The sequence below is a fragment of the Perognathus longimembris genome, chromosome 4, assembly GCF_023159225.1.
Source record: "Perognathus longimembris pacificus isolate PPM17 chromosome 4, ASM2315922v1, whole genome shotgun sequence".
Taxonomy (NCBI): domain Eukaryota; kingdom Metazoa; phylum Chordata; class Mammalia; order Rodentia; family Heteromyidae; genus Perognathus; species Perognathus longimembris.
The window spans coordinates 3,888,038-3,957,589 of record NC_063164.1 but is presented as its reverse complement, the minus strand read 5'-3'; the positions used below and the strand labels follow the sequence as shown (position 1 = coordinate 3,957,589).

The window sequence follows — 69,552 nt, the reverse complement described above, 5'->3', positions numbered from 1 at the left end:
CGTTATCTGAGCATTTGCACAGCAGGGCTCACACCTACAGGCTCTGTGCCAAGTGCAAGCTCATCATCAGCTGTGAAGTTCATGGTCTTGGGCTGTCCCATCAGCTCCGTTGCCTTAACGCAGCATGGATGCCCACTTGAAAAAAAAAAAGGTATTTCTAATTTTGAGTTTATAAGAGCCAGAGTCCAGGAGTTGGTGGCTCACGCCTGTCATCCCAGCTACTTAGGAGGCTTCTATCTAAGGATCACGGTTTGACGTCAGCCCAGGCAGGAAAGTCCATGAGACGCTTATCTCCAATTAACCACCAAAAAGCTGAAAGTATAGCTGTGGCTCAAGTGGTACAGCGTTAGCTTTGAGAAAAAAAAAAAGCTCAGGGACAGGACCCAGGCCCTGAGTTCAAGCTCCAGGACTGGCATGCGCACACATGCATACATGAGTGTGTGCGTGCGTGCAAACACACACACAGCACATCAGAGGCCAGAACAGAGGTTTCCCTGTGGCGTGGGTTCTGTCCCTGAACTTTTCCTTCTGCTCATGCTTGCTCCTTTCAGCCCCGGATCCATGCTCTGCCTATCTGGATCTCTTTCTGGAAAGTCAACAGATTTCACACGAGCAGCAGAAGAGCAAAGTCCTCAAGTCAAGTGAGGCCCCAAGACACTGGCGGCAAGGACCCAAGGGGAAGCAATACCATCTTGGGAGACTTGAAACCCCAGGTTTGAAGGCAGACTCACACACAATGCCATCCAGATATCTACGTTACAAGTGCCTTAATGTCTCAAGTCACCTATAAAATGAAGACTATAATATCTGTCGTGCCCAGTGAGGCTAATGGTGAGGACTCACGGTGGTGTGGGTCTACATCACAGGCCATTAGGGCTCCAAATTGTGAAAGGGGAGGCATGTCTCCGCTCTGCTTCTTGGTCCTGAGGCCAAGTCCTGGCCCTCTTTTCTCCCAGGGGCAGATCGCCAGGGCTTCCCTGTGATCTGTGCGAGGTAAGACGGACAGGAGCAGTCAGGTGCAGGGCTGCGCTCACTCCCTGAGCACTGGGCCGCGGCTTCTGTCCCTAGCACCCAGCAGATCCCGGGTCCTGGGGACAGCAGGGAGGTTCTGACCCAGCAGATCCCGGGTCCCGGGGAGGGCAGGGCGGCTCTGACCCAGCAGATCCCGGGTCCCGGGGAGGGCAGGGCGGCTCTGACCCAGCAGATCCCGAGTCCCGGGGAGGGCAGGGCGGCTCTGACCCAGCAGATCCCGGGGAGAGCAGGGCGGCTCTGACCCAGCAGATCCCGGGTCCCGGGGAGGGCAGGGCGGCTCTGACCCAGCAGATCCCGGGGAGGGCAGGGCGGCTCTGACCCAGCAGATCCCGGGGAGGGCAGGGCGGCTCTGACCCAGCAGATCCCGGGTCCCGGGGAGGGCAGGGCGGCTCTGACCCAGCAGATCCCGGGGAGGGCAGGGCGGCTCTGACCCAGCAGATCCCGGGGAGGGCAGGGCGGCTCTGACCCAGCAGATCCCGGGGAGGGCAGGGCGGCTCTGACCCAGCAGATCCCGGGGAGGGCAGGGCGGCTCTGACCCAGCAGATCCCGGGGAGGGCAGGGCGGCTCTGACCCAGCAGATCCCGGGGAGGGCAGGGCGGCTCTGACCCAGCAGATCCCGGGGAGGGCAGGGCGGCTCTGACCCAGCAGATCCCGGGGAGGGCAGGGCGGCTCTGACCCAGCAGATCCCGAGTCCCGGGGAGGGCAGGGCGGCTCTGACCCAGCAGATTCCGGGTCCCGGGGAGGGCAGGGCGGCTCTGACCCAGCAGATTCCGGGTCCCGGGGAGGGCAGGGCGGCTCTGACCCAGCAGATCCCGGGTCCCGGGGAGGGCAGGGCGGCTCTGACCCAGCAGATCCCGGGGAGGGCAGGGCGGCCCGGACCACGTGCACCGCTTTGCCCTCCGCCGCCGCGCGGGAAGTTCCCCTCCCCTTCTCACCGCCCCATTTCTCCACCTGACTCCCCGACTTTTCCCAGCGCCCCCACCCAGCCTCACTTCCCCAACCCCGCCCCATCCCCCTCCGGGGTGGGATCTTCACCTCGGCGTCCTCCCGGGGCTCCCCAGAGGAGCGGCCGCGCCCAGACCCGCCCCGTACCAGGCGCCGGAGGCCCGCCGCGGCCAGGACTCGGTTTCCCGGGCTAACGCCTGAGAGGGAGAAAGGGGAGGAGACGAGGAGGGAACCGCGCCGTGGCTGGAGGCGCCCCGCCCCGCCCCCGCGGGAGGCCCCGCCCCCTCGGGCTAGGCCCCGCCTCCGGCCCCGCCCCCAGCACGAGCCTCCCCCTGTCTACGCAGGCCACGCCCTCCCGCCGGAGGCCCCGCCCCTCCCGGGCCGCCCCGCCCGTCGCTCCGCCTCCCGGGCGGCAGCCGCCCCGCCCCGCCCCGGGCCCCGCCCGTCGCCGGCGGCCCCGCCCCGGCCGAGACCACCTCTCCGCCCGCGGGGCGGGGGCCGAGCGCTCGGGAGAGTCGCGGCGCTCGCAGCCCCACGCCGCCTCCGCCTCCGCCGCCGCCGCCGCGATTCCCGGAGCCGCGCGCGCCCCCGGCCGGGCGAGCACCGGACGGCGAGGGAGCCGCGGAGCCCGCGGGCGCCATGCGAGCCAGGTAGGCGCGCGGCGGCGGGAACCTGCGGGGCGCGGGCGGCGGCGCGCGGCGGTCGGGTGCTAGCGGGCGGGCCTCGTTCGGCGGTGCCCGGCGGCTCCGCGGGCTGGAGCCCCGCGCCGGGCGCCGATCGCTCCCCGGTCCCCCGATCCCGGGGCTCCGGGCGGCGTGGGGGGGGCGGGGGGGGGTCCGGCGCGGAGCAACTCTGAGCCGCGGTGCGCCCGGCCGCCCCTTCCCGGGAGCCGGAGACCGCGGAGCGCCGCCCGGGCGGAGGCGCCCCGCGCGGGCTTGGGGCGGGGTGGGGGGGGGGTCCGTCCCCGGCGCGGCCCCGGAGGAGCGGGGAGCGCGCGGCCCCCGGTGAAACTTGGTGACAGTGCACATTTGAACTTCGGGGCGAGCCCGGATCCGTGGGTCCTGCCCGGGCGATCGGGTGACCGGCCGCCGCCGCCGCCGGGGGCCGCGCGGGGCGCCCGCGGGCGGCGGGCACAGAGGAGCGTTGTTCCCCGGTGTGTTTACCGGGAAGCCGCTCGGCGCCGCGGATGCGCGCGGGTCAGGGTCACGGCCCCGAGTGTCCACGGGATCCCGGCCCCGGGGCAGGCCGCGCGGGGCCGGGGGTGGGGCGGGGGGCCCGGCCGTGTGGACTGGGGGGGGGGGCGGCTGCTCGTGCGCCGGGGGGTCGGCCGGCGCGTCCGGGGCCGGGGAGCCGCCGCCGGGGCGACCGGGCGGTGGGGAAGCGGGTGCCGGCCGGCGCCGGCCCGGTGTGGGGCGGAGGAGCCTCCCGGCCCGGTGAGGTTTGGTGTTATTCGCCTTATTCTTTGCATGTTTGCCTCGGTACGGTTTATCAGTCAGCACGAAGTTGGCACAACTTCTGTCCTGATTGCAAAGCGCTGCGTGCCGCCCCGGGAGCCGGCGTCCTTCCCTCCTCCGCCTCGAGTTCCCACGGGTGAGGTCGCAGCCTGGGCGCTTGGACTCGATTCTCCCTCCCGCCGGAGAAGCCCTTTGGTGCAACCCTCTCCTTCCACCTTGGAAACTTCATTGTTTCCCAGACCCGAAGTTTGTGTCTGCCTTTTCATCTAGCTCCCCGAGCAGGCGGGCGGTCTCTGCTGGCCGGCATCTTCTATGGAGGGAGAGAGACCCCGGGCCTCTCTGCTCGCCCTGTGGTTCGGGTTCTTTGCCTTGTAAAAAAAAACGATGGTCATGACTCTCAATCTGCTTCTCAGGACACTGTAAAAAACTAATGGGTGGTTTGCAGGGCGCGTGGATCGCCCTGGGTGGACAGCAGCTGCCCCACTTCCCGGTGCCGGGGAGCCAGCATTTTGCTGCCTCCAACCCAGCCATGCTGCCGGAGGTAGCCCACTCCAGCCCTGTCCACACGCCTGGGGAGGGTGTGCTAGCACAGGCCGGATCCCCATTGTGGGAACCTGGGGGGGGTGCCAAGGTTTTCAAGCCCCCCCCCCCCACCATGCACTGCTCTCTGCCTGTGGGTGCATTTCCTAAAGTAGCCTTGATGCCGGGTGGCAGTGCCGGTGTGGAAAGCCCACCCAGACCCCTGTCCAAGAGGGAGCTTTGGTGCTGGCTCACCAGCCTGAACCACCTGGCTTCCCCCTGTTTGTTTTACTGCTCTCTTGTTTACTCAAAGAACAATGACGGGCTAGGAGGCTGCTGCCCAGAAACCCCCGAGGCCTCTGTGGGCTCTGGGTCTTTTCCTGTTGTCCTGAGGTTTCAGGCACCCTGCTGCTGGTCCTCAAGAACAATTCATAGGGACTTCATGGGTTTTGCCAGTTCAGCCTCTGCCTCTCAGACCCGGGGTGGAAGATCTTGTCTCCGTAACCAGTCACTCTTCCACTGTTTCCATTTTTATCGCCCCTTGGATGTGGCTGGTGGTCAGGCCTGAGGTTTGAAAGGACCCCGAAAGTGGGCCGGATCATTGGTGATCAAGGTGTCTTGGCTTGGGCCATTGTTCATATGTGTCCTGCTCTTCATTTTCAGGGTAGAGGGAGAGAGGGAGTCTTGCAGGAATTTCTCCTTTGCTGTTTACTAATCCCAGCAGCATGGAGTTACTTCCCTGTGGACTGTTTGAATAGAATTCTTACTCTCATGCTGGTTTCTAGTCTGATAATAAGATATGCAAATGAATGAGGAATGGGTTTACTAGGTCTTGGGCTGCCTCCTGGGTCTAAATCCTCTGACCCTGGCCTGGTAACTCCCCTACCTGAAACTTCCTGAACCGGCCTGTGGGTGCTCTCCTTGGGTGCAAGCCAGCACCTTCCCCTGCTGGGCCCTTCCTTGACTGGAATCAGGTAAGGCCGTACTCAGGCAGCCCTTGCTGACCTGCTGGGAGGGGGGCGGGAGGGGGGTGGCCCTGAGCACACCAGTGTTTGAGAAACCAAACGCCAGCAGCCAGCCCTGTGGCTTTCCCTTGGCTTTGTTATTTTCAGATTCAACACCTGCATTCAACACCTGCTCGGGGCTTTGTTGTAATTTTTTCTTTTTTTTTTTTCTTCTGAGAATTAGCAGCAGACCCCAGGGACATTCCCCCGAGGCCCTGAGGATGGACACCAGGACTTGTTTGTCCCCAGCTTACGAGGCCCCCAGTTGGGTCCTGGCTCCTTGAAGAAGGCCAACCTCCAGCTCCCGCCCTTGGCAGGGATGACTGAAAAGTAACTCACCAAGCCCTGAGGCTCCCCGGAACAAGGCCACCACACAGCCAGGCACTGGAGTCTCCTCCTGGAAGCCTTGGCCAGCTACCCTTGGGCCCCAGGGCATCCGTGTGTTACGTAACTCTGCACTGGAGGCCCGGGCACCAGCTCCCGGGAGAGAGGCCAGGGAGCCGCAGAATGGGAAGGGTTGTGGATGGGTTCTAAGAAGGGGCACTGTGAAATCCCTCATTCAAGAGCAGCCATGGTCTCCCGCCCACCTGCCCGTCGGACCGCACCTCCCACCCACTAAACCCATACAGCTTTCAGGGAAAATAGCCCCTGCTGAGACTCCGCATCTGGGTGCCTTTAAGGGGTAGAAGTGAGCGTCGCCGGGTGCAGGCTCTCACCACCCTAGCCACTCAAGAAAGTTTCATTTTCCCAGGGAAGAATTGAGGTGCGTTCTCCTTCCGCCCCAGTAGTTTAGTGCATCCTGGAGCTGGAGTTTGAACCTGGATCTTTCAGGTCCAGAGCCCTTGGACACACCTCCTCCCGGGATGCTGAAATTAAAGAAACAAACGCTCTTAAGTCACTGAAGCATTCTGGCAGCTTTAGCACCAGGACGTGGAAATAGCAGCGTGCTGTCTGTCTCTTGCACAATTAGAAACTGAGCTGGGGCTCCGCAGGTGACACAGCATCAGATGCCTGCGAGCTCTTCTCAGCCTAACGAATGGCCGTGGGGTTGGTGTGTGCCTTTTCTGTCTCCGCCGAGGGAAGCCTGGGGTATGTGGAGGGCAGAGCCTGAAGTTGGGATAAGTCGGTGTTGGGTTGGAAGTCTGCCGTGGTGGTACAGTGGAGGGAGGGGGTGCTGGGCTGGTGAGGTCACTAGAAGAAGATTCTAGGAAGGCTGTGAAGCAAATGTAAGATAAGGCTTCCACCTTCCCCTGACGCTCCAATAAGAAATGACACACGAATGTGATTGCTCTTATCAGCTCCATAAAAGCCTGCCTCCTGGGAGCTCCGAGGTCTGCTAGCCCGACTCGGAACAGATCGGAAAGGAATCCTTCCTGTGAAAGGACTTTATGATCGGAAAGTCTTGCCCCGTCTTCTCTCCCCGTGGCTCTCCTGCAGCATTGGGGGGGGCCTCCTGAAGCCTGGCGGGCATACCAGCCCTGGGTGGGGGGCCCCCGAGCCAGGTGTGGGCTTGGGGCTCGCTCTGGAGGAGAGAAACAAAGAGCCCGATGGTGCCACCTGCTAACGTCTGTGGTGTCAACACTCCCATCCAGGCAGGTTTTAAACTACCCTCCAGCTGGCCGCCTTCCGACGTGTTTAACCGCGCATGGAAGCTGCCAGGAGCGGTGTCCATTTCACTTCCCACTGTGCTGAGACCCCAGCGAGCCCCCCCCCCCCCACGTTGTGTTCGCGAAATAGCCACCTAGCTCCACTTGGGCTGGGTCTGCTGGGAGCAGCATTGTTGGGCCGGGGTTCGGTGTCACCGAGTAACCTGATTTGGGCGGCAAAAGTGCTGCAAAACTCTAGCTATGCGTTCAGGAGATTAAATGCATCCCTTCTGATAGGAACGAAGCAGAATGTCTGGCTGTGTCACTTTTCAAAGGTCCTGAGCGATGTGCGGGTGAGCCTGGGGCTGAGTACACCACTGCTGTGTGTGTGTGTGTGTGCACACACGTGTGTGTGTGTGTGTGACGCAGGCGGGCTTCCTGGGAGGGGCCAGCGCTCCCGTTGCACCATTCCTGATCTCCAGCCAGGGTGGCTGACTTTGCCTTGTTTAGTTGGCTTTGGCTGCTCCTGCTGGCGTGGGAGGAGATGGTGAGATGGAGATACGCGGACCTTGGATGGAGAAGCAGAGAGAGAGAGAGAGGCAGGGGGACGTCCAGGGGGGCTCCCTGGCACCACCTGGGTGGCAGAGTGGAGAAACTCCAGGACTGAGAACATGGCAGAGTCCTTGTCCACAGGTCAGCAGCGTACATTTCCCTTCGTCACGGTTAGCAGCGTAAGCATCCAGTGATCCGAGAACAAGGGGGAGGAAGGTGCCCATCAGCCGGTCTTGGTTAGCAGGTCTGGGTCAGGAAAGGGCACATGGAGCCCCTGGGTGCAGGGCTTCGGGGAGGGGGGCCAGGTCTCAGAGGTCAAGGAAGGACCTCTGGAGAGAGGGCTGGCCAAGGCTCGCCTCCGATTTGGAGCCAGTGAGGAGGAGCTCAGTGCAAAAGACTTAGTGCCAGCAGCGGGAGCTAGCCAGGCCTCTGCTTCTGCCTTCCTCTCAGTGAGGGGCAGGGACTAAGGGCTGCCAGACAGGAGCCTCTGTGGTTGAGGGAGGGAGCAGAGACCGTGTGCTCGACGCCAGTGAGGAGCTAGATGGCTGAAGGTGGGAGCTATTAGGGGGTGCATGGAACCAAGACACAGTCCCGGGGAATGGAGGACCGGAGAGCCTCTGGCTTGGGCTCGTAAGAGCCGTGTCACTCGTGTAGCGGGGAAGCTTCTAGAAGAAAGCAGAACACAGTGGAGGCCACTTGGGAGAGGCTAGTGGTAAGAGAAATACACCGCCATTTGAGAATGTCCAGACAGACGGTCCAGACCACATCTGGGGAAGAGGGTCTGGGGCTCGGGGCCAGGGTGCTGTTGGGCTGGGGTGGTAGGAGGTGGGATGGAGGAAGGGAGCAAGGAAGGCGTGGATGGCCGCAGGTTTGGGAGGAGAGGGTCGGCAGGAGCTCTGGCGGAAGCCCACCCCGAGCTGTCTATCTGTCTGTCGCCTTGGAGGAGGGCTGCTTTGTTCCTGGGGCAGTGTTCTCCTCGAGATGCCCAGCTGAGCCCTCGGGGTCCCATCCCAAGGTCAGGGGCCGCCCTGCACCTAGTGTCTGCGTCTGTCCAACCACCCCTCCTTCCCCCCCCCCCCTCCGCATCTGCACTTCTCCTGGACCAGCGCTTCATGAGATGGTTGCATCTCTCCGTGCACACAGTAGGCCTTCAGACAAAAGCCGGGCGGTGACCTCACGTAACACCCAGTGACAACGCTCATATCCTCTTCTTACGCATCTTGACAGCTTAAAACTTGCAATATACGACTGGAGTAATTTCTAGCATTACGAATTCCGGCTTATGAATAATAACCAGCTTACTTAGAAGATGCTGTCGAGTGGCCGTCCCAAACATTGTAGGCATTTTAATTTTTAATGCAGGCAGACTTTCTTGCCTTTGTTTACCTATTTTATGTACGCTGTTGCCCTTGGTAAAAGGGTTTGAATGTTTAATAGCTTTCGGATACGAAGAGGTAAGTGAAATATCCTGAAACTGCGCATTTGAAAATCACCTAAGAATTGTGGCCTTGATCAACCGTGGTGTCAAATAAGTGTGTGTGTGTGTGTGTATCCCACACACAAGTGGGAGATAAAGTATTGTGTTCAGACTTAACTGAAGATAATTAGTTGGAGCATATCAGCAGTTCACGCAGGGGCTGGGAATACGGCCTAGTGGCAAGAGTGCTCGCCTCGTATACATGAAGCCCTGGGTTCGATTCCCCAGCACCACATATATAGAAAATGGCCAGAAGTGGCGCTGTGGCTCAAGTGGCAGAGTGCTAGCCTTGAGCAAAAAGAAGCCAGGGACAGTGCTCAGGCCCTGAGTCCCAGCCCCAGGACTGGCAACAAAAACAGAACAAATAAACAGTTCTCGCAGAGGGCTGGGGAGCTGGTGTTGGGTCAGGGGTCACTGGAGTGCAAGCCTGATGATCTTGGTGCTACGGTCTGCTTTTCCTCTCTTGTGCTGCCTCCCACGCACCCTCTCGTAAACGTTATTTTCTGTTCTCCCCTGGTGGTGTCAGAAATCTGGATTCAAGGTGTTAGAACGAGGAATGCTCTAATGCCCGGCTCCTGGCTGACCGGGGAGGAGCCGTTGGCCTGCTCACTGGCGTGGCGTGGGGTCCGGGAACCAAGCTTCTCATGTGGCTACGCTCCCGTTTCATGGTGGGGTGCGGCTGTGGGTGACAGCAGGAGATCTAGCACCCAAGTGTGACCTAGCAGGTCTCTGCTGTTCCATGGGAACGCGCGCGCGCACACACACACACACACACACACACACACACACACGGCACACCGTGGAAGAAGTTGCTTTCGTGTGTGCATTCTCCTGCGGTTTCAGAGCCTCCTCCAGCGCGGGGGGGTTTTCCCCAGCGACGGGCCTTGCGACACATCTGTCAGTCGCCCTTTCTCAGCGGTCATTCATTCAGATAGGAAACTGGCCAGCTCGGCTTGCACAACCGAAAGTTGTCTTGTTCAGGAAACTTCTTCCTGGGGGTGAGGTGGTGGACGGACGGAGCTCGTCGGGTCTTCGGCCCTATCGTGTGGACCATTGTCGGGAACAATAGCTGAACCGAGAGGCAGGCAGGCAGGCGGGGGCGGAGATTGGCCGCTCCAATGGCCCTTTCGTGGGGGCCTGTTGCGTTTTTCATTTGGGGGGATGTCACAGCTCCACGCCTGATGTGTACCTTCTGTTTGGGTTCTGGGCTCAGCTTTGGAGTCTGTAACGGCGTCGGGGGAGATCCCATAAGTGCCCCCCCCTCCCAGGGTCCCCTGCGTTGGTTTTGGGCCCCTGTTTGTCAGAGTGGGGTTCGTTCTTCAGGACTTGTGGCCTCTCTGGAGTGTTGTGTATACTCTAGTTTATTCTTGAATGTTGGGTAAATAAATAGAGTGCTCTTGTGGTCAGGGGAATGACCTCGGGTGGCCGGCTGGTCCAGGAGGTGATGCTGGCTAGGGAAGGAATGTTGGAGTCTGGTATTTCTAGACATTTGTCTGACCTCGTCCGCTATTCCACGCTTGGGAGAGGAGGGGGGAGAGGTACCAGTGGTGGATGGTGTTGGGAAAGGTGTCCTGGGCTAGCGTCCTCACCTCCCCAGCCACCCGGCTGTCCCCTGCCCACTGAGAGCACTTCCTAGATGAATGAATTGTGGAGGGAATGGTTGGTTCCCTGTGGGCTTTTTTTCTTCTTACAAGAAACACTTTTCACTTAAGGGTTGTTGGGGTTGTTTTTTTTTTTGTTATTCAAATAATTACACATGCATTTTATTTTTTTTTCTAGCCAATGCCAAGCTGTTATTTCCATAACTTCCCAACGAAAAGAAAACAATAATCATTTCAGGGACATTTGAAAATGTTCCGGGAGGGCCGTGGGTTGGCTTAAGTCTGTATCACTTGCTAGATCCTGAGTTCAAACCCCAGCACTTACCAAAAGGAAACGAGAAAATGTGAAAGGGAAGGTAGGTCCACAGCAGGGAATTTCCACCCAGGAGAGCTGAGCTATGAGTGTTTCTGTGTGAGTTTTATTTCCTGATGCTTTCACATGTAAACTTGCCAAGCAGAAGCGGCAACATAAGGAAGGGACATCGGTGCGTGTGTGTGTGTGTGTGTGTGTGTGCGTGCGTGCGTGTGCACACGTGCAAGTGGACTAGACCTGGGCACTGTCCCTGAGCTTTTGGCTCAAGGCTAGCATTCTACCACTTGAGCCACAGCTCCCCTTCCAGCTTTCTCGTGGTTAATTGAAGATACAAGTCTTCAGGGCTTTCCTGCTTGGGCTGGCTTCGACCCGTGATCCTGACATCCCAGCCTCCTGAGTAACTAGGTTTACGGATGTGAGCCACCTGTGCCCGGCCAGTCTTTTTGGCAGGAATTGTATTTGCTCAGTGAATGCTTCAAAAAACGGCTTTAATCTACAGTGAGTGACGTTATCAGATTGATAGGTACAGATTTTCATCCTCACTTTTAGTATCTGGCTTGCACAGGTATCTTCTCTGTTTGTGTAGCAAGTTCCATAACTAGACGGCTCCGTGGTTAGTTTGGAACTATAAAGGACACTGCCGTGAGCCTCTTAGGTGCGTTTCCATGGCCTCTTTCGATACGTGGTTCGCCTCGGAGTGAGTCTTACTTTCATTGTGTCCCAAATCTCTATGGAAAGAGTTGTATACTTGCTTTGAGGTGCTTTGTGGGGTGTTTCTGCTCCATTCCACCAACCTAGCCAGCTGGAGACTGGCCTTGTCATGGCCCCCTTTGGGTTCACTCTGTGTGACTCGATGTCTAACGCACTCCGCGTGGTGAGAATGGACTTACATTGGGGGGGGGGCATTCCAGGCCAGCCCCCCCCACTTCTCCAGGGTCACCTTGGGGGGGGCCAGGAGGCACTGGTGGGTGCTGTCACTTCGTCGGCTGGGTCCAGACGGACTGCAGAACTGACTGGGGACCGGGAACCGTGCCGACGAGGCGTCCGGGGCCTCTGGCTTCGTGAAGAGCAAGGTCGTCAGGCCTTGGCTGAGGGCAGGGCTGGGCTTGGAGTCCGGACTGGCTTGCAGTCACGGCCCTTGGTCCTCCTGGCAGGGGAGGAATACTAATTTGTGGGTAGACCATTTTCTGGGATGGTTTGGCACTCGGTTCCGGTGAGTCATCCTCAGCGCTTTGGGGGCCTTGTAAAACCCCAGTGAGGACACGGGACTGGCCCTTGCCCAGAACCCCTCGTGGGTGCTGTCTGTCAGCTCCAGGCACGCCCCTGCACCAGGTCGGGGAGCAGAGGCTCTGAGGGGTCTGGCTTCTTTCGTAGCTGGCTCCCCAGAGACGTTCTCCCCACAGAAGGGGCGGGCAGGTCCGGATGCACAGGTTGTGCTTGGTACAAGGTGGGGAGGTGAGGTTCCGGACAGGCGGCTTGGGGAGCTAAGGAGCCCCGTCTCCTGGGCAGGGTGACCGCAGACAGCTCGGAGCAGCTGGGAAGGGCACGCAGGGCAGGCGGCTGGGCCGGACCGGCCCTTCCGGGCTTCGGTCAGCCGTGAGCTTTCATCCGAGGATACGGGGACTCTTTGAGGGGTGCGCGTGCCACTGGAGAGCCAGGGCCGAGTTCCCCAAGGGGGTGAGCGCCCCACGGGCCTCCCAGCGGGGGGGGGAGACCTGGCCAACCTTGCCAGGTGACCTGCTCCAAGGGTGACCCCGCACTGCCCACCAGAGCCCACTTCCCCTGGGCTCCGGGCTGGCTACGCCCGTGCACACTAGGGTGGACACGTGGCTTCCTGGCCACCGGAGAGACGTCCGCGCCTCAGCACAGCCGGAGTAAAGCCATTACATTTTCAGGGGGGAAGAGCCGGAACATGATGTCACGAGCACTGATTTGTTTTGGTTGTTTTTTCTTTCTTTCTTTTCCTTTTTTTTTTTTTTTTTTGGCCATTAGTGAAATCGTTTAGAAATTGGCTGCTTGTTAAGCGGCACTCTGATTGGTACCCTGGGAGGAAGATAGGTTATTTGGCAGGAAAAATGGGGAAAAGCGGCAGCGACACCCCCGGTGGCCACCAACCACGGTCCCTGGGAGGCACACACTCCCAACAAAACAGCCATTCACCCAGCCATTCACCGCTCCCCAGAACACGGGGACGGAGGCGTTCTGGGAAAGGCGTGTGCGCCCGTGGCTTTGAATCTGTCACTCGGCGGTGGCGGTGGCGGTGGCGGTGGCGGTGGCGGTGGCGGTACTTTTCCCTGGCCCTGTGCTGCTGGGCACTGCAAGCAGGTGACACTGCTGAACTCGTCGCCGTCCTCGTGGAGGAACGGAATGCCCCCCGCGTAACCGTTTTACGTGGGTGAGCCTTGCTGGGGAGCCGTGGCTCACGCCCTCCGTCCGCTGTCTTTGTCTTTGAGGAAATGAAGCAAACTGTGCATTTTAAATGCTGGCAGGAAAGCGTGTAAGGGAGGCCAAGGCAGTGTTTGGAGAGACCCCGCAGGCCGTTCCTCCGGCCGGATCTGTGACTGTGACGTGTGTCACCCTCAGAACACCCACGGGGTGAATGCTATTGTTGACAGTTTACCCCGGGGACACGGTGTCTGGAAACACTGGGCAGGGGCGGTGTAACCCAGGTTAAAGCACAGGGCGCTTGGGGTCCTGTGTTTCGCGTCTCGTGACTTGTTCACATCCTGTTTCTGAGAATCCCTGGGCGTTGAACACGGTTTCCATTTCCTTCTCTCCCCGCGACTTCTAAAGAGTCCTCAGAAACTGGAGAGACGAAGTCATTTTTCACTCGTTGCGGGGAGTCCTGCGCGGACAGGGACTAGAAATGCCGCTTGATGAAAGCAGCATCCTGTGGTGGCAGTGGAAGGGTTAACGCACGTGTAGCGCGGGAAGTGTTCCCTCCTCGATCCTGATGCCTGCTGGGTGTTCACACGCGCACGCAGCCCTTGCGCTCACCAGGACGGCAGTCATCACGTCCTCGGGAGCATTTGCTGTCCAGCGTCCTTAGCAGTTTGTCACGGACCCTCGGGGAATCCACCTGAGCTGCTACGAGCGGGGGCCTGACTTGGAGCCCTTCACCGGTGTCCAGTCTGCCCCACCCCGGGCCCCGGTCCTTCACACTCCACAGCGACCCAGCTGTGCTGTGGGAGGCGGGAACCCGGGGTGTCAGGTGAGACACGATGGCAGGTGGGTAGAGTCTGGGAGGGACTGTCCAGTCCCATACAGACGGTCGATGGCAGCAGCCGTGGGTGGGGAGGGCCTAGTCCTGACCCTTACTGCCCTCCTGCCTGGTAGCTATTTCAGAGACTGACCCGTATCCTCAGCAGACACCTCCAGGGCATCCTTTTCCGATTCAGAGGCTCAGGTTGGCCCAGTCATCATGGCCGGTGGAATGTTCTAGATCTTTCTCCTTTGGAAGTTCCAGTCCCCGTCAGAGGGGATATCGGGAAGGTTCCAGGTCAGTAGAACCAGGTCACGGAGGCTTGATTCTGCCGAGTTCCTGGAATCAGGTGGTGGTGTTTGTTCCACTCGAGAAGGCTCTATTCGTTTATTCTAGTGCCCCTTCAAATCAAGAGACGTGTGCGTTTCCATTTTTGCCCTCGCTTGTTTTCTAGTTAATTCCTAGTACTATGTTGGGGCCGGGGGGGGGGGGGTCCTGTATGGTTTTTTTTTTCCACAGGGAATTCGTTGATTTTATTTTTTTTTCAGCTGAGGATTCTCTGGTGTCTGCGGTTGATTTTTGGTACTCGAGAAGCACTTGTGTTTTTCCCCCTGTTTGGGTTAGTGCTGCACGCCGCTACACTTGATCACACCGCTTCTACTTAGGGTTTTTTTTCTTTGAGCCAGTGTCTCCCTGTGTGACTCGGAATGATGGTCCTGCTTCAGCCTCTCCAGAGCTGAGATTACAGGTGCATCTCACCGGTGTATACCTGGCTAATCCCGGAACCTTCTTGCCGAACGTCTTTTCTTCCTTTGTGGTTTAGAAGGTGCACCAGCCGGCATGCTTCTGTTGCCTTTAAACCAGAAGAATCTGCACATTTACCTAAGCCCAGGGTCGCCTCCCTCTCTCCTCCCCCTGGAGGCCCTGGGGACGGTTGACATTGTCATCTGCTGTTGTCCCAGCTGCCGGTGTTGCTAGGCCTTTTTCCCTGTTGCTGATGGAGCTGTCTAATTTGCTGGGCTTTTGTGGTGTTGTTTTGTGTGTGTGTTCCTTTTTGTGTGTGTGTGTGTGCTTGCAGCTTTATTTTGGGTAGGTTTGGGGTATGACCGGAGGCTAGAACTGCTCTTGAAGTGTGGGGGTGGGGGTGGGGTTGCTTGTGGGCCTCCTGGCACTGGGCGGGCCTGGGGGAACCGCCCACCCCCTGCCAAACAGCCCCTTGGTCCTTCTCCAAGAACCGCCCAGGGCAGAGCCGGTGGGGCCTCCTCCTGACTTGCACCCGGCTTCTCAGAATGAAGCCAGCCTCTTCCGATGGTGTTCCGGGTCTGCAGGCTGGCCTTCCGCCATGACTTCTCCACCTTCAGCCACTGGGCAGAGCCCGTGCGTGGCCCCAACCGAGGCCCACGTGCTGCCTGGGCCTTGCTCCTTCCTCGGGGCTCCAAACCCGTGTCACTCCCCCCCCCACCCGCAAGCCCCGGCAGGTGCAGACGCCGAACACCGCCAGGTAGCCTCCTGAATTTGCTCCCGAACACGAAGGAAGCCTGGTCTATCACAAGGAAGCAGTGAGAACCAGCCAGGGCCTCTTGAGTTTTCAGAGCCCCTTCGGTCCCCACCAGACGTTGAGAACGACAGCTGGGGTCCCTCCCCACCCCCCACCCCCGGGCCATGAGTGTCTTGAATGGTATCGTTTCTGAGACGCCGGTTTTCCCGGATCGTTTTTATTACAGGAATAATGGATGTGTCTGTAACCGTGCGGAACTGTAGCAGCGGAGAGCCGGCCAGTCACGCGCCCCCTCCCCAGCGTTCCCTGCAAGCCGGCCCGGCCCTCCTGGGCACATCTTTACCAGCCCCGTGTGGCCCCCGCCTCAGTGTCCTGGCCCCCCCCCCCCACATACGGCACCCCACAGTGGGGCTGGGTGGCGTTTTTCCCTTTCTGTTTATCAGCTGTGGGATCAGGCCCCTGCTGTCCGTTTCGTGGGGTGTCTTCAAGTCCGCGGGGCTCCCAGAACTCAGCACGTCCCCAGCTCTGGTCCCTCTGAGGACCCTTGGAGACTCCTGAAGGTCGTGAACTCAGGCCCTTCTGCTGTCCCTGGAAGTGTGACAGCGAGCGACACAGAAGGGGTGGGTTATCCTGTGGACACACTGCCCTGGGGCAGATAGAAATACCCCGTAGGAGTCTGTGGAACGTGGACTCCTTGCTCAGTCCTTATGCTCTTGGCTCAGGGGTGGATGGCCCTGGCGGGGGGGCGGGGGGGGACATCCCTCACTGTGTTATATAGTGACACGTGTCTACAAGCCACCCTCTCCAGCTCTCCTGACTGGACTGGGGCAGGAAGGGATCCAGACCGGTCTCAGTGTTCACGTGGGGGAAAGTGCAGTTCAGGTTTCACTCCGGCGGGTCCTGCTTGTGTGTGACGTGGGCGATTTATGACGGGGACTGTAGCAAAACACCAGTGGGAGCCCCTGGCATCTGCCCTGTCCTGTCCTCCCGAGCTGGCTGACCTCAGGCCTCTGAGGGGTGCCTGTTGGGGGGGGGGGCGGGGAGGTTCCAGGAACTGGAAAAGAAGGGGCATGGAATGAGTCTCTCTGACTCGGTCTGCCTCCGGAACCGAATATTCCTAGGGGAGCCCCGTGAAAGACAGGTGTTCTTGTGGCCTGAATGGTTCCCCCGAAACGGATCCGTTTTCTGCCCCTGCGACCCCAGTGGCTGCAGCGGGTAGCTTGAAGGACCGAGGGCTCTGCCCAAGGCTCCTGCGCTGGACACGCCGGGCCCAGGGCCCTCTCAGGCCCTCACCGAGGTGCCGCCACAGGACTGGAGCCTGGGAATCCGGCTGGATCCGAGTGTGGTATCGCTGACCTGTGTCCGGAGCCCAAACAGCTTTATTTACTGTGCCTGGAACTCCCTAATTCTACGGTACCGCCTTCGAAACAGGCGGACGCTATTCATGTTGTACCCTGTAGGGAAACTGAGGCACCGAGCAGTCTGAGGGCAGAAAATGGCACAGAGGTAGTTCGTCTCGGAGCCATTCATCCTTATTCCCCTGCCCGCTGGCTGCTTTGGGATCCTTTGGGACTTGTGTCCCTCCTGCCACCTGGTCCTTGGCGCGGGCGGCTTCATCCCACAGTAACCAACCTCTGAGCCTCCACTCCCGGAGCCCAGGGGTCTGCAGCTGAGCTCAGTACCCGGATGCTATGTGGATGGCTGTATCTTCTAGGAGCAGGGGCCCCAGTTTTTACCCAGTGACCCCCTGCCAAGGGTAGCCTCAGACTTGTGAGGGACCCCCCTGTCGGGTAAACTGTCCATCCATGATAAGGGTCTGCTGCCAAGGACCGTCCAGCCAATGCCACCCGCTTGGCCAGGTGGCATGGAACACTTGAACAAGGCCGAGGGTACTCGGGGCTTCTCTAGAAACGGCTTTCTAGTAACTACAGGCCAGATTGTTGCCTTTATCCCTTTATTGAACCACTCCAGAGTTTACGTTCCATTGAGCTTAGAGTCCACCCATAGTTTAGAGTAGCTGAGTTCAGTGTTTGTGGTGTGTGTGTGTGTTTGGGGGAGGGGGGGGGTCAGTGCCGGTGGGGCTGGCAGTGGACACAGAGGAGACGAGAGGGCTGAAGAAGGGACTTGGAGAGGTGGGTAGGGAGCAGGGTCACCACCCACAGTGAGGTCCTTGTTGGTCAGGGTAAGGTGACAGCACTGTTGTCCCCTCCCCTCTGGGGTGGCCTTCCCAGCCATACACAGCCGCAGTGGGACAGTAAGATTCATCAGACATCTCTCCCAGCTGATGGGGGGGGCGGCTTGGGAAATACCCGGCTAACCCGCCGGACACCACCAAGGTCTCCCCGGCTAGTTAGTGGTCCCGGACATGGTCAAGGCCATTTTAGCACAGGCACAGCTGGAGAAATGCCTGGAGGAACCTAGTCAGACGCGACCACGACGCGTCATGGGATGTTCTGGGTGATTTCTGGATGGAAAGAGGACACGGGGCAGGGGAAGCTCGCCGTTGCTGGCGGAGCCCGGATTGGCCGGCCCGGTCCTCTCTCTGTGGACCTCAGCGTGTCTTCCCATCAGTGAATCTTTGTTCTCTCCTGGCGCAGACAGACACTGAGCAGGGAGCACGCTCCCATCCCTCAGGAGCTCCGGAGCATGCGCCAGATTATCTTTTTGCAGAGAGAACTTGAGAAAGGCCGGGACAATGAGCGCCTGAGCGAGCTGCGCTGAAATGCAGACCCGGGGCACCGGGCCTTGCAGTGAGTTAGTTGGCAGGTGTGCTGGGACCCTGGCTGAGGCCCCCTTTAATCCTGTCAGCGACTTAAGGGTGGGTGGATGAGAAAAAGGATGAGATTGTCTGCCCTTCGAAGGTGAAAGACGTTGAGAGCGACACTGCGGTTCTGCTCCATGAGGGGTGGAGTTGGGCCACAGAGTGAGCCCAGCCCCAGGACAGGAAGCAAGCACGTATGCATGCACAAGCTCGACCCCGTAGCCCCGGGACCGTGAGCAGGCGTGTGCACATGCGTGAGCCAGCCCCGGGACAGTCAGCTAGCACATGCGCACGTGACCTTGCACTGGTGTGTCTAATCCTCTTAGACAAAGGCTGTCGTCTTAGAGGAGCCTGCTCCCGCAGACCTGGCGCTCGGATGCTGAGCTCTTCCAGCCCGGCTCCTCTCCCGTTGCGCTGACACGCAGCGCAGGCACCGCCCGGAGACGGTGCACGTTGTGACCCGCGAGGCCGGGGGTGGCGCGTGTCTGGCCTGCTCTCCGGTGACTAGGGTGTATGTACCTACCTGGCGTCAGCTGTGGATAGCGTAGGACCGCGTGCCCCTCGGGGCTCCCTGCCCACCGTGGTCGCTGTCGCGTTTGCCCTTTGTAGAGCTGAAAAGGAGCTGGTGGGCAATCCCGTAGCTTGTCCAAGGCCCTGTCGGGGTAGGAACCAGCAGGGCGCCAGAGCCCTAGGCAGTCCAGACGATTCGCCAGCCCGGTGAGGACCAACGGCCCACTTAGACTAGGATGGCCGGCCCCCTGGCTGGGCTGGGAGGGGACGCCGGGCAGCAGACCCACTGGCAGGCGGCTTGGAAGACAGCTTTCCTCTGACCACCGGTGCCCATTCCCTTCCCTGGTGACATCAGACCTGGGGGTGGGGAGGGGCTGTGGAGGGAAAGCCACACGAAGCAGACCCCTGGTCATCCCTGACCAGGAGTGGCTCCCACAATCACATCTTTGGAGCGCTCGGCGATCGTTCTAATGCCCAAAAGGAGTGCGTCAACCCCTGCTCGCCAAACTCCCAGGGGTGACCTACTGATCTGGCCACGCGGAGAGCCACGCGCCAGCCCCAAGGCTACCACCCGGCTGTCCCGAGTCCCGTCATCAAAAGACCCGTCTCAAAAGACGAAGTTGAGCATCGTGACACATGCATGCCTTTTGCACAGAATGCGCCGATTTCAGTCCAGGCCCACAGGAGAGGGGCCTCAGAAACAAGCATTGTTCAAGTCCCAGTACAGGAGGGGAGGGAAAAGGTTCACATTGTCTACTCTGGCCTGGAGCTCCTGAGGGACAAGATTGTGGGTTTGTGGTCTGCTTGTCTAGAGACCCAGGGCCCCTTACTCTTCACGTCCCAGCTTCCAGGAACCAAGGGCCCCGTCCAGCAGTAATTTTGTCTTCTTGCTACCCACAGCTGTTGCATCTCCCTCGGCATCAAAGGCTTTCAGTCAGTCCTTCACGAGTACCGGGCCAGGCAAACGGCAGGGCCCAGCCGCCGCCCTTGCTGCCGAGACCAGACCCTGCCCTCCAGCCCACACTTAGCGCCCAGCCGGTCACTTGCTGCGCACTCCGTGCTCACTGACCGGGAGTGAGCTCCAGGGCCCAGATCTGCCCCGCGGAGGCTGAGGTCTCTGCTCTTAAGTCTGCTCTCCGCGGGCTTTTGTGGGGGCAATTGGCACTGGGTTGACTGACTCCGTGTGCAGCCAAACAGGATGCAGTTCTGGGCAACTCCCAGATTCTGGCAGTCAGATGTTTTCAATTGCCTTGCGGGTACAGATTGTCCCAACTACGGAGTGACCTAGGGTCTCACGGGGATCCCTGGCTAAAGGAAGGGAGGCTGGGCCCTGCAACCCACCACCGTCAGGTTCTATGTGAGCTTGGGGGGGAACGGCCCTCCCTGGAGACCTTTGCATCAGTGTAGCATTCGGCCTGGCGAGGGGGGAGAAGAGGATGTGCAGGTGAACCGTTCTTCGGGACACAAACTGTCCACCCTCCTCCACTTTGGGGGGGGGGCGGTAAGGGAACAGGACTTTCAATGATTGACCAGAGCTGGCTGAGTTTTCCAGCATCCAGCTGTGGGCAAAGCAGCTGTCCTCCCTTCCACGGAGGGTGAGGGGCCGAAGCGCGTGGCCCCCCCTAAACTTAGAGCAGGTGCGGATTAATTATATCGGAAAACATGGGGGATGGCGAACGAATCACAACCGCAAAACCTGTACGGACCTGTGTGGTCACTGCGTGGCCAAGAACTTGAACCCTAACACCCCTGCCCCCCCCGTATTCCTCCCCACGGGGGGCCCCCAGGGAGCAGGGTCTCTCCACCAGGCGAGCCTCACCCCCAAGTTGCTGAGCTACAGAAACTGAGAAATGATCAATTCCCGCCGCCGGTGGCCATTCGCTGGTAACTAATCCCGGGTGCGCCATGTTGCTTCTCGTGAAGTTCATCCATCTTCACGAGGTTGCTTTCCCTGCCCCCCCCCCGCCCCCCGTTCCTGATCAACAACAGGAGGATGCCCAGCCGTACCACCAGCCTGGCTTGTGGGAGGCGCTTGGTGTAAACTCAGTGAGGACCGCTGTCCTGGGCGGCCTGCCTTCGCCCACCTCCGCACCCGCAGCCCACTCCACAACTGCCCTTTGTAACGCAGTAGCGGGGACTGAACTCGGGGTGTGCTTGGTAGGTAGGTGCCGAATCACTGAAGCCGCACTCCCGTTAAGTTCTGTGAGGGTTCTGTGTTTTCGCTCCTCCCGCTCCTCCCGACGGTACCTCCCGTGTGGCTGGAATTACAGATGTGTGCCACCTGCCATCTGCCCTTCTACACTGGGGGCTGCTGTGGTGGTCATGACGTGGGTCTGATCGGTTGTTGATCGGCTCTTCTGACTCCTTGCGGTACGACGGTGCTTTTCGTGGGCTCGGCCTGTTTTCCTTGGCATTCTTGCAATGAGACTTTCTCAGCCTTGGGCTTTGCAGATATTACCTCCCCACTGGTCTTGCCGGACCCTTAAAGTCAGGTGAGCCTCGTGAGGCGTCTTCCCGTCCCCGGAGGGTACTGGGCAGAGCTCTGTGGCCCTGGCGACGCAGAGCCTGACTTCTGTCACCGCTCCGTGGGGCTGAACCTTACCAAGGGGAGCCTGGTTCCCCCCCCCCCCCCCCCCCAGTGCACCTGGCCGGGCCGCTTCGCTGGCACAGACGCGCACTCAGCGCTGGCCACTTGGTCCACGGGTCAGGAAGGGTCCTGCCACCCAGGACCCTCGCAGCTACATTGTGCTCTGGGTTGTGGGGAGGGAGGGGCGTGTGGCTTGGCTGCAAAGGAATGTGGGCTGGGCGGGGCTTGGGGAGCAGTTATTTCCCCCGTGTGGTCAGAACACAGGCATTCCTGGAGGAAGTTAAAATTAGAAATCGCCGCCACACTTCCTGCCATTCAGTGCAGTCCTGGTGTTTGTTTGCACAGGGGTTCTGCGGTGACAATCTGGAGTGCATTCTGGAGGGGTGGGACGTGAAGTCATGGTTTTCGGGAGGGGAGGGGAGGGGAGCGGTTCCCAGAGCGCCCTTTGTGGTGGGCAGCGCTGCTTTGTTTCCGAGCCCTGGCCCGGTGACGCTGGAGTGAAAGCCAGGTGGAAACGACTCCTTTCCCTAAGCAGAGGTTTTTTTCGTTTATTCTTTTCCAGAGAGCAGCTCTTTGGTGGGAGGTAAATACGGTGGAGCCCATCTTGTTAGAAATGGCCCTTTGCAAACTTGCCTCACGCAGCCGGACTTCCCAGGTAGCCCCGCTGGACTCCGAACCTTCCACCACACCGGGGACTAAGCCCCCAGCACCCGAGCCTCCGGAAGGCACCCTGAGATCTCACTTTCACCTTATCCTCCCTACACTTCCCGCAGTCGCCGGCCTACACCCTGCCACAGCTAGCTTGGGGTTTCTGGGTTTGTTTTTTCTCCCTCCTGTTGAGATGGGGGGGGTCTTAACTTTTTTGCCCCGGCTGGCCTGGAGTCACCACTGTTGTGTGGATCTCAGACTCCTGAGTTGTTGGGAATCCAGGTGTGAGCCACTGGCAACCCAGCCTGCCTTGGCTTTGCTCTAATTTGCATTTCAATTTCCCCCTGAATGCTGCAGTTTAAATAGCGGATTGTTCAAATGCAAGGTATTCCCTGCCATGGGACTGTCTTTGTCTTTTGTTTCCGGGTGACTATGGCCGTCTTACTGAGATTGAGAAACTGAGGATCCTTTTTGGGAGAAACTATTTTAAATTTTTTTTTTTTAAATTAGCTTATAACTTTAGTTAAGGCTTGGGGCTTCAGATGTTTTCCTAGTGTTTTCCTCTTCGGACTCAGTTTCTATCATCTGCTTTGAGTGTGTGGTCTGTTCAAAAGGAGGGGCCTGCGATAATCTTCGCATTAATGAAGTACCGATCCTCTGACGCGCTTAGAAAGTCGCACGCTTACATACACCTGTTCCACTGCTCTTGTGGGCCTTTCACGCTGACGGTTAGCGGAAGCCCAGCCCCGTGCGTAGCTGGAGAGAGAAGGGAGCTCCCCCGTTCCCCATCAGTCAGGCATGGGAGGAATTTGGGTCCCGTTCAGAGGCTGCCCTGCCAGGCCCTGGGCTGCCATTTCTCCCCCTGTTGCCTCTTTCACTGTTGCTAAGGTGAAAGTTACTAGGCAAAGAAGATTTGACCTCCACAAGGTCAGAAGGCCCCTGGGAGGGGCAAGCAAGAAGGGGCGAGGATGCTGGAGGGAACCAGCCAGCCCTTGAGCAATAGTGGGGGGGGGCTTTGTGTGCCATTATCTTATTACCCCCCGCCCCAAGCCTTGAGGAAGGAGGAGAGAGCTCCCTGTGGTCGCCGCCGTATTCAGTGGCAGAGGCGAAGCCGAGACCGTACTCCCAGAACCCCTGTCTCACCACACTCTCTGAATCTTCCAACGTTGGTTGGAGGCGGAAACCTCAAAAGACCCAGTGGTCATCTCCCTTCACCTGCTGACACGGAGATTGAACTCGGCCCAGCCTGACTGGAGGTCTTGTAACCTGCCGGGTTAGGGGGCGGACGACGGAAGGACCCACGGCCCTGGGGTTCTAGGCTTAGCACCTTGTGCCCCGCGTGGGGGGCCTGTGTGGCCTGGGATTGCCTTCCGTGGACTGGGCCGCCTCTGCCTAGCCAGCTCGTGGTGGCTGGCTTTGTGGCCCATTGGTCTCGATCGTTGGTGACTGGTGGAGGTGCTGGTCCGCCTCGGTGCTGATCGTCTGTGGCCAAGCGGCCCACCGGGGCCCCGAGGACGTACGTGCACGTTCTCAGGCCGTGCTCTGAAGGCGGTGCCCCGCGGGCCGCGGCAGCCGCTCCCCCGCATTTCTGATGATAGGTGCTAATGTGAAGTGACAGCTTTTCCGCCTTGGTTTCATCAGCAGTTTGGAAATTTTCTCCCCGGGCCGGTTGGTACCAAGTTAGCGTTTCGTTTCCAAGACGAGAAAGGCGGGCCCGTTCCCTCAGTGTGGTCTGTGGGCTGACTGGAAAAGCCAGAAGGAAACCCCACATCGCTGAACATTCACAGAACACCGTCCACGCGTTCTCTGGTGGTCTCCGGGCTTTCCTTTACCGGCTGACCCCCATGGATGGGCAGCTCCATCCATGGTTTGGTTCCAGATGTCGCTCTTTGGTTCCCAGCGAAGGCCACAAGGTCAGAGTCAGCCCAGGCTGACGGACGGGGCTGAAAAGTCCATGAGACTCTTATCTCCAATTAGCCAGCCGAGAGCCCGGAATGGACCTGTGTGTGGCTCAAGTGGTAGAACGCCAGCTTTGAGCAAAACGGCTAAATAAGCAAGAGCGAACCCCGAGTTCAAGCCCCAGAAACAAGCACAAGGAGACGCGTTTCTTGACGTTGAAATTGTAGGTGACTGTCTAGTACTCCCGACTTGGTCACAGGTGCGCAGATCTGTCCCACGGGTGGGCTTGCCGAGTAAACCCGACGTCCACACGGCGTCTTTGACCTTCCAGTGGCACGTGGAGCGGGGATCCCGGAGACCCCACTTTTCTATTTCCCCTTTCATAGGGCACATAGAGGTTTAGTGTGGGGAGTGGGAGACCTGCTTGCGCTCCTTGTCACCTCCTCTTAGGACTTGCGGTCTCAGGGCCCGGGTAAGCAGCACGCGGCTGTCTTCTGCATAAGCAAACCACCTGTATGGGGCGAGATTCCCCTCGCTGGCTCTTGGCCACAGCTCCCCAGGTCTGAGGTCAGAACCAGCCCACGACTGAACTGGGCCCCTTTTCCCTCCCCACCCCCACCCCACCACCCCCTTCCTGGCCGTGCCCTCCGCTTGCTTGCTTGCTTCCCTCTCGAGAGCCTTCACGGTGCTCTCGGCCGCCTTGGCTGGCCCCCAGCGTCCATGCCCTGTGCTGCCCGCCTCTGGCGTTGAGCCTGCTGGGAAGTAGACCTGGCGTCTGATAGCAGCCTGCGGATTTCTCTGGAAAAGGCCACAGAGCCCACGTCTCCAGCCTGGTGGGCCTTGGGTCTCTGAAACCGCCTAGTGGGAGCCCGGCTCGTTCCGTCAAACGTTGGTTGTGGACGCGGCCCTTTGAACTTGGTACGCTTCTCACATCGTGAAATATTCTTTTGGTTCCCGCCCAACCCCTAAGTCTCTGAAAACACTTGTACATGTTCTGTGTTTGTGGGCCAAACAGAGAGCTAGGTGGCGGGCTGGATCTGGCCCACGGGCCGTAGTTTGCTTCTGGAGTAGAACGAGAATTTCCTTAGCCCAACCGCGTGCTGTTTCTCCGGTGCCGTGTGCGGGAGGGGAGGGACCAGGGAGGGGGGCCAGGTTTCTGCCACGGGAAAATCTTCAGACTGGATAGGGGCAGCAGAGGGTGTAGCGGCTTTGTGATGGATTCACAGGTGTCCAGTACAGTAGCTTCCTATCCTGCGGAGCAGGCTCGTGGGTTCCAGCCTCCCCAGCACTACCAGAAAATAGCTTCCTGTCAACCGTTCGGGATCTCTGGGCTGGGTAACTGGTGGATCTGGGCATGGGGTTCCTTCGAAGGGTGTTGGGACAAGGGATAAGTTAGGTGTTAGCCGAGATCCACAGACTACGCGGGCCCCATGCTGAAGACGTGCCCTGCAGACAGGATCTGCCCTTGGTACTGTGGACACCGGGGGGGGGGGGGGCGGGGAGGGGCTCCCAACTCTGTCCTTACTCTGTCCACAGCCTCTGGGATGGGCCAGGCGCAGAGAATTCCCTTCTCATGTGATCGTGGTGTGGTCAGGCTCCTTCTGAGGCTGGGCGGGAGGGAGGGAGAGAGGGAAGGAGGAAGGGAGGGAGGGAGGGAGGGAGGAAGGGAGAGAGGGAGGGTTCCCCCAGTCCCCTCTCCACCCGCAGGTGGCTGCTGGCCCTGAAATGCCAGGCGGCTGGCACCTGGAGGTCATTTTTCTGGGCGTTCCTATGTTGTCATTCTGGAGAACTCCATGACCTGGTTCACCAGCCCCATGAGCCATGACCCCTTGCCCTCTGCAAAGCGCAGAGAACTAGGGCTGCTTTGGGGGGAGCACAGCCTCCTTGGAGGGGGGCACTTGTCATCTGCTGCGATTGGTGGGCCCCGTAGGGTCCTGGGAGCACCTGGGTGAGGCGGGGGAGAGGACCCCTGCCAGCCGCTGTCGGCGGCTTCTTGATATCCGTCTCGGATGCTGCCCGGGCCACTTGGGAGGGAGAACCGTCCTTCGGGGTGGTCCTTCCTCTCCACGCGTCCGCCGTCCCTGTCGCCCTGGCTGGCTCGGTGGTGGGGTCCCGGTGGGGCTGGCAGAGGAATCGGGCCTTGCGGCACCAGTTAGCATGCGGCACGGGGACCCTGCTATCCAGCCTGGCCCGGGGCAGAGCGGGTAGAGAGGAGGACTGGGTCTGTTGAGCTTAGATGTGCTGGTCTGCTTGGTGTTTGAAGATAGCTTGTTTTTCAACGCATGCTTACTGGTGGAAGGAGTCGTACCAGTTGGGAAGATCTAAGATGTCAGAGAGCACACCACAAGCCAGCCTTTAGCGGTCACCTCTGTCAGTAGTGTCACTTCCCCACACCTTGTTGGGTGGCTTTTTTTCCTCTTTGAGCGTGCGTTTCTCGGCGTTCTCTCTGGACAGAACTCTTTGGGGAGCACTCGCACTCTGGCACGGACGCGGGTTCCGAGAGCTCCCTGGCCCTGTGAGCTGTGTGCCCGCCATCGACACGGGTGGGCGTCTCTCCTCCTGGTGTGTGTGTGAATACGCTCCCGCCTTGGCCGAGCCCTCGTATGTGGTGCTCGTTGATTTGCGTGGCCCTTGGCCCTCCTGTGCCTTGTGAGGTGAAACATTGCCTGTGTGTGGAGCAGCCCCGTGTTCATCTAGAGATGTCTGTTTCCTGGGTGACAAATTCCTGTGTTCTGATGGGTCACTTCCCTGCCTTTCTGTACACCTGGGATTCACATCACTGTTGGACCACGGCAGTCCTAAGGGGTCACATGCCCTGAATGCCCCCCCCCCCACCCAGGGACTCTCACTTTCTTGGGGTCATAGATGCTTTTTGAATCAGCTATAGATACAGTGTGTTGGTTCTGGGGTCTTCGCAGGAAGGGTGACTTTGGGATTGGGAGGTGTCCAGCATGAAACCTCCCTGTCTGTTCCTCGATTCGGAGAGACCTGAACTCCAGCAGCAAAGGCACCGAGCGGCTCATTCCCCTGTCTGGAAAGTCAGCCTAGGGAAGATGTCACCGGGCATACGTGGCCTCCTGTAGTCTACCATACGTCGGTCACCATGGGTGACCGAGTCGGCCCGCACCGAAGTCAGTCGGCTCAGTAGCTGTGCTGGCGGGTGGGTCCCGAGCCCCCTCTCCGGCCTCTGGGGAGGCCACACTACTCCATCCTGCCCGGAGTCGGCTCTCCATTGCAGTGACGTGGCCCCTTGCAGGAGGCCCCTCCCATGAAATCAGCTCTAGACGTCCCATTGGGAAGGCCACGGCACCCACCAACATGCCCAGACGCTTGGGTCTCAGAGATCTGGGTGCCACATTCTGCATTTGCCGCCAGCCTCACCGTGCCCTTCAGGCTCAGAGTCCACCCTGAGTCTCTCATGCTTTCTAGCTCTCCGGGATAAAAGGCGGGGTCTTGGGGCTCCTCCTCTGACCTCGGGAAGCAGCGTGCGTTCCCCCCGCCAGGTAGGCTGTGGTACTTGAACGAACTGCTGTAACTGCCTGCTTCCTGGAAAACGGCTACACCAGGGAGACATAGCTTCTAGAAGCTTCTGGTGGCAGTCGGGCTCACGCTGCCACCTGTGCTCTCCCAGGAGGGTCCTCATTTCAGTTCACTCCCCGCAGAGAAACCAGCCGGGCGGCTTGCTCTCCCCTGAAGGCCCAGGTTGGCTGTCCTTTGTGTCCACACACAAAGCTGCTCTTATTCTCATAACCCGAGAGGTGAGGAGCTTCCCTAACAATGGCACTTAGTGACCAGTTCCCTTGACCCCGCCACACAGGTCACCCCCGCTCCTCCGGTAAGAAGAGGGGGTCTGGGGGAGGACCCTGGTGCTTGAAATACGATAAGGGGACCCTTTGAACAGGACGCGTTTGAGGGCGAGCTTGGGGAAGAAGCCCGGGACCGCGGGGTGTCCTGCTGCCGTGGTGTGGGTTTCTCCCCGGCTGCTTTGGGCCTCCACTCTCGGTTGGCAGTGAGGACCATTGCCCTTGTAGAATAGCCACCGCCTGCCATCGTTCGTGTTGAGTGTCCGAGGCGAGGGGTTGGCTGCCGCTGAACCGAACGCATCGCTCAGAAACTCGGGCTTCAAGCGCATGCAGGGGACACCTGCGGGGGAGTTTTTGCTTCTTTCCCGGGGCACGTTGAGAATTTCAGACTGCTTCCATCTTTTTCTGTCCGATCCTTGTCTTCAGCGTCCGTGGACACGCTAGGGTAGAATGTCTGGGGTGTCAGCAGGTGCTGTGGACGTGAGTGGGTAACGCAGGAGCTGTCTGGTCCCAAGGTCATCAGTCCTTCGCTCCCTGAGGTCTTGGGTCTGCACGGCTTCTGCCCAGGAAGTGGCCAGCGGCAGCTTTTGCCTTATAAGTGCAGCCCTCCCTGGCTTGGGTCTGCGGGGTTGCTGGAAGTCTACTGAGAGGCATTGCATTCCTCCCATTCCTATGCCCTGGCACTACCAGAGAGCAAGGGCTCCTAAGACCCCCCCCCCCCCCCGGGAGCCTTGGCGGCTGGGTTCCGCCTGGGTCCACTCTGGAGGCCCCAGCGGCTTCTTCCCCCGTCTGGGCTGTGGACTGGGGCGTCACGTGGACAAGCTCTGTCCCGGGCCTTGCAGGAGGAAGCTGGCAGTGGGGACTTCTCCGACTCCAGCGGTTCCCAGGTGGCATTTGTGAGGTTTGCTTTTGCTGGCATGATTCCAGGGTTGTTGGGCCCGAGGAGAGGCAGAGAGGAGGAAGCGGAGGGAGGGCGAGGGGGTGGGGAATGTCCCAGTCCGGGAGCTTGGTGAGGGAAGCCCCCCCTTTGGAGTAGATTCTGGAAGGATAAATGCTCGTTGCTTTTTCGAGTTCCTGGCCTTGCCTGAAGGTCACGGTCTAGGGTCAGCTTCCAGGCGCGGGGCTTTGCCGGTGCCTGGGTTTGAGATTGGCATGTCGTTTCTGCGGTGCCCATTCGGGCCCTTTGCCTGCTTTGTCTTACGGTTCCTGACCTTGTGGTTACAAAGCCGGGGAAGGGAGCCTGGTGGCGGTGCGGCTGCTGACCTGGAGGCCGTCCATCGAACCCACGCTGCCGTGGGTCAAGGTCAGCGGCTGGAGGTGGGAGCAGGAGAAAGAGGCTCCAGCTGCGTGAGCTCCGTCCCGGCCACGGCGCTGGACTCAGCCGTCCGTGTGCCCCGCTCGGCCTCGGCCTCAGAGGGCTGTCTTCTCGCCCTGCCTCAAGCAGGCTGGGCAGGAGGACCGGTGGGACATTTTCCACATAGTTGAGGCTTTGGGGATAAAAGGTACAAGCCGAAGGATTCCAGCGTTGTTTATTTCTAGAGTGATTGACTGGCGTGCAGAAACCCGCTTGGTCTTTGAAGACCGTTCCGGTCTAATCTGAAAGAGCTCTTATTTCCTTATCTCTGTGCCCGGAGGGGGGCCCCCCCACCTCCATTCCCCTTGTCAGCCCCTTACTTAAAGTTGACTGGGCAGACCAACATTTGGGAAGAGCGCAGGCAGCAGGAGAGACGGGAGCTGTCTCTCCTAGTCATATAGGCTTGGATCCCCCCCCCCCCCACACACACCCAGATACCAAATCCCAGCCGGCTCCAGTCCCTTCTATGAATTTGCATAAAACCTGTGCACCCACGCCGCCTAAGCCAGACACCTCATTGAATGTAAATGCCCCGTAAATTCGTTTCCGCGCTGACTGCGTTGTTTAGGAGGTGATGGCAGGAAAAGTCTCTGCGTATGCTCACTGCAGGCGGTGCTTTGTTCTCTTTTTTGATCTGAGTCTGGCCGACGGGGCATGCGGGACCCTCAGAGAGAGGGAGGACCAACTGCATTTTCTCCTTGAGACAAGGGCGGGGAAATGGATGCCAAGAGCTTATTCCTGGCTCTCTCGTAGGTACGCGTCCTGTGTGAATCGGGTTCCTTGGGCTCCAGTTTCCCCAGCGGTGGACACGGGGCTAGGGTTTCCAACAATTCTCCGGACTAACAGAATCCCATGCGTGCTCAGAGTTGCTCCAGAAGGAGCTGCCCGTGGGCCCAGCTAGCCGCGGCACCCGGTCCTTCTGGGAGGGGCGGGGCCGCCGGAGAACAGACTGCAGGTGCGTTCAGTCCGGGCAGTGACCACAGCGACACCCTCTGGAAAGTGGCTTGTGTCCCCTTCCCCTGCCATCCTTCCTTCCTTCCTGTGTCTGCCCCCGCCAGGGAGCCTCACTCCTGCTTCTGGAGGGCCAGTGTCCGCCGACCGTGTTCTCCGTGGCGTGCGTCGCTGAGGGCCCGGCCCTGTCCCCAGCTTGGCAGCCCTCGCTGGTTTCTCTCCCCGACCCCCGAGGGTCACGATGGGGATCTGTCGTCTCTGAGCCCCTGACGGGTGGCCCCCAGCCGCAGCGCCCACGTGTGGGGGGGCCCCATGTGGATTGTTCTGAAGGGGCTCGGGAGCCACGCTCTACCTTTGACAGAGGGCGTGGCCAAGATCCCCCTGTGCCTTTAGCCCAGAGTCAGGCTCATTGCAGGCAGACATCCTGTAGGCGTTCTGCCTGTGTGAGTTGAGTGTCTTCAATGTGCACCCCGTCTTCCCGGAGTGCAGGGGACGCCAGCCCGGGCTTTGGTCTGTTGGACTTGCTTCATGAACCCCCCCCCCCAACGCCGTCCTTTCGGAGGGTCCCGAATTCACCTGCACACAGGGCCTTGATCGCGTTCGTGAAGGACGTGAGTTTTAAGGCAGTTCACGGCCAGTCCTGGCACTCCGGAGGCAGGGGTGGGCGTAGCTCAGGAACTTGAAGCCAGTCTGGGCTGCCCAGTAAGACTGTCTCAAAGCAGAAAGCAGGTTAGCAGCACTGGTTTGGAAGAAGGCTCTAGAAGCCCATGGAACTCGGAGGAGAGCTAGACAGGGAGAGGCCTCCCTGAGGAGCTGAAAGTCCTCCTTTAGCCGCCGGGCTCAGCTGACGGCGGATGACACCTCGGTGACCACCAGGCCAGGCCCGACCTCAGGGGCTCAGCGCACAGCGCAGATGGAGTCTGTCTTTCATCTCTGATTCTGCGTCCAGGCCTGACTGGGCGCCACGCATGCCGGGCTGGCTCTGTCCCAAGGACGACCGACAGCAAGGATCTCGGCCCTCGGACCTGAGCCCGAGTCAAAGCTCCAGAGTCAACGGATGGGTGGCTGCCAGGGGCCAGGGGCGGGGCAGTGGGTGGGATTGCTTAGAGGACAGGGCAGGAGCACCTGGCCCACTCTGGACAACACACCTGGAAGTCGAAGGTCCTTCCCACAGCGGCTATCAGAACCCCAAGGGCGGAGCGGATACGAAGTCGGGTGACTGGACAGAGCGGTACTCCCCAGCCATGTGGACTCAGATCACACCTGACCAGCACCGAAGAGGGGTCGTGCTCCCAGGGGAGGGGCCCAAGTTTGTTTGTTTGTTGTTGTTGTTGTTGTTGTTGTTTGCCAGTCCTGGGCCTTGAACTCAGGGCTTGAGCACCGTCCCTGGCTTCTTTCTGCTCAAGGCTCGGACTCTACCACTTGAGCCACAGCGCCACTTCCGGCTTTTTCTGTTTATGGGGTGCTGAGGAATCGAACCCAGGGCTTCACGTATACGAGGCGAGCGCTCTTGCCGCTAGGCCCTATGCCCAGCCCCGGGGCTGAAGTTTTTAAGGGACACGTTGTGGCGTTTCTGCCCGATTTGGCAAAGAAAGCTTGGACACGTCCCTCGGTGTTCAGAACCTCTTCTGCAGGTCTGCAAAGCTCAGGTTGGCTTATCTCTGTCTTCTCAAACACAAGGGAGTGGAGCCAAGTCTTCGTTCATTTCACAGATGAAGAAACTTGTGCCCCTGAGAAGCCGAACAAAAATCAAACCAAGGCCAGGCGCTGGCAGGGATGAGGGACCAGAGGAACCGTGGTGCCATTTGCCCAGGCTCCCGGACCCTGGCTACCATGCTGGGCAGCAGCGGAACCCAGGGAGGACCGCCTCAGCCTCTGGAGGAATGCTGACCGGCAGACCCTCCTGGCCGCGATGTCCCGACTCGAGGACTTGGCGTGACTTGAACCCGGCTTCCCTCTGCGGGGTGTAAGCGAGTACCCAGGAGGCGAGGCGGTCTGCACCCAAGCGCGGTTCCTGCAGAGATTGCCGGGGTACGCCCGATCTGCCGGGCTCCCCAGAACTTCCCTGTTCACGGGGTAGTCTGCCCCTGCCCGCGGTCTGCCCGGCTTTCAGTCCTTCCCTGAAGAGGATCCAGGAAGTCCCTCGGGCCACGGCCAGCCCGACCAGGGTCCCGTCCCCTGGCGGAGCTCAGTCCCCAGCTTCCGGGAGGAATCCAAAGAACCCCAGCCCCCGAGGACAAGGCCCCGCGGCATCGACTGCGCGGAGGGGGCCCTCCCGGAACGGCGAGGGGGCCTCGGTCGTGGGGTGGAATGCTCCTCGCAGCCTTACCTGCCACGCAGACACCCCATCTTCCTTAGGAGCCTTTGCCCCGGTTCTCCGGTGTGATCCGGGGGTGGTGCCTGGACTCGGAAGCGGAACATCTGGATCTGAATTCGTGTCTTGGAGGCCGGAAGCGTGTGCCCTGCTAACCAAGCCCGGCTGCCCCTCAGTGAAGCTGCAGCCCCGGGGTATTCGGTCCCAGGACTGAGTGCCGAGGCCCCTGCAGGCCCTGGGTGCTGGCCCCAGGGCCGGGCTCCCCTTCGCCAGGTGGGTTTGCCCAGCCAGTGCAAGTTGGTTTGTAGAACACTGAGAAATACCCGCAAGTCCACACCGGCCCCCGTTTGGGTGCATTGCTGCAGGTGAGCGCACATACACACACACACACACGCACGCACGCACGCACGCACGCACGCACCAGCCAATTCTGCCTTGTGCTCCTGACCTGGGGAGTTGGCCCCAGCTCTCTCCTGTGCCCCTCTCCCGGTGGACACAGGCGGCCCTGGCCTGCGCTGCGTGGCGTCCGCCATGTTGGTGCCCAGTGGCTTCAGTGCTCTTGGTGAGGCACAGCATCCGCCATGTTGGTGCCCAGTGGCTTCAGTGCTCTTGGTGAGGCACAGCATCCGCCATGTTGGTGCCCAGTGGCTTCAGTGCTCTCGGTGAGGCACGCCACAGCCTGCCGTACGTAGCCTTGGTGGCCCTGGGCCTCCGGAGGGTGACTCTTTCCTTCCTCACAGGGTTCAATGTTTAACTTTTATGGAGGTCACGTTCACCTCTACGGTTGACTATTCTGCATTCCCGATTCCACGGTGTCCGCAGCGTCCTTGAGCTGTGGCGGTTTCCCTCTCCGCTTCTACTGCGTTCCGGAACATTCTACCAGCCCTGGAGGAGATGGCTCCCTTAGCTGTCATCCCCTCCTCCTCTCTCCTCGCCTTTTCCTTTTCCCGCCTCCCCTTCGTTCTCCTCCGCTTCTGGCAATCGCTGGTCGGCTTCCGTCTCCTCCTTGGATTTGCCTCTCGGCTTAGGATGGGCTGATTGGGATACACTTGGTCGTGAAATGCCCCGCACCTACCTCGGCTTAGAGGGTTCCGCTTCGGATGTTTCCGGGGTACAGCAGATCTGTGGGCTTCTCCTGAGTCTAGCAGCAGCTGTGACCGGGTCCTGCGGCCTGTAATGGGACTTCTTTCTGGGTGTGCTTTCTTGTGTCCGCGGGGTTCCCTGATGCTTGAGCGTCCGTGGCTCCGTGGCTGGGTGGTGCTGCGTGGTGTGGACAGCCCCGCGTGTTGATCCTTTCCTCTGTGGATGGACGCTGGCGGGGTTTCTGCCTCCGGGCTGTCGGGAAGCGCGTCCCCGGCGTGGCTTGCGTTTGGTGCGGCTCACCCCGTCTCGTCCCCCGCGTCTCCGGGCGCCCCCTCCCTCCGTGTGTCTCGGATTCCCCGAGAGCCAGGGCCGGGGCCGCGGTGCTCACCCACCGCTGGCGTCGCTGCTTCGGTCGGGGTCACACGGAGCTGTCACTGGCTGACACGTCATGCTTGATCGTGGATGCCGGGCGGCTCACTGAGGAAGCCGGTCCCGGCCCTGCCCGTCCTTCACACCTCTGCCCAGGCAGGAGAGCCCATCCCTTCACACGCCCGCCATCCCCGGGCATCCAGGGTCCCGCCTGGCAGGGCGTCCTCGAGGACCCAGACGCTCCTGTCCTGCACGGCCCCTTCCCGGGCACCCAGGCGCCTCCGTGGAAGCTTCGGCTCGGGGGCAGACAGGGCCCGGCCGCCCCCATCCCCAGCTGCCCGGCCCTCAGGCGCCGCTGCTAATCCCGGCTGTGGCCACTTGTCCCGGCCCTCCGGCTGGCCCGGTGGGCGTGTGGGGGGGGGGGGAACGCGCGTGGGGCCGCTGTGAGCTCGGGGCGCAGGCTGGCCCCCAGCCCGGCCCGCCGGTGGGGGGAGACGGAACGGACAGCCCCGGGGAGCTGACGCGCCTGCCCCTCCTCCCCCCGTGCCGCTCAGACGCGCCTGCCCCTCAGCTTTGCTCCCCCTCGCCCGGGTGGACAGTCTCGAGGCTGCTTTTGCCCCTGGGGGTGGCGGCGCCCGTGATGCCAGCCTGCAAGGAGAATGTCCTGATGAGGACAGGCAGAGGGGAGGGGGAGGGGGAGGGGGAGGGGCGCAGTATGGCTAGGTGGTCACAGGGCATCCCCAGAAACTCCCCGGCCCCCCCCTCCCGCCCCTGCACCCTGAGGTGGCAGGTGCCAGGAGGCAGGGAGGCCTTCCTGCTAGCCAGCCCGGCCCGAGGAGGAGGAGGCCCTGTGGGGTGCAGGGTCCCCGGGCAGACAGGGCCAGAGAAGCCTGTGAGGAGGAGCCTTGCGGGAGAAGTAAGACGGCAGGGGCCGGGCCGTCTCTCCTGGGGTGGCCGGTCCTCCCCTGCTCCAGTGCCCGCCCTGTATAAAACAAGGCTCCAGCCCCGTGCCGGTGGCGGCTCACGCCCGCCGTCCTAGCCGCTCAGGAGGCTGAGATCTGAGGATCGCGGTTCAAAACCAGCCGGGGCAGGAAAGTCCGTGAGGCTCCTATCTCCAACAAACCTCTCAAAAAACCCGAAGCGGCGCCGTGGCTCACGTGTTGGAGCGCCAGCCTTGAGCTGAAGGGCTCAGGGACAGAGCCCAGGCCCCGAGTTCAAACCACAGCCCACGAGAAAGAACAAAACAAGGCTCCGTAGGTGCTTAGTAGAGGCTTCCCTGAGATGCCCTTCCATCTGGGCCCCCGGCTCCCTCCCCTCTGTCACAAGCGGAGGGAAACAGGTTGCGGTGACCACAACTTAGGCCGCGTGAGCCATTCTCCCGGGGCAGCCCGCCTGCAAGGCCGCCTTCCTTTCGCCTCTCCGGGCTCCGACTTCGAGCAGATCCCCCGGAAACCCGACTCATGCTTCCATCCTGCCTCTTGTCTGGGGACCGCAGTGGCCGCATCCGGGGGGCAGGGGAAGGGCCCGGACTGGTTTCCGGGATTGTCTAGAAACCATTGCTTCGCAGAAGAATGTTTCCGCATCGCTGGGGGTTTCGTGTTTGTTAAACAGAAAAGTTGCTTGTAACGCACACCTGTGTCAGCCCTGCCGCGGCCTCTGGGCCCCTAACGAGCCTCTCACTCCTCGGGACGATGGAAACTAACAGTGGGCCACCCGCCTTCTCTGGGTAGAGCTAAGGATGCCTGGGCCTTCTTGGGCCCTCTGGCGCTGACCTCTGACCTCCTTGTGCTGGGCGGGACACACACACACAGACACAGACACACACACACACACACACCCCAAGGAGGGGCCCTGGAGGAACTTAACCCCGCTGTGCTGAGGCTGGAAAGCCTCGGACAAGTAGCTTGGCTTCCGCGCCTCAGTTTCCTTCCCTGTAACACGGAGGTGACAATCTTCCCGGTCGCATCGCCTTGCTGTGGTGTTTAAGTGACTCAGCTCAGGGCAGCCCTGGGGATGGTACCCAGGCCGCGCCCCGCCGGGTGCCCAGGTGCCTAGGGTTGTCACCAATTGCAGTCGGGGCCGGGCGTGGCTTGGTGGCCGAGTCGCCTCTGTGAACGCTCGTGAGGCCCTGATCCTAATTAAATACGATCTTCCTGAACGTGGCGCCCGTAAAGAGACCCTGCTTCCAGACGAGGAAGGTCACACTCCCCAGCGCCAGGACCGAGGGCTTGAGCACAGCTTTTGGTGGGGGGGTGGGGGGCGCGTGGGGCCCGCAGAGTGGCGTGGGGGGTCTGTCCGCGCCGCCGTGTCAGGGCTTTCGTCTCCGCCCGTGTCTGCCGCTGGCGTTGCTGTCCAGCTCTGGTCTCGTTCCCCCCGTTGGCTCCTGGCCGCCCTTGGAGCCTCCCTGTGTCACCTGAGCAAGTCCCGCCCGTGACTGTGTTTCCTCGTCGGAGCTGGGGCCTGCCCTGCTCACGCGCAGCCCCGGACGCCGTGGGCCCGGCCCCGTGGTGGGCGCTGGGGCGCTGTAGGGCCAGTACAGACCCCGCCGGCCCAGAGCATCTAACGCGGTCTGCAGCTAAACAGCTCGGCGTGGAAAGACAGAACCGTCGTGCGGAGCCCAGCTGGCCTCTCCAGACGGCTCTCCCCCGCCCTGCTCTTTGCCCGCAGCGCCGGCCCCGGGAGGCGGCCGCGGAGGTGAGAGTCGGGCGAAGGTTCGTCGCCGTCGTCGTCGTTTGGAATCTCAGAGGAGAGAATGTTCTGGAAGGGTGTGGAGCTTGGCTTGTGTGTGTGTGTGTGGTGTGTTGGAGTCTCGGTCGTATCGGAGGTGACCGAGGCGGGGCGGGGCGCACGGTGGAGCTCCCTAGAAAGCTGCGGCCGCGGTCGGCACGTGGGTGCAGAGCCGGGCTCGGGCTCTGCCCTCCGGGTACGGCAGACTCTGTCCCCTCGCCGTGGGCGGGAGGGCAGGTGGACGCCCACCACTCCCGGACCCCGATCCCACGGGACGTGTGCGGCTCGGGTTTGGGGGGACAAAGCGCTGGGGTGACGAGGCCCCGACTCTGCGGGTAGCTTACATCGTCTGGCCACGTAGGAGGAGGGGAGCCGGGGGGTGGGGGGGGGGGACCGGGGCTGCAGGTGAACGGGCCCGTGATGGGCAGGACGGCCCCGCGGCAGAGAATGGCCTGGCCTCGCACGTCAGGAGACCGGGACCCGAGGGGACGAGCGGCAGCAGGGCCTCGGGGAGGCGGGAAGCCCTGGGCGGAGGAGTCTTCACCCCCAGGGGGCATCGCCCGGGGGGAGGGGGGTCCGGCGATGGACACGCCCGGCACCGAAGGCAGTGGGAGGAGCCCTGGGTCTGTCTGGGTCGTGTTTGGGGAGGTGAGGTCATGTCCTGTCTGTGTTCGTGTGAACAGGAGCGGCCTGCGCCCACGCGAGGTCCCAGCCCGCCAGCCAGCCCCTCTCGACGGCCACACGGGCAGGGCGTCGAGTCAGGGGTGGGGTGGGGGCCGGATCTGGGGCGGACGATCCATGTGGTGTGGATGGAAGCAAGGACGGACGTGGATTTCTGGAGGAGGCTCCCCCCTGCGCTCCAGCCACCCGGCAGCTCCTCTTGCCAGGCCGCGCGAGCCCTCAAGATTGGTCTTGTAACTTTTGAAAGGACGCTGTGTTTCCTTGGCTTATTGTACGAAGAAGAGGTTACAGTTCCGTGAGTCAGGTTACGAACGAATGAATGAATGCTGTGCTTCTTGACTGGCGTCAGGTTATGGATGAATGAATGCAGTGCTTCTTGACCGGCATCGGGTTATGGATGAATGAACGCAGTGCTTCTTGACCAGCGTCCTCCCCCGTCTCCCCCCTCCCATTTCTCTCTCTCTCTCTTTTTTTTTTTTTAAGGGAAAGCTAGGCACGTTTCCTGTTTGGAAGACACGTTAGGTGCGAGCTTTGGAGTTGACGGTTGAGCAGATTGTGGCCGAGAGGGCAGATCTGCAGGCCCCGGCCTCTGAGGGGGATGGGGGGAGGGAGGACTGGGGTCGTGACGTGGGAGGAGGAAGGAGAGGCGGCCACGCAGAGGCGGTGACACCCGGGACAGCTGGCGCGCGTCAACGGTGCCGGGATGGGCGGCGTGCCAGGAAGCGGGGAGAGGACAGATCTGCACCTTCTCGCGGCTGCTGTAAACACCACTTTAGTTGCAGAGTTCCAAACGCCTGGATATGGAAGTCGACAACTTTTTTTCCCTAACAGTAACTCTCTGGCAACAGCAGATCTCAAACTGAAAGCGTTAGTGTCCTGGAGGACTTTGCTGGATAGGAAGGGATTTGTGCCACAAGCCACCCCGCCGGGCATTGGCGATGGATACCGAGCTCTGAGTTTGTCTGCCGGACTCTAGACGGCTGCATACGCCCTTCATCTGGACCTCGCAAAGGGCCCTCTGTGGCCCACTGCTTCAGCTTTGTAAATAAAGTCCGATGGGAACATGAGGACGGATACTTCACTCAGTGCTATTTGGGGCTCATTTTGGACCATCAGGACAGAATTGAGTCTCTGTAACAAAGACTATTTGGACTCCAAAGTTTAATTTAACTCTCCATCCCTCTACAGAAAAGTAAGCAGGTAAAGGCCTGCCTGCGATCCTAGCTGCTCAGGAGACTGAGATCTGAGGATCAAAGTTCAAAACATGCCACGCTAGGGCAAGTCTGTGGGACACTTAAGTGAAATGAACTATTATTGATTTCTAGAAAAGCTGGAAGTGAAGGTGTGACTCCAATGACAGAGCACCAGCCTTGAGCCAAAAGGCCAGGCAACAGCACAAAGGCCTGAATTTGAGTTCGAGTACACACACACACACACACACACACACACACACACACACATACACACACACACGAAAGGGAGGGAGGGGGGAAATAGACGAAGTAGTATAGATGTCAGTTCTTATGGATGCAGCGCAAGGAAACAGATTCCCCATGGTACAAAATGCAAACCAGCCCTTTCCCGAGGAGGCCCCACTGTCCGGTGAACTAAGGGAGGGAGGATGTTTGAATGAAGACATCAAGTCCCTCTGTGCCGGCCTGTGAAGCGGTCCCATTCGTGAGAAGGAGACGTGTTCAGGAGCTCCATGAGGGAGGAGGGGCTTCGCTCTGCGAAGCTCCTCACCGAGATGCACAGTAGATCATTTGTACATTAACGCCAGTGTACAAACCCATTTTTTTCTTAACTGAGAAGAATTCGTAGATGTTGTGTTCATTAAGGGAAAGGCCTATTCTGTGCTTCAGGAAGAAAGCCCGGGAAAGACGGATGTGTGTGCATGGCCGAGGCTTTCTCAAGGACGATGGAAGTGTCACTCGGCAGAGGGAGCAGAATGCCATGGGGGGGGGGGGAAAGAGGTGGGGGATAGGAAATGACAGGCGGTGGGTGCGACCCTGCTTCGATGCGTGACAGTTCAGGACACGCTCTGAGAATCCTGTCACGAGGTGACCTCCTCCTTGGTGGGATATCAAAGCGTGTGCCTCGGTGTCACTGGGGAACGTGACCTCTGTGTGTTACGTTACCAGGTGACACGGTCTCCCGGGACCGCCGTGTGGATGCAGTTCAGTGCCGACTGTTCCCTCGCCACGACCGAGAAATGACCAGAGCAAGGTGGGGAGACTTCCGGTGATTTCTTCCCCACCGGCCAAGGCTTCGCGCCAACTTCCGGCTAAAGGTGGTACGTGGACACCCGCTGCTGTCCACGCCTCTCGGGCCAAGACTGTGGAATCTGCCAGAAAGTCATCCCAAGAAAATAGTCCCCAGCCCTAAAATAGATATCAAGATGGCCACTCGGAGGATGTTTCTAGCAGCGTGGACATCCGGGAGGAGCTGGGCCAGGCAGGGCCTGTCTCTGCTGACCACGAGGCTGGATTGGCCAGCCCGGCTCCTTCCAGAAATGTCCTTTCTGTGTGTGTTCTTGCGCTGCGTCCACTCCTGAGTCTGCTTCTATCAGCCAGCACTGTCCCCCGGGGGGTGGAATCGAAGTAGCAGGTGTGGAGCAGATGGCACAGTGCTTGGTCCCGAGTCACAGAGCTGGCCTGGGAGCTGGGTCCCCTTCCTGGGGTGGGTCCCTGGTGATGGGCACTCAGGAGAGCAGGGGAGATGCAGGACTGTTCCCCAGACAGCACAGCACCGCTTGCACAGGTTAAACAACCTGCTGCTTAGCAATAAGGATATAAAATGCGTGCTTAAATTTCTGTAATGAAAACAGCTCGAAGGAAATTAGAACATTCTGAAGAGGGGGGAAAGAAAACAACCTTCCCTTTGCCACCAAGTAATAAAGCCAGCCGTTGGTGTGGAGCTTTCTCTCCTCTGTCAGGTGTATATTCTAAAAACACGAAGTCGACTAGGGTCCCGTCGCCACAGTTGTGGACTTGGTCTTGAAGGGGTATTGTATGGACTTTTCCTTCTGTTGCATTCTGTGAGGACTCAAGTGCACGCCACTGCTGAACCGGCGATGAGGTGTTTCCCACTCTGTATCACTGCAAACACCTTATTACCTACACCCCTCATTGCTAAGGACAGGCACACCTGGGGAGGGCTGGAGTGGGAGCACAGCCAAGAGCTCCGTCCTGTCTCATTCCCGCCCCCCCCCCCCGCTGTTACAAGGAGTGACGTGTGCATGTGCAATTCGTTTATTGCTCTCTAGATCCCTTGGGCAGTAATTCGGGAGCATAGCTGTCCAGTAAGATCCAGTCCTTCGTCCCTTGAATGCTGTTGGTTGGTAGATAAGGGGGTGGTAACGTTGAGAAGGTTCCTGTGAGCTGAGGAACCACCACTATTGCCACCTCGCCGAAGCAATCCCTGCCTGTGTGTGTGTGTGTGTGTGTGTGTGTCCGTGTGTGTGTGTCCGTGTGTGTGTCCATGTTGGAGCTATTCGCCCACTCCATCGGTGGCCGACCGCTCTCTGCCAAGGCCCTTCGCAAGGGCCACGTGTGTCCGCTTTGGCTTGGGGGCTCCTGTCTCATGTTTGTGGGGTTCGGTGCCTCTCCTGAACACGGACCTCGACCGTGGTTGTGCGAGTATCGGTGACTCCCAGAGGGACCTAGCGCAGCACTGAATCTGAGAAGCAGCCCCTCCCCTCTCGCTGGCCTGAGCCTCACATTTTAATCTGGGTCCCCCCCCCAGAAGAACTTCAGTGATCCCTCCCCACACCGGAAGCTGAGAATGTACCGGAAGGATAGGTCACGCCCGTCTCGTGGAGCATTAAGAAAAGTCCCGTTTACATAAAAGACAGTTGCCAAGCGAGTTGATTTTTTTAAACAGAGTGTACAGGTGTGTGCATAGTTATTAGCGATAGGGCACTAGGTGGCCCTGAGTGTTAGGATTACAGGACGGTGTCACGACACTCAGTCCTTCTTCATTTGGTTATTTATTGAGGGCTATGGCACGTCAGTGGCTAGCGTTGGGACATCACAAATCCGCCTCCCGCCCCACCGGCCTCCGACACGCGTGGCCCCTCTCACTACGGTCACCACGCCTCGGAGATAATTGGACCTTTTCCTCTTGGTCACTGGCCGGTGACGGGAACTGGGGCGGCTGCCAGGGCTCCGGGAACGTGTGAGTGAATTGAAGAAGGGAATGGGATTGCGGAGCTCACCCCGCTGTCTGTAATTACACCGCATCAGCCGTCTGGCTCCGTGAAAGATTTCCCCCCGGACACTCACCGAAATACCTGCACACTGTCCTTCTGTAGGTCACTCACCCATTCATTCATTCATTCATTCATTCATTCGTGCTCTGTATGCAAGGGCCAGCGACATACGCAAGGCCAGCACAGCAGGCAGGGAAGAGGCCGAATTCTTCATAAGCCTCACTTGGAAGTAAGGAACGTAGGAAAGCAGGGACAGCGTTTCCTGTTGTATGGATAGTGAGCAGAGGCACACGGGATCCAGTGGCTGAGCTGGTGCACGAACGGGGCGCCACATCCGGTCAGCATCGAGACGGCGGGGCCTTCCGTGGCTGTACGAGCCTGTGCCCAGGCCCTGTGGTGAGGACGTGTTATCTGCAGACTACCCAGGGGCCTGAGGAGGCCGGTGGGGGGGGGGGGGGGAGGAAGGGCGGGGGCGGGTACCACGGGGCCCGCGGGTGGGAAGTCTCTGGGGTCGTGGAGTGCGGAGGGGGCTGTCTGCCGGCGGAGGGGCGCGCCGCGGGAGCCCCGAGCCGGGCCCGCAGCATGGGTGCGAAGGGGCTGACCACGGTCACGGAGCTGAGCTGAGCTGACCGCTGTGCGCAGGGACCCAGAAGGGCCGGGTGGGGTTGCTTAGGCTCTGACGGTAGAGCTCTGTGTGCGTGCGTGTGCGTGAGCCTCTGCGTGGGGGGGAAGAAGGGGTCCTCGGGGCAGATGGTGGGGGTAAGGGGGTGAGCCAGGCCTTGAAGAGCGGCAGGCGGCGCCCCAGGGTGGTGGGCAGAGGCACGGGGGCACCAGGCCGGGCATCCGCTGCCTGCTCCCAGCCCGCAGGGCGCGTGGACATCCAGGGCCTCGCTCCCGGCGCTCGGCCTGAGGGTCTCCGCAGGAGGGAGACGTCCAGCCAGGTCCAGGCGCGCTGCCTGCCGCCTCCCTCTGCTTCGTGACAACATCTGGGGGGGCGGTGTGGGTGGTAGCCCTGGGGACACACCTCTCCGAAGGCACCGATCGGGTCGGGACCCCATCCACGGCAGTCTGCGCGGAGGCAGGGCTCTGGGGACTCGGCCAGACAGTGACCTGGGACGCAGGTCCCATGCCGCCGTGATTCCCGGCACAGATTCTGGACCCCGCGGAGCTGAGCTGGTGATTGGCTTCTCTGCACCGGGTGGAGAGAGCACAGCTGGTGACTGCTCTGTCCCTCAGGCGTGGACGTCACTTCTGTGGGTGGTGTTGTGTTGTCCAGGGCTGCGGGTCTCTGTAACGGCTCCACCTGCCTTCACTCCCCACTGACTGGCTCCGGGCCGGCCGGGCCGGGTGGGGCCGAGATGGGCTAAGCCCCACCTTCCTCTCCTGAAAACACCGCGCCGCTCCAGCTCCTCAGGCCTGGGTTTCGCCCCGGGCCCTGTCATGGTTGTGAGAGAGAATCTGATCGTGCTGCCGTGTTGAGCTTCTGAGAGTCTGTAGGAGAAGAGCCCCCCTCCCCCACCACCACCCGCCTTCCGTCTTTCCGTCTTCCTCCGAGGGCCAGACTGTCCAGGGCCTGCCCTGCTTTAGCACCGGTGTGCCCAGCCCGGCACCCACCCACCCAGGGAAGGCAGGGGCTCCGCGGGGCTCTCCAGGATCACCGAGGGCCGCGGAGCTCGGCACTAGCACCTCTTCGGCGTGTCCGTTTGGACTCTTTATTTTTCAACTCGGCGCACACTTGTTTCTCTTGGCTGGACACGGGACGTCCACGCAGCACCTTTGTCATCGGGGGGGGGGGGGGGGGCGGCGGGGGAGGTTGGACGGCAGACACGGCCGGCTCTGCCTCACCCGCCCCAGCGGCGCACGCGGGCATCTGCCTGTTCCCGCTGAGAACGCGCGCCGTTCACGTGGTTAAATTAGTTCTCAGCTGCCCCGGTGCCCTGATCGCGGGCCCCACCATGGGGTCTGCTCCAAACCAATCGTTTTATTTGTACCCGGAAATCCTGACCCCCACAATGCTTAAGTCCTGAGTGCCTCACTCCTCCCACTTGCTTCCTATGTCCAATCACACATCAGAAGCCTTGTGGCCCTCTATATCCTATCTGTGGTGGCTGCTTGCTTGGGGTGCGTTGGGGGCACAGCTGAGTGTGGGCAGGGAGCCCCTGTAGGCCTTTGCAGCCAGGCCTCCAGAGCAAGTTGTGTTGCGGGGTGCTGATCTCTGTGTCGAGGTGCTGAGTCACGTGACACTAGCCACTTTCCTGTAGACCGTTTCTCCTTCCTGGGCTGACGGGCTATGTGAGCTTCACACTCGATTGTGATGAAGGTCTGGCCAGGTACTAGGACCCCTTCCCCAAACCCCACCGTGCCCCCAGAAAAGTGGCTATGCATCCAGACCTGATGAGCCGTGGGGACAGAGCCCCTCTGCTCCCGGGGCCGGGAGAAGAGAGACGGATTCCTTCATTGCCATGGCTCAGAGGATAGAGAATCCCTGCCTCCTTTCCATGAAAACGACCTCTCATCTTCTCTCCTCCCCTTTCAGATGTGAGCGGGCGCGGCTGGGCCACGGGGTGGCTTGAGACCGGAGCCTCCGCCACGGCGGCGATCGTGGAGGGAGAGACATGAAGCCCTAGCGCCCGCGCTGCCCCGCGTTTCAGGATGGCTGCCCAGCGGATCCGCGCCGCCAACTCCAGCGTCCTCCCTCGGTGCAAGTCGGAGGGGACCCTGATTGACCTGAGCGAGGGCTTTTCAGAAACGAGCTTTAATGATGTCAAAGGTGAGCTCCTTGGTAATGAGCCCCCTTCTTCCCGTATGTGTTAGGGAAGGAACCTGGTGGTGGAGCCATCCGAGGGCGGGGGGGGGGGGGGGCAGGGGAGAGAGACAGTGTAGAAGAGAGAGGAAGGAAGTGCTGGGAACGACCGGAGGAGAAAGGGCTTTCCGCCTCTCCCTGGTTTTTCAGGTCTGGCTCTGCTGCTCGGCGCTGCCCTTGCAGCTCGAAAGCAGCGAGGAGCGCGTGTGAAGGAATAGACGTGGCCCCTTGCCAGCCGTGGCTGCGGAAGCAGAGCCCAGAGCTCAAGCACTCCGGCCGGCTCCGCGGCTTTCTCTAGCGCCCTTCTCAAACTGGGTGGGTGAGAAATGGATCTTTCAGACAACGTGTGGGTGGGCCCTGGCCTCACACGGGAGGCCACGTTGTCTCGTGTGCGCTCCTGGTGGCGTGCGTTGGGCAGCCACGACAACAGCGACCGCCGAACGTCCTAACACCCATGGAGACTCTCGCGTTAAAGTCAAGGCGGCTGCCGGGTGCCGGTGCCGCACGCCTGTGAACCTAACTACTTAGGAGGCTGAGCCGTGAGGATGATGGTTCGAAGCCAGCCCAGGCAGGCAAGTCCGTGAGACTCTTACCTCCCATAAACTGCTCAGAAAAGGCCAGAAGTGGCACTGTTGGCACAAGTGGCGGAGTGCTGGCCTCGAATACGAAGAAGCTCAGGGACAGTGCCCAAGCCTTGAGTTCAAGGCCCCGCGGCTCCATGCCCCTGGGGTGTGTGGTGGTGTGGCCAGCATGGCCCAGACCAGAATTCACACCTCCATCCCCTCCTCCGGGACTGAGGGAGGGGCGAGGGGGAGGGAGGGGGAGGGGCGGAGGAAGGGAGGGCTGCTTCGCTGTAGATGAGCCCGAACCTTTGGCGAGATGTATCGCCATTCCGTTTGGAGACAAGTGCTTGGAATTTTGAGTAAAAACCTCCTCCTTCTTCGGTCGTATAAAACTAAAGCGATAATTGGCATTGATACACTTGAGGCGGTACGCAAAGCACGCTTATTAATGGCTTTATTTTCTTATTTTAAAGTATTGCTGAAAGGAAACTTAATTATTCTGGGGAGCAGAACAGGATAGGATTGTAGAGGAATTCTAGCAGGCCTTTACTGACTAATTCTCAGTTGGTTTTAATTGGCTTTCCAGTAAATGTGTCAGGAAGCTAAGTGGTTTCCATTACTGGACCTCAGCCTGACCCAGTTCCCCTTTCCGTAATGTTTCCTGAAGCCCATTCTTGGGGCTCAGCAAATGATGGCCCGCAAAGGCCTCCGAAGCCCAGCCTCCATCCTTCTTTTGCCCTCCTGTCTCTCACCCCTCTTTCTTGAGGTAAGTCATGTAAACCGGGTCCTTTTACCCAAGCAACTGAGAGAAGCTAGGGTCCCTTCCCCACAAGGTGGCCCTTAGGGCCTCAAAATGCCACTCCTAACTTCGTCTATCGGGGTAGCGGTTGGCCATAAAGAAACCGAGGCCCTTACGGTGCCAGTGCAGCCGGGCCGCACACCCAGGTTTTGTGCCATGACCAAGGATCCCTGGGAGAGTCCGAGCTGGGTGCCCAGCCTCCGCTGGTTCCAACCCCTGCTCTCCAAGCGCCTTTCTGTCCACCCCTGCCGAGCCCAAGCTGACAAAGGCCCCCCCCCCCCCCCCCGGGCTGTCTTCACACCACCCTCGAGCTGCTGTTTTGGTTTACGCCAGCCCCTGGTGTGGTTTTATAACGGAAAGGGACAGCCTCGACCTTCCCTTTCTGCACCCCAAGACACCGGCATGTCTCCTATGGACCACCGTGAGGGTGGAAGGGACACGCAGGGGAGGGGCGTGTGCGTCTTCAGGTGACGCTTGGCGTGTCCCGCCCTGGGTGGGCTAGGCATCTTTACACGGAGCACCCGGTCCCTCATCTCACCTCGTCCCCAGCACGGTCTGCTAAGGGAAGATGCGTTGCTCCATCAGGAGGAAAACTGGACTGCCATGTTCCTGTGGCTTGAAGGGCCTGGATTCCAGCTCGGGTCTGGGGGGTCCCAGGAGGGCGTCGGAACCCAGGAGCCCGCTCCGCCAGTGTTCTCCTCGTAACCTAGCGAGTGGCAGTGGATAGGAACTCTTCCTAAGACATCACTTGTAGACTTTTCCTCTCGGTCTAACTTCGAACTTCAGCCTCCCGAGTAGCTAGGGAGCCACCCGTGCCCACTTCGATTCTAGTATTCCACAATCAAATAAAAAGTAAGCTGGCTAGTCAGTTGTTTTGGGATGGCCAGCTGGATAGAACTGGCTGATGGTAGGACTTAGCCACGTATGAATGACTCGATGCAGGTGTCGTTCAGCCCAGAATGCCATCCAGTTGTTGGCAAGACAGTTTGAGACAGAAAGTAAGCTTGCTTCCTTGCACTTGTGAGCACCGCTGCGGCCGGGGTGGGGTGGGGAGCTGTCTTTCCATAGGGTGGAGGGTGGAGGCCTTTGCCACGGGAGCTTTCCATCCTCAGCCCGCCTCGCTTGGGCGGGAGCTAGAATGGTTAACACATCTGTTGATTCTCAGAACTGCACTCCTTGCTCAGATGACTTACTCTTCTTCTCGGGTCACACTGGTAACCCACGTGGTCTGATAGCAAGAAGTGTAAATGAACCCGACCCGGTTTTTAAAGTGTTGGCGTTTTCAGGCTGCCTCGGTAGTTGCTGTGGTCGTGACCACCTGTGACCTCCTGGCCTTCGAGCTGCCTGGGACGGTCCCTCCATCCCTGTGAGTGATCTTGCCAAAGAGGTTGAGCGACCAGCCTCAAAAACCACCGCTCGCGAGACAAGCCTAGAACACAGAAAACAAAGGGGCATGATCTCCCTGATATATGACTGTTAACAAAGGGAGACGGAGAGACAGTAGAGACCAAGTTCGTGAAACCAAAAACTGCTTGTCAAATGGTATTCCCCACAGGATTGGGGCAGCGACCCAACAGTAGGTAACTAAAACCAAACAACTACTCAACATATAAAGGTCAAAAATTGACCTCTCAGTGGAATACAATAGCTCAAAAGCTATGTATGTACGTTCATATAAGACTACTGTCGACATATTGTCTAATATCGACATTACATTTAAAGCCCTAGGCAAACTTTCTTGGGCGTGGCCACGTGGCTACTATATATGTTCTTGATACATTGTATATTGTATATATGTCTACCTGACCTAGAGAAGGAAAAGAAAAACAGGGCGAAAGATATCACAAGAAATGTACACACTGCCCTACTATGTAACTGTACCCTTTTTGCACAACACCTTGTCAAAAAAATTGTGTTCAATTAATAAATAAATTTTAAAAAAATAAATTAAAAAAAAAACAAAACACTGCTTGCCTGAAGAGACGCTTTGGTGAGGATGAGTTGAACCAGAGAAACTTAACAACGGAGTCTGTCAGGGACGCGCCCCTCTGTTCCTCTGTCCTATGCTGAAAGACAGCCCGGAATTGGCCTGGGAGACTCAGGACCCGCTGCCCTTCCCCGGCTGTACGCCTACTGTAGCCCAAGAATCCGGCTTCCGGTCCTTGTGAGCTTGATTAACACTAATGCTAGTGATGCTACAATTTAATAAGGAAAAAAGTGGTTGAAATAGGACATTCAGAACAAAGGGACCTGTGAACTGCCCTGTTGGGCTGACTTGCCTGTCTTTGGTGGTCTGGGGACTCTGATCTTTCTCCCCCCATGGTTAAGTTAGAAAGTGACAAGGTGACCACAGAGTCAGGAGAAGTTCGTAAAGAAGTTGGTCTTGGTTTTCATTCATCGGTCCCTTGCCCCGTCGGTGGCCACATCTCCATGCGGTCTGCTTGTTTCCCATCTTCCCCTCTTCCTCCTTGGAGTCCCACGGCACTCGTGAGCCCGGCCTCACTCGCTGTCTTTCTGTTTTACGCAGTGCCTTCTCCCAGTGCCTTGCTAGTCGACGACCCCACGCCTTTTGGAAACGCAAAGGAAGTGATTGCGATCAAGGACTACTGCCCAACCAACTTCACCACCCTGAAGTTCTCCAAGGGCGACCATCTCTACGTCTTGGATACGTCGGGTGGGGAATGGTGGTACGCGCACAACACCACCGAAATGGGCTACATCCCTTCCTCCTACGTGCAGCCCTTAAACTACCGGAACTCGACCCTGAGCGACAGTGGTATGATTGACAATCTTCCGGACAGCCCAGACGAAGTCGCCAAGGAGCTGGATCTTCTTGGGGCATGGACAGATGACCAGAAAGGATCCGGTAAAGCCTACAGTAATAACCCTTTCTGGAACGGGGTCCACACGAACCCCTTTCTCAACGGGAACATGCCACCCAGCCTGGACGAATCGAATCCTAAAAATACCGTGGATCTGCTGCTGTTCGATACCGGACGTCCTCGTTCACCGAATCCAGCTCGGCTACCACCAACAGCACCGGCAACATCTTTGACGAGCTCCCCGCCACGAACGGGTTCCAGGCGGAGCAGCCGGCGAAGCGGGACAACCCGTTCTTCCGGAGCAAACGCTCCTACAGTCTGTCAGAGCTCTCCGTCCTGCAAGCCAAGTCCGACGTGCCCACGGCCTCGGGTTTCTTCACGGGCTTGAAGTCGCCTGCTCCCGAGCAGTTCCAGAGCCGGGAAGACTTCCGCGCCGCCTGGCTGAACCACCGCAAGCTAGCCCGCTCCTGCCACGACCTGGACCTCCTCGGCCAGAGCCCCGGCTGGGGCCAGACCCAGGCGGTGGAGACCGGCATCGTGTGCAAGCTGGATAGCTCGGGGGGCGCCGTGCAGCTCCCCGACACCAGCATCAGCGTCCACGTGCCCGAGGGCCACGTGGCCCCCGGGGAGACGCAGCAGATCTCCCTGCGGGCCCTGCTGGACCCCCCGCTGGAGCTCAACAGCGACCGCTCCAGCAGCGTCAGCCCCGTGGTGGAGGTGAAGCTGAGCAACCTCGAGGTGCGCACCTTCCTCATCCTGGAGATGAAGGTGTCCGCCGAGGTGAAGAGCGACGTCTTCAGCAGGAGCGCGGTGGGCCTGCGCTGCCTGAGGAGCGACGCCAAGGAGGGGCCGTACGCGGCCATCCCCCTGGCCTACAGCCACGGGGACACCGTGCAGGTGCACCTGGACAGCCTGGAGCCCTGCATGTACCTGGCCGTCGTGGCCCACGGCCCCAGCATCCTCTACCCGTCCTCCGTGTGGGACTTCATCCACAAGAGGGTCACCGTGGGGCTCTACGGGCCCAAGCACATCCACCCCTCCTTCAAGACGGTGGTGACCATTTTCGGGCACGACTGCGCCCCCAAGACCCTGTTGGTGAGCGAGGTCACCCGGCAGGCCCCCGGCCCCGCCCCGGCGGCGCTCCAGCTGTGGGGCAAGCACCAGTTCGTCCTGCCCCGGCCCCAGGACCTCCGCGTGTGCATGTTCTCCAACATGACCAACTACGAGGTGCGGGCGGGCGAGCAGGCCAAGGTGGTGCGGGGCTTCCAGATGAAGCTGGGCAAGGTGAGCCGCCTGGTGTTCCCCATCGCCTCCCAGAACCCGGCCGAGCTGTCCGACTTCACCCTGCGGGTGCAGCTGAAGGACGACCAGGAGGCCATCCTCACGCAGTTCTGCGTGCAGACGCCCCAGCCCCCCCCCAAAAGCGCCGTCAAGCCGTCCGGCCAGCGGCGCTTCCTCAAGAAGAACGAGGTGGGGAAGATCGTCCTGTCCCCCTTCGCGGCCACCGCCAAGTACCCGACCTTCCAGGACCGCCCCGTCTGCAGCCTCAAGTTCGGCAAGCTGCTCAAGACGGTGGTCCGGCAGAACAAGAACCACTACCTGTTGGAGTACAAGAAGGGCGACGCGGTGGCGCTGCTCAGCGAGGAGCGCATCAGGCTCAAGGGGCAGCTGTGGACCAAGGAGTGGTACATCGGCTACTACCAGGGCAAGGTGGGCCTGGTGCACGCCAAGAACGTGCTGGTGGTGGGCAAGGCCAGGCCCAGCCTGCTGCCGGGGCCCGAGCTGAGCACGTCGGTGCTGCTGGAGCAGATCCTCCGGCCCTGCAAGTTCCTCACCTACATCTACGCCTCGGTGCGCACCCTGCTCATGGAGAACATCAGCAGCTGGCGCGCCTTCGCCGACGCCCTGGGCTACGCCAGCCTGCCGCTCACCTTCTTCTGCCGGGCGGATCTGGACAGCGAGCCCGAGCGGGTGGCCTCCGTCCTGGAGAAGCTGAAGGAGGACTGTAACAACCCCGACCACAGAGACCGCAAGTCCTTCCAGAAAGAGCTCGTGATGGTGAGTGCGCCCGGCCCCCGGCGTCCTCGAGGCTTCCCGGTCGGCGCTGGGCCGGCTCCCGGGGCCGCAGCCTCCGGGGAGCCCTTAGGCTCACGCTGACCGCTGACCTCGGCATCTCCGAGCGCCCGGGTGTGTGTGGGGGGGGAGGGGGGGCTCGGGATGGGCCCGGTGAGCTTGCACTCTGCGCACGCGTGCACACACACATACACACATCTCAGCTGTGCCTGAGCACCTGTGAGTGTGTGTGCACCTTGCAGCCGGGTAGGGAGCGGGGTGTGAACACGTGCCGGGAAGCGCATGGCGTAGGCGGACCTGAAGTGAGGAGGCAGAGCCAGAAAGAGCCGTTAGAAGTGGAATCCTGGCCACCCCCGAGGTCCCCCGCAGCCTTAGTGGCTGGGGGGCCGGGGGAGGGGGGCCTTCAGGATGGTCCTTCCTTTAGCCAGCACCTGCATTCAGTTCAGGGTTCACTTCCTGGCCCTCCCGTATAGAAAGTTCCAGAATCAGGCTGGCCCCAGCTCCATAGGCCAGGGGTAGTGTCCCCCCGGGAGACCCTTGGCCAGGCATTCTTCACTGATTGTGAATTAGGGGCTTTCACGGGACATAAACGACATGGATCGTGTTGACTGGGGAAGAGCGCTTCTAGCGATCAGTTCTTCTTACCCAACCTGCTGACGGGAGGCTTTCCCGGCTGGCCATGGGGGTCCTGTAGCCCTCTGAGCCCCCCCCATCCTCCTCTGCACAAAGAGGCAGGAGCAGAGCCTGGCCTTGGCCGGGGCTGGCCCGGGGCAGGGCGACGTTGGGGGTCCCGGGAGTCCCCGACCCTGGCAGGCGAATTGTAATGGGCGGATGGTTTCTGTCTTGAAAGGAGGCGATTGGAGATGAGTGGGGGGGGGGGGGGGGGGGTTGGAGCCAGGACGGAAGCGGCTTAGGGCGGCCCTCCAAAGGAGAGCTCGGCTGTCACAGGCCAGCTGTCACAGCCGGGCCTGGCGCTGCCACCGAGGGGGGAAGCTCCCGGGTGGCCACCAGACGTCAGGCGACGGTGCTGGCCGGGACCCACGGAGCCAGAGGGATTCCCAGGAAGCAGACCGTGGGGACGTGGGGGCTTAGAGAACTTTCTAGAGCAAGGAGAGAACGAGCGGGGGGGGGCGAGGGGAATGTGGCCTGTAGAGTGTGACGGGCAGAGCTGCCCTAGAAACCCGACAGCTGCGCACATGAGCAGCCAGCGAGGGAGGGCTGGGGTGGGGGGGGAGGGGAACTATGTGGGGTTCTCAGTGGATGGGGAGAACCCACCCACCTCTCAACCAAGGTGGCTGTGGTGCTGGTGCCGGGGTTCCTTCCAGGAAGGTGCAGAGGTGATGACACAGCTGGCTGTGTGGTTAGTGCTCGTCTCCTGGTGATCGTGGTGTAGGTACAGGAGTGCTCGTCTCCTGGTGATCGTGGTGTAGGTACAGGAGTGCTCGTCTTCTGGTGATCATGTGTGAAGTACAGGAGTGCTCGTCTCCTGGTGATCGTGGTGTAGGTACAGGAGTGCTCGTCTCCTGGTGATCGTGGTGTAGGTACAGGAGTGCTCGTCTCCTGGTGATCGTGGTGTAGGTACAGGAGTGCTCCTCTCCTCGTGATCGTGGTGTAGGTATAGGAGTGCTCATCTCCTGGTGATCGTGGTGTAGGTACAGGAGTGCTCGTCTTCTGGTGATCATGGTGTAGGTACGGGAGTGCTGGTCTCCTGGTGATCGTGTGTGAAGTACAGGAGTGCTCGTCTCCTGGTGATCGTGGTGTAGGTACAGGAGTGCTCGTCTCCTGGTGATCGTGGTGTAGGTACAGGAGTGCTCGTCTCCTGGTGATCGTGGTGTAGGTACAGGAGTGCTCGTCTCCTGGTGATCGTGGTGTAGGTACAGGAGTGCTCGTCTCCTGGTGATCGTGGTGTAGGTACAGGAGTGCTCGTCTCCTGGTGATCGTGGTGTAGGTACAGGAGTGCTCGTCTCCTGGTGATCGTGGTGTAGGTACAGGAGTGCTCGTCTCCTGGTGATCGTGGTGTAGGTACAGGAGTGCTCGTCTTCTGGTGATCATGTGTGAAGTACAGGAGTGCTCGTCTCCCGGTGATCGTGGTGTAGGTACAGGAGTGCTCGTCTCCCGGTGATCGTGGTGTAGGTACGGGAGTGCTCATCTCCTGGTGATCATGGTGTGAAGTACAGGAGTGCTCGTCTCCTGGTGATCGTGGTGTAGGTACAGGAGTGCTCGTCTTCTGGTGATCATGTGTGAAGTACAGGAGTGCTCGTCTCCTGGGGATCGTGGTGTAGGTACAGGAGTGCTCGTCTCCTGGTGATCATGGTGTGAAGTACAGGAGTGCTCGTCTCCTGGTGATCGTGGTGTAGGTACAGGAGTGCTCGTCTTCTGGTGATCATGTGTGAAGTACAGGAGTGCTCGTCTCCTGGGGATCGTGGTGTAGGTACAGGAGTGCTCGTCTCCTGGTGATCGTGGTGTAGGTACAGGAGTGCTCGTCTCCTGGTGATCGTGGTGTAGGTACAGGAGTGCTCCTCTCCTCGTGATCGTGGTGTAGGTACAGGAGTGCTCATCTCCTGGTGATCGTGGTGTAGGTACAGGAGTGCTCGTCTTCTGGTGATCATGGTGTAGGTACGGGAGTGCTGGTCTCCTGGTGATCGTGTGTGAAGTACAGGAGTGCTCGTCTCCTGGTGATCGTGGTGTAGGTACAGGAGTGCTCGTCTTCTGGTGATCATGTGTGAAGTACAGGAGTGCTCGTCTCCTGGTGATCGTGGTGTAGGTACAGGAGTGCTCGTCTCCTGGTGATCGTGGTGTAGGTACAGGAGTGCTCGTCTCCTGGTGATCGTGGTGTAGGTACAGGAGTGCTCCTCTCCTCGTGATCGTGGTGTAGGTACAGGAGTGCTCATCTCCTGGTGATCGTGGTGTAGGTACAGGAGTGCTCGTCTTCTGGTGATCATGGTGTAGGTACGGGAGTGCTGGTCTCCTGGTGATCGTGTGTGAAGTACAGGAGTGCTCGTCTCCTGGTGATCGTGGTGTAGGTACAGGAGTGCTCGTCTTCTGGTGATCATGGTGTAGGTACAGGAGTGCTGGTCTCCTGGTGATCGTGGTGTAGGTACAGGAGTGCTCGTCTCCTGGTGATCGTGGTGTAGGTACAGGAGTGCTCGTCTCCTGGTGATCGTGGTGTAGGTACAGGAGTGCTCGTCTCCTGGTGATCGTGGTGTAGGTACAGGAGTGCTCGTCTCCTGGTGATCGTGGTGTAGGTACAGGAGTGCTCGTCTCCTGGTGATCGTGGTGTAGGTACAGGAGTGCTCGTCTTCTGGTGATCATGTGTGAAGTACAGGAGTGCTCGTCTCCCGGTGATCGTGGTGTAGGTACAGGAGTGCTCGTCTCCTGGTGATCGTGGTGTAGGTACAGGAGTGCTCGTCTCCTGGTGATCGTGGTGTAGGTACGGGAGTGCTCATCTCCTGGTGATCATGGTGTGAAGTACAGGAGTGCTCGTCTCCTGGTGATCGTGGTGTAGGTACAGGAGTGCTCGTCTCCCGGTGATCGTGGTGTAGGTACAGGAGTGCTCGTCTCCTGGTGATCGTGGTGTAGGTACAGGAGTGCTCGTCTCCCGGTGATCGTGGTGTAGGTACAGGAGTGCTCGTCTCCCGGTGATCGTGGTGTAGGTACAGGAGTGCTCGTCTCCCGGTGATCGTGGTGTAGGTACAGGAGTGCTCGTCTCCCGGTGATCGTGGTGTAGGTACAGGAGTGCTCGTCTCCTGGTGATCGTGGTGTAGGTACAGGAGTGCTCGTCTCCTGGTGATCGTGGTGTAGGTACAGGAGTGCTCATCCCCTAGTGATCGTGGCGTGGGTTAGAAGAGCAATCATCTCCTGGTGCTTGACCATCTTGAGCATGGAGGGAGATACAGAATAAGTGCAGAAGCTGTAGCTGGTAGCGAGCTCCTGAGACCTGTTTAAAGAGGGCCGCCGGGAGCCTGGGGACCCCCCCCTTCTTCAGTGGCTTCTTTTCGAGGACCCAGCCCTGTCCTTTTGCCCACCTGTCGCAGCCATGGCTGCTTGGAGGCCCTGTCTGCCACGTTGAGATTGGGCCACAGACAGCATCGCACCCTTTCCCTTCCTGACGGCAATCAGAGCTCAGTCTGCTTCACAAAATCCCCGCTGGAATGGGCCTGAGACATTTGCTGATGCCTCCCTCCTGTGCGCTCAGACATCGAAGGGAACCGCAGCGGCAGTGCCCAGCGCTACGGTCTCCCGCGGTGTCGTTTTTGTTGTTCAGATTTGGTGCACACTCAACACTTGCCCTTTAAAGAAACGGCCTCAGTTCCCCCTGGGTGGTGGTGGTGGTGGTGGTGGTGGTGGTGTGGGCGGTTTGGTGAAGCGCGACGTCCTGTAGCGATTGTGTAAATGGAGGCGTGGCGAGGGAGGGAAGGACACCTGCGTTCCCAGTGTCAGACGGCCCTTCCCTCACGGGGGACGGGATGGGATCTGCGGAGACGGAACCCTGCGCCTCCTTCCAGCTGTATAGCCAGTCAGGGGCCGGAAATCATCTGCCCGCGGGACCTCCGTGTGCTGTGCCCACCCAGAGCCCCCGCGGAGAGCGCGTTTAACCGCTCCTGACGGGATGACGGGTCAGAGCCGGGTGACCGGGACGCACTCTGTCACCTAGGGGACGGAGCGGGCGCCGGAGGTTCGGGAGCCGGCGGCTACACGTGCACACTCCACGCCCGTGTTTGTGTGGTGTGGAGCCCCGTGGCCATCCACACGGCCGGAGGACGTGGTGCTCCCTGGACAGCAGACCCTGTGGAGGGGCATCCTTCCAGGGTCACCCAGACGTGCTCTCAGACCCAGAGATGAGGACCTTCTTACCTCGGAGACGCAAATCTTGTAAACCCTGCGCGTTTTTTTAAGCCATTTCTTTTGAATATACCACAATTCAAATTACAGCGGACCGCTTCTGAAATGAGTGAGTGGCCGAAACTAAGCATCAGGCACCCGGGCCAGCGTTGTCTTGGGTTCCGTCCCGAGGCAGCCGTGGCCACCGCCCTGGAAGCCAGCGTCTGGCTCCATCCCCGACCCAGCTTGTGCTCGTTTCCCCCCAGGCCTTACTGAAAATGGACTGCCAGGGCCTGGTGGTGAGACTCATCCAGGACTTCGTGCTCCTGACCACGGCCGTGGAGGTGGCCCAGCGCTGGAGGGAGCTGGCCGAGAAGCTCGCCAAGGTCTCCAAGCAGCAGATGGATGCGTACGAGTCTCCCCACCGGGACAGGAACGGGGTTGTGGACAGTGAGGTACGTGAGGGCCCAGGTGGGGGACAACAGGGCGAGCGGGGGTGGGGAGAGGGGGGGACCCGGGTGGGGGGGGGGACAGTGATACCTCCCTGGAAAGAGGCTCGGGGTGAGTTCCCAATGGCACGGGCGCAGATCAGGGTGTGGCGAGGGGAGAGCCGTGCACCCGTCCTCCTCTGCTCCTGGGGCTCCCCCGGGGCTCCCCCGGGCGCCCTCCCTCCTGAAGAATGCCGTGGACGGCCAGTGCAGAGCACACAGCCCATCTCACCCCTTCCCCCCCCCCCCCCGTTTCCGCGTGCTGCGGCCCCGTCACACAGGCCATGTGGAAACCTGCCTATGACTTCTTGCTCACCTGGAGCCATCAGATCGGGGACAGCTACCGCGATGTCATCCAGGAGCTGCACACCGGGCTGGACAGGATGAAGAACCCCATCACCAAGCGCTGGAAGCACCTCACCGGGACCCTCATCCTGGTGAACTCGCTGGACATCCTGCGGGCCGCCGCCTTCAGCCCCGCCGACCACGACGACTTCGTGATCTGAGCGGGGCCTCCGTCCTCCCGCCCGCCCGCCCTCCACCCTGAGCGCCCCCCGACCGGCCATGCCTGCCACCCAGGGGCTGCCCCCCGCCCCGGGGGGGAGGGGGAGGGGGTTCTTTGGGTTCCTTGCCAATCAGATAGCTTTCTATTTGTTGACATGTACATTTCAAGTTAAAAACCTTTTTTTTAAAAAAAAAAAGAAAAAGACTGAGGAGGGGAACATGAGGAAAATGGTATCTGATTTTGTAACGGACCATAAACTTCATAGGAGCAGATGCTGTGGGGGTTTTTCTGTGGTTCAAAGACTTTTTTTTTTTAAATCATGTGACAGGTGTTGTACATAGGTATTTAAAGGCCACGGGGCATTTCCGATTCCCAGTCGTTCTCCACGTGTCCACGCTCGGCCCAGAAAGCACTGTTCGGTGTGGGTCCCTTTGTGCCATCTGGCCGCGGGAAGGCGAGGCCGGCAGGCCGCCCGTGGGCCCCTCCTTCCTCCCTGGGGCTCCTGGGGGACACGGCAGGCTCTGAGTGCGAGGTCGCCCCGCAGTGGCAGGCTGGCCCCCGGGTGTTGGCGCCCGCCCGTAGCTTAGAAAGCAGCTCAACCTGCCCTTCTTTCTGGCCCGGCCTCCTCTGTGTGCCGTTTGTCATTCAGAAGAGTGACACGTGGCTACCTAGGGCCCTGCCCCCCCCCACCCCACCCCCGGGGTGCCTCCTGCCTAGCGAGCCTCCCCAGCGGGCGGGAAGAAAGCCGCAGGCTTCCAAGCAACCCCAGGTGCTGGCGGGCACGAGTACCAGCTGCTCTTTGCCAAATTCCACATTCCACTTCATCTCAGATGGGACCCTTCCTCCTTCCTGGTGCTCCCAGGCCGCCTTGGGGATAAATGGTAGAGGGGACGCTCGCTAGATCTGGGTACGGTGGCAGGATCGGAGGGAGCAGGTTCTGCAAGCGACATCGCACTGTGTGTGAAGTCGGGGCGGAGGGCCGGGCCGGCGGCCCTGGGGGCTTCAGCTCAGAGCCCGCTGCACAGGGGTCCGTGGTCGCTTGGGGGGCTGCGGCGTCTCAGAAGGGGACAGGAGGCGGGACTGGCACCTGGCAGACCCCCGGTGAGGCGACCCCGGGAATGGCCCAGGACACAGGCCGCGTCTCTGAAGGGCTGCTAGGCCCATTTGGGACCCCTGCGTCTCCTGCCCTTCCGCTGCTTTCTTTGACACACTAGTTGCTTGGTTTAATCACGGAGCTGACGTGTTATAGACCTACCAATCCCAACACTGAGGCCAACGGACTGAAAGTCAACGCGAGGTCTCTCATGCTGCAGGGACTGAATCACACGACTTCCCGATGACCACGTGAAATCACCGTCCGTTCTGTTTCTCCACTCTTCGTCTTCATTTTGCCCAGATATCACCTCTCAACCTTCTCCCCAAAGAAGAAACAGAACCAGTTGCACCTTAAACCATGGGTCTTTTTCCTCAGGGCTTAACATAGTTTCCTATGCAACATGTCTTGTAGCACAAATTAAATTCTACAAAAGTTGCAGTGAATTCTGTTTGGATATTTTAAACTGGTGTGTGTGTGTGTGTGTGTGTGTGTGTGTGTGTGTGTGTGTGTGTGTGTGTGTTTTCTGTGCCCAGCCAGTCACATAAATAAAACAAAACCTGTGACAGGTTCTGTGTGTGACCCAGTGTCTCCCCTGTGCTGGGCATCGGTGGGTGGCCCCGTACTGAGCGTGTTTTCTTGCTCTGGATTTCATTGCTCTTGGAACATGCGTACGTCATTCTTCACTAACAAAATGGAAGCTGTGTTGTGCAGAGCGCCTGCCCGGAGGGTGCTGGGGTCTCGGAGCCATTCCGAGGAGCAATGTGTGAAGGTGGAAGAACCGGGCAGGGGAGCTGCTCCTGGAGCTCCACCGCAGTTATCAATGCTGGGGAGGGATGGGCCTTCTAGAAAGTCTGCTCGAGGAAGGATGTCTTCAGTCCAGATGCAAAGGCTGCCTAGGAACTGCTGGGCCCAAGCTGGGCCAGTCCTGGGAGCGGCGTGTCCCCACGGGCCATGGGGACAAATACCAGTCGTGCTGTGTCACACCTGTGATTCCAGCACTTGGAAGGGGGAAGCAGAATCACAAATTTCAGCTTAGCCCAAGCTACAAAGCAATCTCGAGGCCAGCCTGGGCTTCCTACCGAGATGATCTCGGAAACGCGAGACGCACACACACACAAAAACCCAAGCAGGGAGTCAGGCCCCAGTGCTTCCTTCCTGTCAAGCTAGCTGCTCAGGAGGCTGAGATCTGAGGATTGAGGTTCAAAACCAACCTGGGTAGGAAAATCTGTGAGACTTACCCCCAGCTAACTACCGAAAAGCCAGAAACTGAGCGGAGGCTCAACTGGCAGGGGAGCAAAAGAAAGATCAGGAACAGTGCCCAGGCCTTGAGTTCAAGTCATCAAGCAGTGAAACCTCATGGCCAATGGGAAAGTGTGCCCTGCCTTTAAGAAGTGATTCGGTGATGAGAGCTCTTCTCATCAATGGGATCAAGGTCCTTGGAAGAGGCTTCCATGGCCTTCTGCCACAATAGGACCCTGCCCGGCCCCTGTGTAGGACACTGCGAGGCGCCCTCTTGGCAGCAGAGACCAGGTTCTCGCTGCACTGGACCTACTGGTGCATTGACCTTGGCCTTCTAACCTTCAGGACTGTGAGCAACAAATTTCTCTTCTTATAAATAGTCTGGTCCTGAGAGCTTAGTCATAGCAACAGGCTAAGACTGACAAGCGATTACTAGTGTCTGCTCAGAGGAGAAAGCCGGAGGAGAGGAGCCGCGACCGGAAGCGCTGGCGGGGCGTGGAAGACGGAGACTCGGCTCCAACTGCCTTTGATTGCTCAGGTGGCTGCTAGCCTTGGAATATGGGGGTCCCAGGGACCAGCAAATGGCTCTCCTGGGAAGTGGGGAGGTGCAAGAGACCACAGTTAGCTGAGCAAGATGTAGACTGAGGAAGAGGAAGCAGATTCCAGACAAGCTCTGAGGGGAGGGGCTTAAGGCAGAGCGGAGAGACTGTAGACCTCCCTGTGAGGACCGCAGCAAAGATTCATGGGAGGAAGATGGAAATGCCATGGGGGGGGGGGGCTGGGTGGTGGACTACGAGGCCTCTCTCCCTCGTGAGCCCCTAGGCTTCTGAGTGGCCCACCTTCCTCTCCTTTCTGTCTCCCCTCCTCTCCACCCTCCTCACCCCGAGGGGCAACGCCAGCCTCGTCCCCCAGAAGAAAGAACCGTGGCTGAGACGCAGTGCTTTGTTCTGCTTCAGTGGCGACGCCCCCTTTATTTGGGGGGCTGCCGTTGGCAGTGGGCGGCAGTTGGCGGCGGGGCACCTCGCCTGGCCACGTAGGCAGGCTGGCTGGCCGCAGACGCTATGCGTTGTTCACGGCACGGGAGATTCTCCACGCAGCTCCTGCTTCCGTGGATTCTCTGCCTGCACCGAGCCCGTTTCTACCTACACCTCCCACCCGCCCGGGAAGGTGGTCCGCGTCTCGCCTTCTGCGGGGCCGGCTATCGTGAGAACACTTGCTATGTTCAGGATACACACACACACACACACACACACACACACACAGAGCTTCAGCAGCTAAATATAAACCCGCGACGGGCCTCCACAGGTGGGCCTCTGAGTCAGAGACCGGAAACTTGCAGAAAGAGGCAAGCAAGGTAGCTGGCGGCGGGGTCTGGCTTTCCCGCGTGGACCCGCCGCGCCAGCTGTGGTGCACCCGGGGCCTGCGGGACGAGAGCAGGTGCTCGGTGGCCCGAACAAGGGCCCTGTGGGACCCTTCGCAGTGACTTAGCGTTGAGTGAGGGGCCTTGGCCCCAGCTCGCGACGGGATTAGTCGGTACTCGAATGAAGAGCCAGTCCTCGAAGTGGAGCTGCGGCTCACGTGGTAGAGCAGCCGGAGGCCCCCCGAGTTCAAGCCCCAGTCCTGGCGTCCAGTGTCAGCCCTTGCCACCCGGTGTTGCGTGTACAAAGCACCTTGAGTTTGGACTTGTTACCCTCCTCGTGGCTTTCTGTGTGTCCCTAGTAGTGCTCTTTATTTTTTTTTCCATTTAAATACAAGCCATGTGGGGGAAAAGAATTTGTTTTCTCGAAAGTTCTGTGTCTATTCACTTCAGTTCGCTGGTCTTCCCACTGTAATAGTGCCTATGTTTAGCTCAGCTGGGATTCACACTTTGGGATAGCAAGCAGCAGCGCTGGCTCTTGTTTTTCACACACCCCAGCGCAGAATCAGCTCACACCCCAGGTGCGGATCCGCCCACTGCGGTGTGAAGAGGGGACGTGGGCAGCGCGGCCTCCTCCACGGAGAGAGAGGTCAGGGGTCCAAGTCCTCCTGGACACTCGCCCCGACTCCCAACCGGGGGCCTGGAGGTGGGGGCGGGGCGGGGAGGAGGGCAGTGGTTGCCTGGCAACCCCAGAAAGGCTGCAGGCCTTCCTGCCCGGGGGGGGGGGGGGGGGGGAAACGCGGGCCCCTTGCACGTTTGATTCCGAGCCCGCGTGGCACCAGGGAACACCAGAAAGAAGCACACGGGGTCAAATCCATGTGGGGGCACAGCACAACAACCTGTAAAGTGAGATCGGCAAGGAAAGTGGGGGGGACTGCAGGGGGGGGGGCTTCCTGCAGCCGGCGGGCCCTGAAGAATATAATCACGGCCCCCAAGACACTTGCCCAACACCTTCCTATATTCCTCATTATCGCATCTTCCATGTGACAGATGAGCTGAGGAATGAGAAAGGGTGGAGAGTGTGTACTCAGAGACCCGGGACACTTGACCTAGTTAAAAATAATTCACACAGGCCCTGGGAGGGGGGCGGGGTGGGGGGGCTGCGTTAGGTTCCCTGGGTCCCGGGAGATGGCGGCCAGTTTTCAAATACTAGAGTTATCCGAAACCCACAGCGACCCCCCCCGTCGGCCGCTGCCTCTGCCCCCCCGCCCACAGGGGCTCGTTGGAGCTATCCAAACGCGCCAAGGCGCCACACCCAAAAGAATGCACCCCCCCCCACTTCTCGGCATCCGTACACCGTACCCCCCAACTCTGCTCAACGTCTTCCTGGAGAGCGCTGATGAGGTCAGGTAATTTCCCTCCCTCCGTGAAGGGCCAGTGTGGGTACTGGTATCTCACCTCAAACAAGACAGACAGCGTTGTTTAGGAATGTCATTATTTCTCAAAGTGTCTTCAGAATGTGATCGCTTCCTTTGCATTATTCAAGGGTGTTTTGTTTTCTTTAAAATAATAGTGTGTCTTTCTTAGGTATCGCGCAACTCAAACGGATTGCAACCGAGCGAGCTCTGGTTAAAACGGAATTATTTTGGATTCAGATGTAGATAGAGACCCACCGCTTTACGGGGGAGGCAGATTTAGGTCCAGAACCCTGCACTGTAGTATGATTCCTAAGACGTGGGTAAAAGCCCTAACGTGTGAGCACAAGCTCCGTTTCCATGCGCTGTGAAGACACCAGACACCAGGAAGAGGGGCGGTGTGCATTTCTGGGTGTGGGCTGGCCCAGGGCCCTGCAGACCTCCTGTCCAGCTTTAATTGAGACCCAAGCCATTGTGGCTGTGCCCAAGGGCAGCTCCCCCCTCCCCGGGGTGCAGGGGGGCGGGGGGAATACAGTGGGCTCCAGGTGCTTAGCAACAAGCCCCTCCCTCTCTCTCTCGCCTTGGTTGGGAGATTTATGTCCTTGGCTGGAAACTCCCTGGAGGACAGTGTGCCTGACCTGGCAGAGTTTCAGGGCGTCCCCTGGGTGAACTCAGGACTGAGGGCCACACACAGGCTGGGGACGGTGGTCTCCTGTCTCCATGACAGCACTGACAGGGGCCCCCTCCCTCCCATTCACCTAGCCAGTAGCTTTGGGCTTGTTCAAGGAGGAACTGGTGTGTCTGTGTGTGTGTGTGTGTGTGTGTGTGTGTGTGTGTGTGTGTGTAAGCACATGTGGGGGAGGGAGGGTCTAGGCATGCACAGCTACACCAGGGTCAAGGAGGGCTCTAAGAAAGGCCCGAGTGCTTCTCTTGGATGAAGCGTTAGCTGCAGAAGCAACCATCGCCAGGTGTTAGGCCTCGGCGCCCGGGCTCATGATAACCTGGGCTGCTTAGCACCTACTCCATGCTCCGCACGGACCTAAAGCTTCAGACATGTTAGCCCGGCTGCTCCAGGTGATGTCCTGCAGGGGGGACAATGATTGTCCACAGGTGAGAAGCGAGACAGGGCTTCCGGGACATTCCCAAGCTCACGCAGCTAAGAAGTGAGCCAAGGGGTTCCAGCTTGCGCAGCCTGGCCCCGGGGTCCTCTCACGCCAGGTGGGAAACCAGAAACTCCAGCATGCAAAAGAAACTGTGGCCTGCCTAAGTGCTAAAGTAGCAAAACCTAGCATGAGAATCAGGGTAAAGATGGGTGGAGAAGAGCTTGCTGGGGGGTTGGGGGGGTTGGGGGGTTTTCAATTCCTTTGCTGGGATATGAATTTGTGTCTTTTTCTCCACTCTGATGACTGGCAGGGGAAGGGCACAGGGCTCTTCTGAACCAGGAGCGACTTCAAGATTCGCCGTAACATGGAACTGGAGGAGGCATATTAGAACACCAGTCATGAGTGAAAAGGCTCAGCAAGAGCATCAGGCCCCGAGTGCAAGCCCCATTATACACACACACACACACACACACACACACACACACACACACGATTTGCCAGCTAAGTAAGATTTGCTAGCTAAGTAAACTGTAGCATATTTATACAAGGGAATACTATTTAGCCATTAAAACACAAAAAGGCAGATAGATCTGCAATCCTAGGGTAAAAGGTTCGCCAAGACACACTATGGGAAGAAAAACAGAAGGGTGAGTATAAAATCTCTCACTGATAGTAAAAGAAGAAAGAAAACTGAGCCATCCACGGGCATTTCTAGAATGGCAACCAGGAAATCTGGCTTCTCAGGGACTGGAGAGCAGCATTTGAGGAGGCTTCCTTCCCCTTGCGCCATTTTTGTCTTGCTGGGTTTCTTACTCTGAGTCCATGCCGTTTTCATAATTCTACATATTTCTTTTGCTACGTATCATCATTTAGGAAATGAGCGCGATAGGAAATTGGCTGTAAGTATCCAAGAAATTGAACACATACTCTGATTTGCCAAATTAAAACACAAGCGAGTACCCCATTTACATAGTATTAATCAAGAAAGTGGCCATGCAGCAGCAGATAATCAAAATGATTGAATATGAGTAGATCAAAATTTGTTGTTGTTTTCCCAGTCAGGGCCAGGCAAAATCCAAAACCCCAAATGATATTCAAATGTGTTGTTAACTCTGATCGCCGCATCTTCCCAGGAGGACAGGAGGGTCATTAGATCGCCCACCAGAGCCTCATCATCAGCCTAAGACAGATCTTCCTGGTCATGGATGACAGCAGCGAAGTAAACCTAAGCCAGGAGCAGGGCCAGTGATCTCCAGGGTCAACACTGGCCGTGCTGGCCAGGGCTCACCAGACCGAGTCTGTGTGCCTCGTCTATGACGAGCATCCTTCTACCCTACCCCAGAACAACTCTGACTGGCTGCCGTGGAAACTGCCTTCGTCCAGGGCAGCCATGTTGAGGAAGGGGTTCAGAGCTGTCCTCGTGGGTGGATGGTCAGAGCTAGGAGACTGGCCTCCTGTCTCTCCTCGTGGCCACTCTTGGGTCTCAGCTCCATCTTCCAAGATGGCAGGTAGATAGAAAGGGAGTGTGTGTGTGTGTGTGTGTGTGTGTGTGTGTGTGTGTGTGTGTGTGTGTGTGTTCCTCAAAAGCCATGTTGACCTTTGGTCATCACGGTCTTCCTACTAGGGCAGAACTGTGGGGCGTAGCTTCTTTCACTGTACACACTATGTTATTGTCCCCATTTTCCTTAGCATGTATCAGTTGTCCAGGGGGGTTGCTGCACTGTGGTGGTTCTGAGCAAACCAGAAATAGATCCCAAATTAAACCCATTCCCTCCGCCACTTCCCCTCCCTCCCTCCTTCCCACCTTCTCGGAATCATTTCAACAGGCTCCTTACTCCGTTCTCCTGTGTGTCTTTAAAAAAATACCGTCAGGGGCTGGGGATATAGCCTAGCGGCAAGAGTGCCTGCCTCGGATACACGAGGCCCTAGGTTCGATTCCCCAGCACCACATATACAGAAAACGGCCAGAAGCGGCGCTGTGGCTCAAGTGGCAGAGTGCTAGCCTTGAGCAAAAAGAAGCCAGGGACAGTGCTCAGACCCTGAGTCCAGGGCCCAGGACTGGCCAAAAATAAAAAATAAAATAAAATAAAAAAATACTGTCACCATATTCCCCCCCACCCTCCGGCGGCTACTTGCCCCAAATAAAACCTGCTAGTTTTATAAAATACCTTTGATTCGTGCATCTGAGGAATAATGGTGAGCTGTTTCAAAAGCTGTAATTCTGGGTCTTCTTGTTCCTTCCATTAAGTTTCCTTGAGGATAAATGGAAAGTGACTTTCCTAGGCATAAATACTCTTTGTTTACCACAGCTCTAAAATATCATAAAAGCGGCATATTTCACGGAGGCCAATTCTTTCTTGAGAATCGGCCGGAGCTTTCTATGAGCAGCTTGTGAATCTTTTTAAAGTCCTGCGGGAGCTACATCCAATATTGAAGAGATGCGCCATAAAAAAAATGGAAAGGGACGTGAAGTTCGGCTGTTGAAGGTGGCCTGCAAACATCACCGGGCTGTCTGGCCCCGGCCCAGACAGGAGGCCAGAACCTGTTGCTGGAGGAGCCGCAGAGGTTCACGGGTGACCCCCCCCCCCCAGTCCCCGCTGGGGGCCTGGGGGGACAGGACGAAATCGAGGGTCAGGTGGAGAGCCTTCCCCTCCGCCTCAGGTGGGGTCCCCTCCCCTGGGACCTCCCCCACCCCTCCCTGAGGTGCCTCCTGACGTCTAGTCTGGGTCAGCTTCATTTCTGAAGCCCAGAGACCCTTCCTCCAAAGAACCCCCCTCCCCTTCTCCCCAGTCTCCCCAACCCCAAGCTCTGGAGCCTGAACTCGGGGCGTGAGCTCTGTCCCTGAGCTTCTGGGCTCGTGGCTGGCGCTCTAGGACTCGACCCACAGCTCCGCTTTGGGCTTTTGGAGGGTTCATTGGAGACAACAGTCTGAGGGAGTTTCCTACCCAGGGTTGGTTTTGAACTCCAGTCCTCGGATCTCAGCCTCCTTAAGTAGGCAGGGTCAGCGGGGGTGAGCCAGTGGCGCCACTGGCTCACCTCCCCTTCTGTTTCTCCGCCTTCACCATCCCTCCCCACTCCCCCCACCCCCCGCCATGAGCTGGGGGGGGGGAGGCGATATGGGGAGGGGGAAGGGAGCACCGCGGGCAGCTCTGGGTGGGGACTGAGCACCGTGTTCACCTTGCTGACCGCGCACAAGCTCAGATCGCTAGCAGTGGCCTGCCTGGAGGGAGAGGCTCCTCCTTGGAGAACCCGGCCGGCTCCCCAGCACCCCAGCACCCCTTCACCCGCTCCGGTGACCCCATGAAGCCTTGTTCTCCTCTGGGATCCCAGCTGCCCAAGGGCGCAGAACTGCCAGCGTATTCTGTAAGACCGGGGGCTCCTGAAATGGCCTGGGGACACCTGGCTCTGCTGTGGTTTGATCGTCCAGCCCGGTGGACCAGAGGCCCTCAGGGAAGTTCTGTGCCACCTTCTGGAAGGACACACGCAGCCGCCTTTACTCCAGTTGTGCTCAGCACCCAACGCTCCCCTTGCTGCTTTTCTTCCTGAGCTCTACGTTCATACCCAGAGCTACACAAAGGACGACGGTCCAGCAGAGGACCTGGGAAGTCCCCCTGCAGAAAAATGACTCGATTCTTCCTGTGGGCCAGGAAGGCCATGATCTGATGTCTGAGATGCTACAGGCAAAACTGCAGGCCAAAGACTGGCGTCTCCGACTGGCTGTCTACCTGCCCTGAGTCTCCCCCAGGCCATGGCCGCCCCTCCCTGAAGGTGAACGTGACCACACCCAGCCCCAGGGGAGCTGCCCGCCCAAGACTGCCGGTGCCCTGCAGGAAAACGAGTCTACGAGCTGCGCATCCCTCCCGTGTGGTCAGACTGGTTCATCTGAGTGGCCCTCATGCTCTCGGTAAGTGGTTTTATGCTGCTTATTCAAGATTCAGACGCTAGTCACTAGTCGGTGCTGGTGGCTCACGCCTGTCATCCTAGCTACTCAGGAGGCTGAGATCTGAGGATCAAGGTTCAAAGCCGGCCCAGGCAGACAAGTCCATGAGTCTCTCAACTTCTAATAAGCCACCCCGAAGCCGGAAGCAGAGCTCATGTGCATGCGTGTGCGTGCGTGTGCATGCGTGTGGCACACGCACACATTCCCAGCTCCATCCTGTCACGGAGCCGATGCACGCATGGTTCATGTGGATCCAGACACAAGTCTGTGGGTCAAAGAGCAAGTCCCGTGGATCTAATGATTTTGTCTTTTTCATTCCAAGGATATGCAGCCCCAAGCGTTGGCGACCTTGCTCACTCTTTGCTGTAGGGATTGACGTTCCCTTAGAAGTCTCCGGGCCTGTATGAGCTTCCCTTTCCTATTCGGGCTCATTGTTGCTTTGGTGTTTGTTGGTTTGTTTTAATTTCTGGTTTTCCTCCTGTAAACAGAACCCCTGAAGACACTGCACACTGCCACAATTTCATCCCTTCCATCTCTCGTACTAGATGGAAAACATGGATCCGATTTTTGCCGTGACCCCTCTACTCTCTTGGCTCATTTCAGTAGCACCTTCTAGATTGCTGAAATGATTTCTTTTTTTTTTCCAAGCGATGATAAAGTTGGAGTCCTGCTTCCGATCTGCAGGTACTGAATTTGTCTGCTTAAAAAGCAAGCAAACAAACAAAAACCTAGGCCAGATCTATGAAACAGCAGAAGCCTTCCGATGTTGGGGGAAATCAAGGGAAGCTTTGGCGAGAGGAAGACAGGTGGGGTGGGTTCCAAGGTCGGCCCGGTTCTGAGGCACTTTCTGGGGTGGGGTGGGGGTTTCTATAAGACCATACTTCGGTGAGGGTCAGAAACTGGGCTTAGGGAGCCAAGGGTGCTAAATGTCGTGGAGCCAAGAACCCAAGTGGAATGCGCTACACAGAAACTTGCCCGCCCCCCACGAAGTGTCTTTAGGTCAAGACTTGGAGACGGGGGTCCTGTGCTGAGCAGACAGGGTCGACATGCCAAGGTCAGCCGACGCATCTGGAAGTGCATAAGCTAGACAACTTCTAGAGCTCCCACAGTTCCCACCAGCGGAAATGCCTCCTCCAGAGCACTGGGGCATTCAGGGCAGAGCGTAGACGGGTCCCGCCTTAGCCACAGGACAAAGCCTTGCCAAGAGCAGTCTGCACTGCACCTACCCCAAAAAAACAAAACGCGTTAGACAAGCCCCAACAAGATCAGCCCCAGTCAAAGGGAAGGTACTACTGTAAACACGGAGTCACTCCTTAAAGGAAGACAACAACATCTAACCACAATTCACTAGACATGAGGGTGACAGGAAATACGACACAGAGCCAGGACAAAAAAAAAGTCAGGCCTAGGAACAGACCCGGAAATGACATCAGTGATGGAGTCAGCAAAGAAGGACATTAAAACAGCCGCAGTAATATCCTTACCACACACGCACCTTGCCGTCCCTCTTCAAACTATTGAAATCTCACCACCAGTGCAATACCTTGGGGACTCAGATTTGTAAAGTCCTCAGGAAGGGAGTTACTGCCTTTCTCATGAAGAAGAGGCAGAGATCTCTGTGAGATCCCTGCAAGACACCCCTGTTCATTAGCCAGACGGGAGCCGTCACACACACCGTACCAGCTATTACCGTGGTCTTGGACATCCAGCCTCCCAAGCTGTGGAGCCGATCTGCGGCTGCTGAGAAGCACGTGAGCTTTTGTTTCGGCAGCTCACGAGACTAAGACGCGCTAAGCATTGCAAGGACATTTGGAGGAAAGAAACGGAAGACAAAACCAAATGTAGTAACTAGCGTTGAAAAGCTCAGCATTTGGAATAAACTCTTCGCTGGATGGATTTTACAAGCAGATTGGAAATGATGGAACAGTAAGGTACTTGGGATGGGAGTGGCTGAAATATTCCCAAATTTGATGGAACGCTCACATTCAAGAAACTTCATCCTGATACACAATGAAAACAATATCAAGCTCTATCTACCCATATCCGCATGTCATCCACACCTAGATATACACCTGTCTCTATTTCAGTGTCTGTATTTATAGCTTCTTAGGTCCACGTCTACCTATATATAAAGTTGCTGAAGCTGGAGATAAAGGGAAACTCTAAAAGGCAGTTAAAGAAATTAGTTGCTATGGAACAACAACAATAACAAAAACACAACAGAAAAGATTTCACAAGTAGGAATAATTTCAAGAATGGAAAACTGCTTTAACATTTGGAACCTGTCAGTATAACTGGAGCCTGTAATCTCAGCTACTCAGAAAGCTGAAACTGGGAGGCCATTCCGAATAAAAATGTAATGAAATCTCAGCTAATAAAAAGCTGGGTGTAGCCAGGCATTGGGGGCTCACGCCTGTAGTCCTAACTACTTAGGAGACTGATATCTGAGGATCGCTGTTCAAAGCCAGCCTGGGCAGGAAAGTCCGTGAAACTCTTATCTCCAGTTAATCACCCGAAAACTGGAAGTGGCGCTGTGGCTCAAGTTGGTATCACTTGAAGTGGCGCTCTGGCTGAGTGACAGCACCCAGGCCTAGAGTTCAAGCCCCACACGGACAAAATAAATAAATACATAATAAGCTGGGTGTCTTAGTAATGGAAGTAAAAGACCTGGGGGCATGGTTCAAATGGCAGTGCTCCTGCCTAACAAGCATAAAGCTCTGAATTCAACTCTAGTACTGCAAATATTAGACAGATAGATGATGATGATAGGTAGGTAGGTAGGTAGATAGATAGATAGATAGATAGATAGATAGATAGATAGATACGGCTTGGGAGGAAAGTAAGTATGCATGCTTCTGCTCTTACATTTAACAGCAAATTGGAGATTATAGACATTGCAATTGTAGGGAACAGAGCTGACTCCATCTTGATTATTAGGTCAACCTGACCCCAAAATTCTGCTTCTGTAAATGGCTTGCTTAGCTTGTTTGTTGCTTGCTCTACCCCCTGCCTCAAGCCCCTACATCTGCGCCACGCTTTTCCCTTTATAAACCCCCGCTCGAGGACTGTCAGGGAACCCTGTCAGCACCCGAGTCTGCACTGTGTCCCTGGCCCGTCAGCCCTCTTTTTTAGGGTCACAGTTTCAGCTCCCGAGTCTGCGCTGCGTCCCTGGCCAGTCAGTTTGCTTTTTGCTTCCCCAATCAATCCATCTTTTTGCTTGAGGCTGTCTCTGAGTGGTGGACTCTTGGAGGGATGGGGAATCCCCTCCCTCGAACCCCCTAACAGTAATAAGGCAAGAAAAAGAAGCAAATTGTGGAAGTCAGAAACTAAAACAGAAAGTTGCTCTGCTTTTCAGATTATATGGTTATTTACATAGAAAAATCCCAAGGAATTTGTAACTCGATTATTAAAATTAAAATATTAGGTCAGTAAGATTGTAGGATATAGG

The 69,552-nt window shown here is 58.8% G+C and overlaps 1 protein-coding gene across 1 annotated transcript; it reads left to right on the top strand.

The window, feature by feature from the left end:
* The first annotated feature begins 43,633 nt into the window (after window positions 1–43,633).
* Window positions 43,634–57,490, top strand: Sh3bp4 (SH3 domain binding protein 4). The gene is given in 5 exon segments (XM_048344475.1): window positions 43,634–43,850; window positions 47,773–48,240; window positions 48,243–50,125; window positions 55,228–55,416; window positions 55,731–57,490. Coding segments are annotated over 5 exon segments (2,883 nt in total). The 5' UTR covers window positions 43,634–43,732; the 3' UTR covers window positions 55,956–57,490.
* Window positions 57,491–69,552: the final 12,062 nt, after the last annotated feature.